Below are 60,948 nucleotides of genomic sequence, written 5' to 3' on the forward strand. Positions count from 1 at the left end.
GCTATACTTGTTAGAACACCAAAATAAGGGAAGGAAAAAAAATAAGTACCCATTCACTGCCTCCATATGTGCAAAATTGATGGCATTTAAGGCTTATTTTAGTTTTATCTAAAAGACATGCACATTCAGGTTTTAAACAACCTTTGAGCGCTAAGCTTGTTACAAGTCTGATTATCTCATAAATGTCACCACAAAAGGCGCATATCCATAATTTTCAGGAAGAAATAAAAATATGCATGTAGTAGATAAGAAAATTCAGGAGGTGGAATTTGGGAGATAACAAAACGTAGGATTATCCAAAAGATACGATCACCATACCAGAACTTATCCCTATTTTCGGCAGGAAAATAGAACATTGTCTGAGCCAAAACACCACATTCTCCACCTGAATCCTTTTTACCATAAAATGACCCACTATCAGGCCAATCACGTTCATGGTTGCCACTAGAAGAAAAAAAATTACTAGTTACATGAAAAAAAGAAAACAGACAAGTGTATACTCACAAATAAATAGTAAAAGACCTGCAAAATACCTAGCAATCATGTATGGTACTCGTGAAGTAATTGGCTCAACTTGAGAAGTAAATTGATCCCACTGAGAAATATATCCATTGGCGTAAACGATATCCCCAATGTGAAAGACTATGTCAATGTTCTTTAAGTCCTCAATGATTTGCTTGGTAGTGTTAAGGGAGCCAGGTTGGTATTGATTGTACACATTTGAACCATCAGCTTCTTCCTGTAGTTTTAAAGGCAATAATTGTTCTTTGTCAAGTGTAACTTCTGAAATTTGCTAGTGGTATATCTTACGCAATGGCAGAATCCAGATATAACCTTCCACAATTACTGCTAATGGAATAGTAAAATGCAAAAAATTCAAATATGAACAGGATTGTAACATAATCCACTTCTAAATGGAAGGTCAGGAAACTCAAAAGAGAACAATTTCCAGAGTTTCAAGACAATGAAGTACAAATATCTAGCACAGACATATAAACTTAGCTCTGTTAAGAGTGTCCAAACCTTTCCCATGTCACCAAAAATGACCACTCGCTGAAGAGAGCTTTGGCCAGGATAGGGCGATGATTTAAATTTGTACATCGGACTCCAGATATACGTGCCATTAAACAGTTTATGCCCCAGTTTGTAGGTATATCTGCATAATCAGAAAGTGCATTGAATTTTCATTTCAAATATTAACCTGCATTAGCATGGAGTGCAATCGTCTAATCCAAAAAAAAGGAAACTAAGTTTCTTCTCAGGAGGTATTTTTGTATTCAACTATAGAGGAAAAGAAGAAGAATTTCAAAGTTATCTGACATCTTCAGAAATGGATGCCCAATAAAACATGAAACCATTTAAAAGATTTGATTATTGTCTTTCTGCTGGTAGGAAGAGTGTAAACCTACACTAAATTGGGCCATAACTCCTTCAGAAAACTAGTGTGAATGAATCCAGGATCGCGCCATCCAACAGTTCTTGCTGGTGCACCTGCAGAATAGAATGACATTCTTTTTAAAATAAACTTTTATAAGCTAATGCAGAGAATAAAATGACATTCATCCAGTGTCTATCAAAGTGAAGCAGATGTATTCCACACAGAGTTGCTTATCTTACACCCCTTGTATCCAATCAAGTCTCCAACATGTGCATCATATGTTACATTATTGGAGAACAGATGATATGCATCAAATGTTACATTTAAGGAAAACGGATGCTAGTTTTAGATCACAACGTAAAGGAAGAAAATAAATACCCACCACACAAGCTACTACGATCAAAAGTCAAAGTCCCTGCTGGTGACTGAGTCTGTTGACCACCTTGTGGACCCCACTCCACAAAGGGCTCTGCTTCATTGATATCATATCCACTTGTCCATGTAACAGTCATCTGAGCATCAATTTTAAACTGTCATTTTTCTGATCTTCCTAAGTGGTCACTATTCAAACTATTAGTCATGCTGCAAAACACGCTGTTTATTCTGGCTGAAACATATTTCAACTTTTTCTTTGCATATTAAGCTACAGTGGAAGAAACAAACTTACTTCATTCCACGTCTTTCCCTGTGCTAACCGTGGGTATAATGGTGCATTTGGATTTGCAAAGGCAACAGTATTTGACACTGCAACCATCTTTGGCTGTAAAACAGGAAAAGATATGCATTAGAATAAGCTGACGCAGATCCTGGATAAGCAACTCTAGCCTTTAATCCATACAAGAAACAAATGTGTGAGAATTTGAGCCTACACGAGCTTATTCATGTGGCATGATAAAACAAATTCATATTATAAGGGGAACATCAGACTGTAGAAAGTATCTTCATAGAGAGGGATTAGAAGGAGGACAAACCAGTAAAATATAACCAAACAGTAAAAAAAAATCAAGGATTTTTAACAAATTTAAGACAAGTCAAATATCTTCTTGAAAAAAGAGACTTCTTTTTTTTTAAGAAAGAGATTTGGACAACCAGATTTTAGAATTTGGTCTCTGACTTTTGAGTCATGTAAAATATGTGAACTCTATAGAAGTAAACAGGGAGGGGTAAGTGTTAAAATACATTTCGTAATCCACCAGAAAACAAAGCAACAGAAAAATCTGATCTCTGGTTAATCAATTGAAGCTTTAACGTTCCTTTTCCCGTCCTTTTGTAGTTGGGACTGGAGCGGTTTGCAAATTGATACTGCAAAAGAAGCGAGACACGAGTCAATCTCCAGAGAAAAGAGATTCTAAAGGATGCACTATAAATCTATAAATGGAACGGACCTTTATAGGAGCTGTACACAAAAGTGGTGGAGTCACCATGTTATTTTCAGGGTCACAAGTTGCTGCACTGAAATATTATTTGTAAACGTTCACCATATTAGCTTAAAGTTATGTAACTAAATTCAGCAAAAGAAAATCATTTCTCACATCTTAAAATTTTAAAATAGAGCTTGGTATTTTAGATATTGGCAGCTTTATAACCAAGTGTTGTTCACCTGAAATTAGCAGGAGAAAACACTCCTACCCAATCATCATTTGACGGGTTGCTTGTGCCATACTCCAAAGTTATCCATTCTTGGTTTAGACCCTAGAACATAGCGAGAATGTAAAGAAACAGAACCTGAAATCATTAATTATCAGTTCGAAAATTTGCTATCACACCCGTTCAAGTTCTTGAGCGGAGGGATAATTAGGACAGTTAACACAAGGTAGCTGAAGCATAGTTAGCTTAACTACGTACTGGGATATAGTTCCAAGGTAATGAAGCTTACGTTTGACCCAAGAACAGATGGAGTAGCTTTGATATAAGCACGAGCATCCAAAGCAGCAATAGCATTATGAACAGCAATCCTTGCTAGAGGGTGATCTTCATGAGATGTCACCCCTTGAAGAACAACTAAAACCCATAAAATTGGCAACAACATAACGAATGTTTTCATCGCATCCACCTTATGGCTGCATCATTCACCAATGAATAGATAGGAGAATCAAGAAAATAAGATACAAGACACAAAGATAAAGACATTTCTTCAAAAACTCAACAAAGAGCATGTATCATACAAAAGAACTCTTCTTTGCATTAATATGCTATAGTGGTTCACTCCAATGACTTAAAGAGGACAAAATGAAAAACATCTCCAGGTGATGTAACAAAGAGTTACTTGAAATGAATATACTCACCAACTCACCCAGCCTACCAACATCCAAAAAATAAGAGCTAAATAGCACTCCCTTTATTCGGAAAAACTTATGAAAGGCAATTTCCAGTAAAATATCTCTTATCAATAATCATTGCCACTATTCGAAGCTTAACTAGCCCACTCAAGTACCATATTGTGATATTGGTAGAAATTAAATCCTTCCCACACCCAACACCAAACAACACACATTAGAACTCAATCCGAAGATTTGAACTTGAGAAAAATGAATCATAGAGAAGTAGGCAAAAACACAATGCGGGCGTGTGAACAAATTGAAACAAAAAACAGCTTGAGTCCCAGAGGCGGAGCTAGCATTCCACTTACAGGTTCAGCAGAACCCATTAGATTTAATGCATATCATCTATTCGTGTATAAAATTCATTTTGTATAAATAATATATTCAGAACCAATACCTTTCTTTTTTCTAGAACCCAAAACTCAAAAAACTTGTAATTCTAGCTCTGCCTCTACCGCAGCTTCTGAGTTGCAAAAAATTAACAGACATGAACACACATAAGATGAGCACCAATCAAAACACCTAGTAAGAACTCAATCAAAAGATCTAAAACTAACAAAAAAGTGAAATCACAATGTAAATGTGATCAAAAACAGGGAAAAATCAACAAAATACCAGCTTCCCCTCTAATTAACAGATATGAACACCCAACAGAACAAGAAACAGATCAATGAAAGTTCATGGGTGTCATCAAGAATGGCACGAAACCCAATGTGGGTGTCATCAAAATTGGAACTTTAACCCAAAAACAAACAAACCCTTCTGTATTAAACAACAAAAAAAAAATTACTCCAATCAACAGATATCAACTTCAAGAAATGAAGACTAACTGACCTGAAGCTGAAATGGGTCGAAAAAATAGAGCTTTAACTGAAGTAATAAATAAGAAAATCCAACAGTGGCATGCGGGAAAGAAGATGATAAGAATTGATGATGAATTTGAAGTAAAGCTGAGATTGCATCAAGAACCAAAAAAAAAGGTAACGCAAATGACTTCAAGTGGGAAAAAGGGTCGAAGAAATTCTTGGAATCTTTCTCAATATTCGACCAATCCACCGGAATTTCAGTATAAACTGTTGACTTCTGACTGTGAAAATTACGTAATAGAAACTGATTTTGATTTCTGATGAGTCGGCTGATGAGAAACTGCTATGTATGGTTTCCCATGGGTTCCAATGTGAGTTTTCATGGAGCCACTTTCAAAATAGTAAGCGTATACGTGCCCTCAATGCCCTATGAGTCTTTGACTGAGACTTGTCCAGTGCGATTTACAAGCTATTACACATTAGAATAATACAAGCTGAGGCAAAAGATGTATGGGCTGAATGAATATAATATTTAGAAAGATTGTTTGTTGTTTTTTATTGTTATTGTATGGAATAGAGTTATTATAATAATATTATAAAAAAAAAAAAATTATTAAATAATAAATAAAGATAAAATAAGAAAAAAATATTAAGATAATGACGTGATCATACCAAATTGATCGTTACTTGTTATCTAAGGATGGATTTGAACGATACGATAAAATAAAATTTAAGTAACAATCAAGACAAACTAATATTTAAACTAATAATACAATATGATACCATAACCATCCAAACAAGGTGTAATTCCAATGTTCAATTATAGGTTTTTCTTCTTTATTTAAAGACTTATGGATAATTTTCGAAATAAGTTATATCATGATTAACAATTAGTAAAAGAATAAGTTATCACTATCGAGATTAGTTATCGTGCATTTATATAATTGAAATGACAAAAATAATCTTGAGGTTGATTCTTTTTTCCATGTAAGGTGGAGGATATTTTTGTAAATAGACGACTTTTTTTTATAATTATAATTTAAATGATGCATATTATTTTTAGTATAACAAACCAATAAATAATAACAAATAATATTAAAATAATTAATTTCAATATGATTAATCTTAACATATCTTGTCTTCAAATCAAATCACCCCTTAATTATAAGTTAAAAAAATATATATAATTGAGGAAAAATATGACTTTATGTTTAGACCACATGCATACATATTATTATATTTCCAGGTGGAATTATCTTTACGTACACTTTTACTACTAAAATATCGAAAAGCAATGTCAACTTGGAGATAAAATATAGTATGTTAAGAATAATTTTTAGATAATCAATTACAAGTAGGGGGACAAAAAATGATACATCAAAAAGGTTATATAGGTGAGAATCATTGTTACACCTCTAGCTCCACATTAGTGAAATATGGTGTGATGACATAAATTATTTTTCTTTAAATTACATATTTTAAATTGTTTTAGTGCACAAGGCTATTCTTTTATATATTTCTAATTCAAAGTTTTATTGAGTTTTTTTTATTATGATATGAATTAGCTAATGAGTTTTGATTTTTTACTTTTTAAAATATTTAAGAAAATGCATTGCCCTTTAAATTATTTTATTAGTGTTATGTTCTTTTCAACTATAAAAGTCATGTTTCTTCTTTAGCGTGAATTATCTTCTTATTCGAAAGCAACAAAGCTAGCAAGTTGTAGTATCATGATGTAGTATTTTTTTTTTTTTATTAGTTGATATTGTGTTTCAATTAAAAGTCATGTTTTTTCTTTAAGCCTAAATACTTCTTCTATTTGAAAGCGACAAAATTATCAAGTTATTTCTTCTTCTTCCTCGTCCTCCTTTATCTTTCTCTTTTTCACCCCTCATTTGCTTCCACTTGTTCAAAATTATATTATTTTTAAACAAAAATTATATTATTTTATTCTCTTTTACTCAATTGAAATAGAAAATATTATTTTGCCTTTTTATATTCTATATTTTATTCTTTTAATTTCCTTTTGTACTCTCTTTTTTAAAAATTTTGACGAGTTAGAGTAATAATCTGCCAAAAATATGAATCAATAGTCGAAAAGTGTTGAACAAAGTGAATCACAAATTATTTTCTTATATCTTCTTAATTCTTCAAGCATTACAACAAGCATATTAAAGTGTGGATCAAGTTATCAATTTCTCGTAACAAATTCTATGGTTTTAACTCTTATCATTATTTAAAATTTGTTAATTTATTACTTATAGAATTATGTTAATAATTCATATTAATGACTTTTTCAATGTTGAAAGGATAGAATCTAATAGCTGGAAAAAAAATCCAAAGAAATCACCTATAAAAAATTATTAAGTAATAATTTGCATCTAAAAAATATATAAAATAATTAAATTTTAATAAATACATAAAAAAAATTATTTAAATTTTAGGCTTTTGTCAAGACCCAAAAACCGAGGTCATGATGGCACACATCCCAAAACTCAACCTGATGTGTAAGCCTAAAAATAAAACTCATACGAGACTCCCAAAGGGAAAGTCATGTCATGATTTAAGTGAAAAGAAAGACAATGAAGAAATTATCCAAAAACCTGGTGTCATAAGTATAAAGAACATCTAATAAAAGGTTTGATTCTGAAGATATAACATAAGTCTCTGAATGATACAAAAGACTGAGAAATAAAGATAGACCAGTGACGATCCAAATTTCGGGACCTCACCACTAATCTGAGAATACACAATACGCTAGAATATCAGCTGCCACATGAGGTACCCTGACTAGTATCTGCATCAAAAAGGGGCACAGAAGTAGGGGTGAGTACCATTCACATGTACTCAGTAGGTTTTAGCCGACTAAGTATAAGGAATTAATCAAACCTATGAAATAAACTAAGGAATGCTTCCACCTGCATACAAAAAACTCCCACTTCGGCATCGATGCCGCCAGTTTATATATATAATGGCTCGAGTAAAGTAAACCCATAATAACAGCTCATAATCACAATTAACCAGATAATTCAAGCAGTACAGATATCAATGCAATGCAATGTAATATGATGATGCAATGAAGTAGTGGTACGGTGGAATCAAGATTGTTGCACAACCTGTCGTATACACCTGCCGAGCTGTGCTACCAAGCAGGACCCATAGAGGTCTCGCAGACCATATACCTCAATCACAATATCTCATTATCCTTGCCACCTCCTCGTGATCAAGGGACCACAATGCATCCACTACCCTACCGTAAAACTGTCTCGGTCAGAGACTCAAAATACAAATGTTTAAAGGTGTTTCATTTTCTTTCTCAAAAAGAATTTTCATATTTCTCAACTTTCCATATTTCATAATATGATGAATGAGGATGAATGCATCAAAACACATATGGCATGGAAGTAATATTCAACTCACATGTGGTAGAAGATTCAAAGTTCTCAAAACTTAACCTACACATGATATTCACCCTCAATAAATAATAATGGGAAGAAAATACTTCCATTTAAATATTCACCCCTTTTTCAATAATATTTTAATACTCAAGCATTCTCAAAACCCCCAACTCAACCTATCAGGCGAGCATCACAAGTCAAATAATATACTCAAGCCTCTCTCTTAGGCAAATCACGAATCACATGCTCTCAAAGCAAATAAGATAACAAATAAGGCCCCCACACGGGCTATGTAATACAAATAAACCCCCACATGGCAACACATTAATAAATAAGCCCCCATACAGGCATCACAATATATATAACATTCTCAACTCATACTACTACCCCATCCCAAAGTCTATAACATATGAATGACTAATTACCCCATCTCAATCTCAAAGAAGGATAGTCAAACCTACCTCAATTGCCGAAACCGCACTCGAACACCTCCACCAAACAAGCAACTCTCGAATTCAACTCTCAGAATGACAACCCACTATCAACAATGAAACATACACATCACAAGGAGTCCAATGACACCCATATTGATAGGTTTCGAAATCGGAGGTAAAATGGTCCAAAAATTAACTATTTTCGAAAAGGGTCAAATATGGAAATTTATTGTACAATCACATTCTACTTATAATAATGAACTCATGGTTGAAAATCCATAAAAATAGAGCTCAAAACGAGTTAGAAATCACCATTTTTCTTAAATTCGAATTAGGGAAGAAACAAATATTTTTTGGGGTTTGAAACTAAAATTTAGGAGTTAAAATCATCAAATACTTAATGAAAAAGAAAAGTTTTAGGTCAAAAATCACTTACCCAACACTTTGCCACGAAAATCTCTTCTTAAATCACCTTAAGGAATTCAAGAACTCAAACAAATGGTGAAAAATATTGAAATGGAAAGAAAGGAGCATTTTCTGCCCAAAAAATTACTGTTCACGTGTGCTACTGTTTACGCGTGTTGACCGCGCATTGACCGCGGTCAACTTACACCACCACCCTTCAAAACATGTTTTTGACCCTCAAAACTCAATCGAAACTTTATAAATATGAACCAATAGTACAAATTGATCAAATAACACTCGGAACACTAAAAATAGAGTACAATAGTAATTTTGCACAATTTTTTAAAAATAACCCTCAAGGTCATTACAATTTTTAACTAAATTTTCGCATTAAACCTCCACCTATATTGAGTCGTCCTACGTTTGATATGGCTAGTTCTAAAATGGTAAAAGGTTGACGGATGGTTATCATTTTTTTTAAAATAATATCAAGGATGCCAAAAGTCTACTATCCTTAATAATTTAGTCATGTAATAATACTTTTCATCTATCAATTTGGTGGTATATATAACAGTTGTAATTAATTACTTGTTTGGTGTAGATATATTCTTATGTTACATGACTTGTTCTTGTTATAGTGTTGACTTTGGTTTTTATAAAGTTTAATGTCCTTTAAAATTGATACGTTCTTTCATTTCAATTTATGTGACATCTTTCAAAATTTAAAAATTAAAATAAATCTATCTTCAATCATAATTTTTATATATTTTAAATTGTCAAAATCTTTAGTGCACCGGGCTGCCCTTTAATCTTTGTAACTTGTAATACATTGTAAGTAATTTTTAAATATATAAATTTTGTTTTCAAGAAAATTAAAGATTTCTAGTCTGAATTCATAAAAAATAAAAAATAATTTTAATTCAGATCAAGTTGATGCATTTCGGTTTAACTTAACCAAAATAAAATATACGGATTAGTTAGCAAGAAATCATTCATATAATTCCTAAATAAAAAACTATGATTTGGATACTTCAATTGCTCTTCTTCTTTCTTTCTGTTATCTCAATTTTGTGAGAAATGTTTCGAGACATATTTACTCAGTGAGGGGGAGAAGGAAGACACCGTATTGAATGACACACCACTTATTAGAGTAAGACATGCTCTCGAAATTAGATACATTCATTTTGCCTCGAGCGATTAATCTATTCCAGAATAATTTGATGATGGATGTTATCTCTATTGTTGGTAAGATAACTTTTGCCAACAAAACTCTATTATTATTGTTATTATATATATATGATAATTGTCAGTTTGATATTGGTGCACAATCTTGGGTGTCTCATGACTTGTGTTCATGCTAATAAGGTATCATGTGATGATATTATATCTATATCTCAGTGAATTTGTGTGTGTCAAATTAAGCTAACATACTTTTTTAATGCAGAAGGATTCAGAGAAATGAGAATTTCGTTAAGTAAAAATAAATTTAATTAAGTGGATGAATAAATTGTTGTTGTCATTTTTAATTAAATCATATGGCTAATATGTGGTATGTGGAAGTGAGAAATTGGGTGTCACACTTTGGTGTTGTTAAGCAATTTGTGCTAACTAAAAATATTTTGTGTTCTACCCAAAAATTGGAGAAGAAGAAAATTTATATATGTTGGTAATTATAGAACTACTTAAATTCTTAGAATGAAAAAGTTTTTTTTATCAAACTCACATATAAAAATATTGTCATTATGTGAGGTGTATGGTATATGATATAAATATTCGTGCGACTTGATTATGATGAGATTGTGAAAAAATTTAATGAATAGGTTTTTTTAATAAATACATTCTACCCCCCCCCCCCCCCAATTTCACCCCTGCTCACCTATGTGTAATAAGAGATGGTAAATAAACTACCCACATATTCAATGTTTTTAACTAATTTGATTAAAGCAAAACATAGTCACATTTTATGCATGAAATAATTTAGATTGATATTAGTCCGAATTTAGAAAAATCGTTCTAGTAGATCTTAGAACCAAATACAAATTTTCAATGACATTAATTAGTTAATTAAATATTAAATTAAAAAATAAAAACCATTTAATCAATACTACTTAAAATAATAATTTTATGAACAAATATTAGACCATGGACTTTTTGACACTAGTTTCTATTATATAATGTGAACGGTGTAATCTTTTCTCCCCGCCAATTTTGGCCAACTTCATCCACTTTTCCCAATTTATTAGACCTAACTAATTGCATTTAAACAATTATTTTATATTTTAAGAGGAAAATATTTTAAATCCTTTACTACAATTTTCACGTCAGGGAACAAAATAAACATATTCCAATACAATTATTATAGTACTATATATTTTCATGATAAAAACGTTTAAATTGTATACTATAGTACTATTTTCATGTAATTTGTTATTTGTTCCATGTTGTGTTCATGAGATGGTGTTATTGCACATTTGGGTGAACTTTTGCATTGATCTTATTTTGATATTCATAAAGTTATTCTTGATATTTTACATAGATTTTCTTTATTTGTAAAGTTGTCATACTTGTAAAATTGAAATTTTACACTAAGTTTCTTCATTATTTGGTGTATAAACTTACAAATACAATAACAAAAACTTGAACTGCACCTAAATAACAATAAAAGATGGATCAAAATAATTCAAGGACTTAAATAATGTGAAAATACCTTCTTTATATTTAAGATAAGATTAATATTTGTGTATACCAATATGCCTAAATTTCACTTTCTAGGATTATATTAGATATACAATACTCCTAAATTTCACTTTCTGATATTATATTAGATATATTTTTGCATAATTTAGAATAATTAGAATTTTCGCGTAACTTAAGTATGTAAGTGATAATTTTCTCGTTTAAATATTCTAATGCCTTACAAAAAAAAAAAAAGGAAAGAAGAGGAGAAGTGAATAAATAAATTTCAATTATTTATTTATTTATTTTTGAGGGGTATTTTTATCTTTTTCTTTCCAAGTGTAACACCCTAAATGAAACCTACTCTTTGCTTATTGGCTTTATTGGCTGTTTTTCTCCCATACTCTTCTTCACTTTCTTGCTCTGCCCCCATTTGCTGAATCAACTTTTCTTGAAGCTTATCAATTTTTGTTGATTAATCCTACTGGATGGGTCAAGTTCAAGCGATTTCCTCATGTTCTTATGTCAATGTTCTCTTGAGGGGCTCTATAAAAAGTATCCATTTTCACTTATTTTTCCTTTTTTTGGTGTTTATATTATCAAAAAACGGTTTTAATCTTGTAAAGATTGATTTTTGGAGCGAATTTTGATGACCCTTTTGCAAATGCAGGTTCACCTAGGATTCAGGATAAGTTTTGGTGTTCTAAAAAGTTGGATTCTTTGCAAGAGGTTCTTGATACCCTTTGATTTTTTTTTTATCTGTTTCAATGTTTTTAGTTGAAATTTATGCTGATGGTTTTTTTTGGTTTTTTTTAATTCTGTTGTGTTATTGCAGCTTGGTGTAAAAGCTAGTGAATTTAATGGTGTTGCAATTGCTCATAGCCGTTCTAGCTTTGCTTCTCCTTGTGCCACTCATGGTAGTTTTAACTAGCTTGTTATTAAGTTTTTATGTCAAACCTGTTTTGAAAAAACTCTTTTCTTGAGCTGCGTTTCTATCGGAAACAACCTCTTATGGGTAGTACCTTATCCTCCCTAAACCCTACTTGTGAAATCACACCGTAATTGTTGTTATTATTTGGGTTTTTGATAGATTATATAGGTCTGAAACATGTCCATTCACGTGCGAGCTTGATTCTTTTTCTTGTCTTGGTTCAAGCTTTTGGAATATATTTTTGTTAAATGGTTGGTGGTGACTTAAGGTATAAGGTCATATGATCATATTATTTACAGTTTTTAATGCTTCATCAGTTTCTGATGTGGCTAAATAATTTGTGGCAGTGGATCTGTGTTGGTACTAGGAGGACCTTAAAGCAGTATTCTTTGAGAAAAATCTAATCTTTATAGTGGAATACATTTTGACTTCATTCATTTTCTTGTGAAGTTGAAAATGGTTTTTGTTCTATATGAAATATTATATCGACTTCCAAGCACACATCTTCCCCTGTCAAGAATCATGATCAGCCAAGCTAAAATAGGTGTTCATGCATGTAACATTAGTGATTTTTGTTCTAACATGTTGGCCTATGGTCTTTATTAGCATTTAAATGTCTTTTTATACACCTATATTAACATTTGAATGTCTCTGTATATAGTTGAATATAAGGAGCTCATACAAAGACCCTACTTGCATTGTGGAAAATGTTTTCCATGAGAAATTTTTTCCTCATTTTTGATGTTTGGTTTGATATGAAGTTGGAGGAATGTGATTGTGGTGGAGGCTAGCGGTAGGGTTGGGGTGTGGGAATATTGTTCGTTGATCATAAATAGGGTAGAGAAATGTAGATATGTTAGTAGGAGTAGGATTGGAGTGGAAAATGACTTTCCTTAGTGGACTTTAGCTGTTTTTCCTCTGAAAGAAAGTATTTTCCATAGCTTCAGCAACCATATATTTGAAAATCAAGGAAAATAGTTTCATTGGAAAACATTTTACATGATGCACAATCAAGGGCACATTGTCAATATAATGCTTAAGGCATGTCAAATTATCTGTTTTCAGTTTTTAACATTGCCAGACAGCTTTGAATGGTGTAGAAAGTTTATCTTTTCCTGCAGATACTGCAGAGAATGACTGTCGAACTTGGCCATGAGATTTATATGTTCATCCATAGAAACTTCATTGTGCAACCCATTAGGAGTGCCATCAAAGTACCTGCCTGGTTGGCTTTGGCAATTTTAGTTGCTGATTTAGTGATTTTCGGGTAATGATGAAAATTTACTTGAATATCGCAGCTATCCAGGCAGTCTTGGGCAATGACAAAGCAACAACAAGCTCCGCTGTTGTTTTGGAAAAACCTCTTCGCAAAAAATTGAACAAAGTGGTTCTCGCTTATAGTGGTGGCTTGGACACTTCAGTTATTGTACCTTGGCTAAGGTAGCTCCTTTCTGTTTTATTGAATTTTCTTTTACAGTATTTTTGGCCTAGGACATGTTCCTTCTGTTGTGTCATGTGTTTAACTGTAACTCTCCGAATATATGGTGGGCTGGCCTCAAATGTTGGTTACCACCTTTAGCAGTATGTGTTTATTGTATGTCAGTTTTACAAGATGGAAACTCTGTAACCTTGTTCTGTTTGTAACGTATATCTGATTCCTAAGTACATGTAGAAAGAGAAAAGCCTGTCCAAATATAAGAACACTACTCTTTTTGATGTATGGAAAAGGACTTTAGGGAATGAAAACAGTTTCAGATGACAGATAATTACTATATTTTGACCTTATTTTTTTCTTTTCAGAAGAAAACAATTTTGATAGATTATTGGGAAGGTATCCAAGTAATCCAGAAATTTAAATAAAAATATTGACAATAATCAAACTGAAAAAATAAGTTTCCAAAATAAGCGAACAATTATGTTGCATGGTATGTATGCGATGTTTTCATTCCTTCGTTCATTTCTTATTATTCTTTTTCATTTTGCAGGGAGAACTATGGTTGTGAAGTTGTCTGTTTCACTGCAGATGTTGGTCAAGTATGTTTTCCTCTCTAGTCACCTATTTGTTCTTATGTTCTTGTTTAGCAAAAAAATATAGAATTATATTGCATAAACTTGAACAGTCAAACAACTAAGTTTCTTTTTGTAAGAATCCATGTCTGAGATGAATTATTACTTTCTCAGGGGATTAAGGAATTGGAAGGCTTGGAAGCAAAGGCCAAGGCTAGTGGGGCTTGTCAATTAGTGGTGAAGGATTTGCAAGAAGAATTTGTGAAAGACTACATATTTCCCTGTCTGCGAGCTGGTGCTATCTATGAAAGGAAATACTTGCTTGGGACATCAATGGCCCGCCCGGTTATTGCTAAGGTGAACTAAAAATCTTAAATAATAAACTGAATCTTTTTTGGTCATTTTCCCCTTCCATGACCCCGCACCTTCCTAGGAAAAGAGAGGAATGAGTTTCAGTTGGAAGTTCATGTTTGCCAACTAAATAGAGGTTTACTACAAGTTTAGTCTTAATCCCATTTTTGTCTCTGGTCAGTAGTGCATTTTTTGGCACCCAATCAAGGATAGTGGACAATTTTTGCTCTTATTAAGCAGGTTATACAAATAAGTTCCTATATATGAATTATGTATAACTAGTTTGTAAAGTACCCAAAGTTTTGTGTCCTGACGGAGATTCTCTCCTACATAGTTCATTTTTAAGTGGTAATTTTTCCTAAACACAAGCATAAAACAAAGGAATAAAAAAAAAAAAAACAGGAGTCACAGTCATACAGTCAATTATAGACAAAATCACATGCCCAACTGCTCTTTTCGCGAAAATTGAACTCGTGAGAGAACAATGTACAGCTCTTAGCTATCGGGTCTTCATCCATGATTGTTGAGACAGATTGAACTTGTGCAAGGATTCTAGGTAATCATTCCAATAATTGGACGAAGCTTGTTATTATACGTCTTAAGCAACTTCTCAAGAATATTAAATGCGGATGATCTTAGAGAAATCCCAAGACTTGGTGCTTCACTGGGTGTAGGTAGGCAGTTAACAAACCTAGTCAGTTAATGAAGGTGTCATATGCACAATATTTGTGCATGCATTAAAGAGAATCAAGATCCTGGAAAATAGACACCGTTTTGGAAAAAATAATGTCTCATCTCTGCGTCACTTATGGGGCTTCTTGTTGTCTCTCTGGTTGTTGTTTGCTTGGGAGACGCATACAGCACCCTAGATGAATTTCCTCTGGTTGGATTCAGGTTTGCCTCCCAAAATGCAACCTGACTGTATGAGAGGAAACATTACTTTTGGGAGGAATTATTATAGAGAGCTGTGCTTCTTGCTGGCTCTTCCAAAATTGAGCTATACGGGTTCAACAAATTTTTTATAGGATCCAAGCAACATATCCTGGGAGAAATATGCAGCAACCATGATGAATTTCCTCCAGTTGAGTTCAGTTTGACCTCTCAGAAGCGACCTGTCTATATAGGCGGAAATATTAACTTTGATAGACATAGCTGCATTCTTTCTGGTGCAAATTGCTTATGCAGTAGCATTTTCTGGAAAACTGACCGCAAAACCAGCTCAGATTGGTGTATCCTCTATATAGTTGCCTGACCTGCAGCGAAACAAATAATTTATGAACATGTATGGTAGAAGGCTGAAGAATTTGCCAGTATTTATAGCCGAGCTTCTCATGGAAGAACAAAATCAGAAACTGAAATTCTTAAAAACAAAAAAGGGTCAAGGAAATCAAAAGTACACCCAAAATGGAGAAATAATGAAACTTGCATTTGCAGGAATTCTGATGAAGTCATTTTTGTTTCTTCATGATTCAAGTTCGGTATGATAATTCTTTTGGTGCATTTGTGATCTGTAGGTGTCTGCTACTAGTTTCTGTCCTTTCCCTATATTAAATGTGTTTTGTACATCAAGCATTAACGTTTCCAGAAAGATGAAACTGCTAGTAAAGTACCAGCAGAGGCATCTTCACTATGCATAATTGGTGGGGCCAAACTTTTCATGTTCATATATTGGTCCACTAAAACTGACTTACTAACAGTCCAGTTTTGAAGCAGATATAACAACTGATTAAGTGAACACCCGGATTTTAGCATTGGTGCTCTCGTTGCCTTAAATTCGTGTTGGACTTTGAAATTTAGCTGATAAATGCAGGCAATGGTTGATGTTGCCAGAGAGGTCGGAGCTGATGCTGTTTCTCATGGATGCACAGGGAAGGGAAATGATCAGGTATTTTCCTGGATCTTCATTTAACTTTACTATGGCAATTTGTCGGATCATCTACTCTTCAGCATCATCTTAAACCTATCTTTCTGAGCCCATGGGACAGCTTAATGAATTCATCTTATGACTATGCTTCTTTATCACTACAGGTCCGTTTTGAGCTGACATTCTTTGCTCTGAATCCTGAACTCAGTGTTGTTGCCCCTTGGAGGGAATGGGAAATTACAGGAAGAGAGGATGCTATTGAATATGCTAAGAAGCACAACGTACCAGTTCCTGTGACAAAGAAATCTATCTATAGTAGAGACAGAAACTTGTGGCACCTTAGTCACGAGGTAATATTAGTTTGTTTTGTACTTTTAGTTTGTGGTACTCATCTAGTATGCTGATCGTACTATATCCTATGACGTGGTTGAGAAGTATAAGAAGTTCTTTTCATCTCCTGTTTTTCTTTTGGTTCTTGTCGAAACACTGATGTTTGTCTCAACTTCAGCATCAGGCTTTTCCTTCATTGCTGCTGTAACTGTTTTCTTTCTGCCTGGAATTTTGACCAAATGAACAAGCTCATCTTTCCTGGGACCAATAGTATACTTAATGCGTAAAACAGAGTGCTATGAAGGATACCAGTTTTAATAAGATGTGTATAGGACTATCATGATTGGTAAATGAATCACATAGAAGATGAATCTCTGCTCTTAAATAAATTTTAGTGATTTCTTTTGTAAACAAGGAATAAGAAACTAAAACATCAAAAATTAAGAAAATGTTATGACGTAGGCTCTTCCACTTGGGTGGAACTTAGACAGGCACCCCTCCAAAGTGCAATGGAGCCCACCAATCTAGGTCATGGGCCTTCCTGATCGCCCATCGACCCTATTCAGGTAAGTTTGAAGAAAATATTGAAGTATGGCTATGTGAATAACTGATTATACCCGTAAAACTCATTTCAAAATGGTATTTGAAGGGAGATATTCTGGAGGACCCTGCAAATGAGCCAATGAAGGATATGTATATGATGTCAGTTGATCCCCAAGATGCACCTGATCAACCTGAGTGAGAATCTTTTATTTCGATTTTCTCATTTATTGCAGTACGATCTAATGCATTTCTTTCTCACTTTCAAAACATACTTCTAACTGTGCAGGTATGTGAACATTGGGATAGTCGCTGGTATTCCTGTTTCATTAAATGGAAAGGACCTCTCCCCCGCAACTCTTCTTTCTGAGCTAAATGAAATTGGCGGAAGACATGGAATTGGACGAATAGACATGGTTGAAAATAGGCTTGTTGGAATGAAGAGCCGTGGAGTATATGAAACCCCTGGGGGAACTATCCTTTTCACAGCTGTGCAAGAACTCGAGTCTCTTACACTTGATCGTGAAACAATCCAAGTCAAGGATTCTCTTGCCCTCAAGTATGCCGAGTTAGTTTATGCTGGCAGGTGGTTTGATCCACTTCGCGAGTCAATGGATGCTTTCATGGAAAATATTACCAAGACTACAACAGGTTCCGTTACTCTCAAACTCTACAAAGGATCAGTCTCAGTGACAGGTCGTCGAAGTCCTCATAGTTTGTACAGACAAGATATCTCATCATTTGAGAGTGGGGATATCTACAATCAGGCCGATGCTGCAGGGTTCATACGTCTGTATGGGCTTCCAATGAGGGTTAGGGCAATGCTTGAGAAGGGTCTTTAAAACTTTTGTTCGTGTCATGAATTGATGGTGTAGTGTTGACAGACAGTTCCATCAAAGGGTCAGTAGAATCTTGGTTTTTCCATTTTGTAGCACTGTAGTTTTTGTATTGCTCTGGAGGCTAGATTGTCGTTCAGATTGTCTTGCAGAAATTTCCTCTCGTTCGAAATATTTGAAAGTTCATCAAGAAAAATTGCTCAATCTTGCAGCCCGCCCTTCTGATTAATCTTCATCCATTTCTAGATGGTTAAACCAGTGTTATCTGTGTTTGATGATTAGTAAATCTTGTTTGATTAATTGATTGCTACAACAAAATGTGCCAAGACTGCACCAGGGCTTTTGTTCAGTGGTAAAAATGCAGCTCGTGATGTGTGGGTTAGGGAGTACACGGGTTTGAATCTTGTCATGGACAAAAGTCTGATATTCCTTCCGTTTCAATTTATTTGTCTTGTTTTTCCTTTTAGTCCATTTGAAAAAATATTTTTCTTTTTGACAATTCTTTAATTTTAACTTTCCACCTGACATCTTTAAAATCATAAGATTAAAGAACATTTTGGTGTTGTCTAATGTAAAGTCACAAAATTTAAAAGTCTTCTTCATTTTTTAAATTTTGTATCAAGTTAAAATCAGAGAAACAAATTTAAAAGTTATTCTAGATGCTTGCCAAAGCTGAAAAAATCCAGAGGTTATTTGTATTCCTTGAAAACCCCGCCCATGTCACCATATTTCTTGGCCCACTATTGAGGGAGTATTAAATAGAGAAGGGGAGAGTGAGCTTATCATCCATCGAGTTTCAAATCGTGTGTTAGCTGGCCAATAATTAAAAATTTAGCAAGACTTGAACATGTAATTAGTAAATACAACATGTTCTTAATGTTTACACTGAAGCCATGGAATTTATATTGAGAAGCTACAATAATTTAATTTCAGAGCCAAACTTCTAGGCTTTTGATCAACATAAAGTAATTTTATTTGTCTAATCTTGGTTGACATGAATTTCACAGAGTATATGTACTATTTGCACTTCATTTCATGGTCCTGGACTTAGAACAAGATCTCTTCTGCCTTAGATGAAAAGCATAATCATCCAAAAGAATAAGATCCCTGAGGGAAAAAAAGCAGCAAAGAATAAGAAACAGTTCACAACAATAACTATGTCTCAGTTTCAAATAAGTTGGGATCAGCTAAAAGAAAATAAGAAATAGTCAATCTTCTGAAATCTGTTAGTAGATTTTGAAGGTAGAGAGAATGTTTCGATAAATCCTAAGTAGTACAAATAATAAACAACGGAAGCATGACAAAAAAATACAGACAACATGATAAATTTCTCTCTGTTAGGACAGAAACACTAATGTAAAAGGACAATACAGTCAACAAAAAATTTCAACTAAAGAAGACTTTTTGGTCCAAAAAGTATAAAGCTGACAAAGGAAAAATAAAAAAAGTCATTGTCTTTACCTCCAATACTAATTTCTGTTTGAATCTTGTGACTCCATGTCCCACTCCAAGCATATCCTGATCACATCACAAACACATTATTAGTATAATATATAACAATGTAGTAGTTCTTTACACACTATGTTAAAGAACAAGAACATAGTGCAATCTCATAAAGTAGACAGTGAGATTGTTTTTGATATATACAAAAAACAAACATATGATAACAAAGACAACATATCGTAACAAAACATAAACTACCGCAACAACATATAGTAACAGACATTATAGATATAAGTTGAGTTTATCATCCAAATAAATAACTTCAAATATCAACAAACCTCTTCCATAGCAATTGATTGTAGTGTTAACACCATTCCTACAAATGCAAGCAAAAGACTCATCAGCACCAGCAAAACCACAAATTCCACCACTATCCTCACAGTTCTTGCAAGAATCATCAACATAATATGAATCATTATACTTCAAAGAAATCCCAAACTCCCATTTCATCGGATCTCCTTCATCACCTCCAAATCCATATATCGATGAATACGAAGAACATTGAAGCCTAGGCAAGTTCAAACCATAACCTGAACCAACAGGAACTGGTGGAACATAAACACAACAAGTTGAAATTGGATCATTTGGTTCTAATCCAATCCCTGTCACACCTTTACAAGAATACATTCCCCTGCATATATTTGAACCCGAACCGGTATCACACAAGTCCTGTTTTGGATCAAACACAGCCGATGTTGTGGAACATCCTAGTAAAACAAAGATGTTTTGTTTCATAACACTGAAAGGAGTTGAAATATCATGATCCAATGTAAAACTTCCTGAATTCTGCATTGAGGAACATGTTGACATAAAGGGGTCATTTAGAACAAATGTGTTGGTTGAGTAGTCTAGTGAAGATATAGTGTAAATGCCAGTACTAGTGGAAAATTGGAGAACACCAGAAGTAGTGCATTTTATGAATCTTGAAAATGCAGGATGTCCACAACCAAAACTAGATCCAAATGGATATTTTAGGACAATGTTGCCACATTTATCAGTACATGAACCATTTAGTGGGATGATACTTGGAGCAGATTCAAGTTGATGAATTAGAAGAAATGAAAGAAAAAATAGAAAGATTTTGTTAGAACATGACATGATGAAAAGGTATGTAAGGAGAGTGATTGTGGAAAATGAACCTCTTAAAGTGTGACAGACAAACTCTGTTTTTGAATTGAATGTTCTGATATTAAACTAAAAGATTCGTAAAATATATTAAAATATTCTTTAATTTTATGATCATAAATTTGTGTATAAAATAAAATTAACGAGTTGTTAAAAAAGAAAAAAGGAGATTATTTTTGAAAAGGATTAAAAGAAAAGTAAGAAAAAATAAATTGAAATTTGAGTAAGTAGGGTATACTCTTTTCTGTGGAGGAGTAATATTTTCAAATCTCCTTAAAAGAAGAGCCAGATTTTTATCATGCATTTACACTGAAACAAGGCTTCCAGCAGGTGGTTACTGTATTTAGCCAAGTTTTCAAAGTTTGCACAGTGAAAGAACAATATATGATTAAATGGATGAATTATTTAAATCAATAAATATTGTTGTCGAGCGATAAATACTCTATCATTTCAATTAAAAGTTTCAAAATTCAAATATTGTAGACTACAAAATCGCCTTTATTTGAGTCTGCTAGATATGAAGTTGCCTTCAAACCAATTATGATGCAGAGCCCCGAATTCACACTTTATCGTATCTGGTTTATATAGATTATACACACATTTTATGCATAAAGAAAACCTATATTATACATAGTTATTTTTAGTTTAAGCAGTTAGGGTAGTGTAAAACTATTTACTCAACAGTTGATAATATTTTATTTTTTGATTTTTGATAGCGAAGCTGGAATAGCTCAGTTGGTTAGAGCGTGTGGCTGTTAACCACAAGGTCGGAGGTTCAACCCCTCCTTCTAGCGTGAACCTCGCTCTTTTTTAAATATATATTTTTTCTTTTTAAATTTATTTTTCAAAAATAATTAAGATTTTTTTAAAAAAAACAAATCTTTATCTTGGATAAATATTTAAAAGTCTTTTAAATTCTTTTTAAGTTTTAAGTATATATTTAGGCTTTACAAAATAATTCACTTAATTAATATTTTATTAAGTTATTTTTTAAGTAATGTGTTAAATATTTAAAAACTATTTAAAACAAGGTGATAAATGAGAACTTTGACGTAACTCATAAAATTGTTATTATAAAATTCATATAATAGATCTTTATGATTTGGTCCTTTTCTGAACTTTACGCATGGACTTAGTACACTGAGCTACTCTCTTCTTTTTTTACTTAAAATGAAATGATGGGACTAATAAAGACCAATAAATGTCAATGACTATTTCTTTTTGCCATTTTATTACGTTCTTACTTTCTCTGTTTCAATTTATGGTTTTTTTAGTTTATTAAAAAAAAATATCATATTTTTATAGTAGTAAAAGATAATTCAATTTTAAATTGTTATTTTTTTATTCTTACTTACATAATTAATAGTCACACAAATATATAAAATTTATTTTAGATCACAATTTTATTAACTTTTTTCAAATTTTTATCTTTTTTTTAATGTCAAATACATAACTATTTATTTTTTTCACCCCTTTTTCTTTTCTTTTTATTAATTTATTTATTTTGCGTTTTTATAGTTCTGTGAGAGGAGCAAAAAGACGACTTTCAGTTTGACTTGTCGCCGGCGAACACAATGGAGGGAGATCAAAAGGTAAATTCCACTTCGCCGCCGGCACGGACGCCGGCGATGCTGATCGAAGAATGGAACGGAACTTCATCGACGAAACTTACGAAGACGGCGACCATAACTACCACTTCTCATTCTTCGATCTCCGTCCAAAGATCGAGTAACGCATTCACTCATATCTCTCAAAGAAGTCTCCAAGCTTTCGTCCCCGAGGCAAGTTTTCTGCTCTCTTCCACTCAAACTAATAATCCCGCCGTTTAAAATTTTAAAAATTATACTCGCTCTGTTTCAATTTGTTTTACTTACTTCCTTTTTAATCCGCTTCAAAAACAGTTCACATTTTAATAGATTATTCTTTAATTTCTTAAACTCCGTGCTAAGTCAAAACCGGACCAATAAATTGAATCAGAGAGAGTATTTATATAAAGTCCGCACACATTAACGTCCAATTGTTTGTGTAAGAAAATTTAGGAAAAGCAAAGTCAGTTATGGAAGTATTTAGTTGAATGTTATTTTAACAAAAAAAATGAAAAAAAGATTTGATCTTTTTGGTTTTTGAAGGAAAATGTTTGCAAAGATGAAACAGTTATGAGATATTTGGTTGAATGGAGGTAAAGAAAGAATGTCAAAAGATGTGATTTTTATTATGTTACTAGAGAAATGATGCATAAGGTTAGATAAACAGTTATGTTAATAGTATTTGTTTGATGAAATAAAAGCAAAAAAAACGATTTAATTTTTAATGAAAAGATTTATGAAGTTTGTTTCTTTTTCTTTGGATCAAGAAATGTTGAGTGTGTTTCACCTGTATCTATTATTCTGTTTGTTTTTTCAATTTATTTACAGGGGTATCCAACTAGTGTTACTCCAGACTATTTTCCTTTTCAAGTGTGGGATTCATTGCAGGTTATGCTTTGTTGCCCATAAAACTAGTTTTTAGTTTCTCAATTGGGGTTGAGCCTGTCTGATCTTTCTGTTTTTCATGTTATCGTTACTGATTTAGATTACTGCAGGGGCTTTCTACGTATGTGCGGATGATGCTCTCTACACAAGTAAGAGAATATCAGTATTAATGTGAGTAACTTGTGATATTAAAGGTTAATTCACCTGCTCAAACAAATATAGGCTCTTCTAAGTGCTATAGGCGTTGGTGAGAAATCGGCTACTGTTATTGGGGCAACGTTTCAGGTGGAGTCCGGCATCATTTTTGTCAATTGCATTTTACATTGTATACTAGTTTGATGACAATGTTTTTGAAAAATTTAAAAATGTTCCAGTGGTTCTTGCGAGATTTAACTGGAATGCTTGGAGGTGTCTTGTTCACTTGTTACCAGGTTTCGTCCTTTCCTCTCTGGCTTAGTTTTCCAGTATCGTATCGATCCTATGGTATAAAATAATGCATGTCTTGATTCCTTTATAAACGGAAGCTACAGAAGCATTTCATTTCTTCGAGAATAAATGATTTCTCATCATACTTACATTTTTAACAGTGTCATTCACCGTCTCTACTTGAAAAATATGACAGACCAATGCTCCTTCCCCATAAAGGATTGACATGAAATGAAATGATGATTTCTTTCCACTAAGATAGTTACCATGACAGCATAGTATGAGGTGAAATAGAACATTCCTTTGGACAGTATTTTTTGACCTACCTCGTACTCCAAGCGTCCTGTTATGTTGATTGAATAATAATTACTTGTTGGAAAATGACTGGTGTGGTTGCTTTCATTTTTTAGGGTTCTAATTTAGACAGTAATGCCAAAATGTGGCGTTTGGTGGCAGATCTCATGAATGATCTCGGTATGCTATTTCACCTTTATGTTGTGTTAACTTTAAGTCATTTTTGTGCTTTGTATTGAAACTATATGAAAATTATACTTCCTATGTTGGTCTATCCCATTATTATATGATGGTGTTTGACTGGCCAGTGGTCACGGAGTTTAAGATGTTCTTTGACGTGCATTTGTTTTTAGTGACAGTAGAAGAAAATAGTAAAGTAATGGTAGAAGAGTTTGTTTGATAGAGAAGATATCACATCAAAGTTCATTTGAACAGTTAAGTGAATTACAAAAATTAAAAATTGTGTCGAAGTTGGATGGTGCAAAATATTTTAGGACATTCAGTAAAAGGAAAGAGTGTCATATAAATTGGGATAGAAGGAGTATAAGTAATGGGGCACTGGTTATTCTTTGTAATTTTAATTGATTTATTAAGTTTAGATACACACCAACAATATTTAATATTAGAAAACAGTTTCTAGAAGGTTAAATGACATTGCTTTGTGCTTCTGTTTTCATTCCTTATACGGATTCAATGACAATAAAATCATTTGCATTTCTTGCAGGAATGTTGATGGATCTTGTGTCTCCTTTATTTCCATCAGCCTTTGTGTTCATCGTCTGCATAGGGAGTTTATCAAGGTCATTCAGTAAGTGAATTATCTGCTCTTTGAAATGGCAATATGGTTCACTTATCCTCTAATTAAAGAAAGTCTAAATGCTGAACTTCTATCCTTAGACTCCTAGGTTTGGTAATTGCTTATGGTGTTTTGATGTACCAGGGGATAAATTTTGCTAACTGCTTGGCTGTTATGCCAGAGTAGTTTTTTGACATTGTACAAGAATTGTTGTTTGGTAATGAAAGTTCTTTTTACTTGCCCCCCCCCCCCCTCCCCCCCCAAAAAAAAAAGTGTAAAGTCTGCCTGTGTCTAACATGACTTGTTTGTGTAATGTCTTTTTTTTTTTTTTTTTTGGGTTGGGGCTGTTAGTATGAATTGTCTGATATATCAGATCCTTCACCTTGCCGAAAGTACTAATGTGTTTTGTAATTCAATGTAAAGATGCTTTCCGTTACTATGTTGATCTGTCGTGTCTGGATTTATTACATGGGTGAATCTCATAGCATAATTTAAAATGAAACACAAGTTTTGAAAAGATACTATTTTATTTAGTTGCTCTTACTGCAATCGTCTAGTCCCTTGTTCCAAGAGTCGCACAAAATAGACATAAAGGTAACTTTCTTTTCCTAACAACTAGTCTAGTCCCTTGTTTCAAGAGTCGTACAAAATAGATATAAAGCTATCAAACTTTCTTTGGCTAAAAACTAGTCTCTTGCGTATTTGAATCCAACATTTTGGGAGAGGTTCGTCATCTCCTGTTTCATGACGATATCTCAATAAAGTGCCTAAACAATTCAAAATTTCACATAAACATATGTTACAGAGACAATAACTCTTCTCATCGTAGTCTTAACTAAGATTAAGATCTTTGACATCTAAAAGATCATTGCACTATTTCTTGCACCTAGGTAAAAGACCAAGCTTTATTTGCGCTTAAATCCCCACATGGACTTTAGAGCTTTTTTGTGCTTTTTGCCTTTTGATAACACTGCCACTGATCAGTTTACTGTTTCCTCGTCATCTTGAACCAACTTTTCGCCTTTCGTGTGGCTCCAATTACTGAAGATTGTAAACTCTGTTTCCTTGTTGAATAAGGAGATTAATCTTATTGACAAGCAGTCGTTGCTTTTCTTTCTGTTACTTTGAAAGTAGCTGCTTCAGCTTCAGCCACTCGAATTTTCGATATTCATCTCATGTACAAGAGTTCCATTCTGCGAAGAGTACACTCATCTTTTTATGTTGGAGAGTCCTTATGAGCAAAATATACAAATATTAGCGTGATAATTTGCAGTAGCAGTACGCCCTCCTTCAAAACCTCTTATATTTCTTTCCTCCTGTGGTCCACAAATTGCTTGTGGAGTCACTTGCCGTCCCCTATTGACTTCCAGCTTCCAAGTAGTGCTATAATAGAGCTTGCATAATGCAGTTGATAGATAACAGGTTAAGTATCAAACTCTGCATTTCAGTCCCGACTTCACAAATGAAACATGTTTTACTCCCTTTCTCGATCTCTTGGACATATATCGTATGGTCTATTGGTTTTCAACTTTGCAGCAGAAGATTGTAAATCTTATGGCCTTAAGCTTCCAAACTGTTCTACCTGCTGAATAATTTTGAGGTTTAGATTACATAGTAATTACTTATTTGCTCTAGAGTTATAATGTTCACTTTTCTTCTTGACTGTTTTCATTGTTTGTCCTTCTTACCAGAATTTTATGAGATTTTAGGTGCAGTAGCTTTATGATATCCCATCTTCGATGCTGGTTATTCTGGCAACAGTTTTAACAAGTCTGAAGCATGTTTTAACCTTGGTGGCTTGCCTTTAAGCTATAATTCTTTTACTAGAAGATGACTTTTCTGGTTAATGAGGCCGAATATGCTGCACCAATGAGACCGATTCTCTAAATCTCATCTATTTTGTTGCCATTTAGCTGGTGTTGCTAGTGGAGCCACTAGAGCTGCTCTGACACAGCACTTTGCCCTTGAAAACAATGCAGCAGATATAGCTGCGAAGGTATTGTGATAGATATTAAGGTGGCATTCATTTTAAAAAGATAGTAAGGTGGCAAAGAACTGAAATCCTTTACTCAGACCTGGCATTCATTTTTCCTGTTCTGATAGGAAGGAAGCCAAGAAACTCTTGCTACGATGATTGGGATGGCTTTAGGAATGCTTCTTGCACGCCTCACAATTGGCCACTCGTTTGCCATTTGGATATCCTTTTTGTCTCTTACTATGTTCCATATGTATGGTTAGTTATGCTTTGCTTTGAATTCCCTGTTTCTGTGAGTTGTAAAATGCAAAGCTGAAGCTTTGTAAAATGCAAGGCATACTAATTCCATGCATCTGGCAGCAAACTACAAGGCTGTCTGTTGTCTTTCGCTGAATACTCTGAACTGTGAAAGATGCTCCATTGTTTTATCACATTTCCTCAAGACAGGCCAAGGTTAGCTGAGCATCTTAATTTTATCATAGTCATCAGACGGGATAACTGTATCCGTGTCCTATATAATATCATCTGAGCAGGAATATCTCATGACATTGTGAAGCTAAAATGACCCAAATTTTCTGCTGCTTTTGCCTTTTGCAATAAAATCATCAACCATTAGAGTTCCTCTGTGTGCTGAATGTTGCAAACCATGAGTATTTGAATATGCATGCAGAAAAAAACATGTGAATCTTGAGATTTATGTCTAATAACATTAGTTCACTTATCTGGAGGTTTCATGCATTGGTTCCAGTTCTCTCTCCAAAGCAGGTCTCTTCCACGGAGCATGTTCTACCTTTATGGATGACTTCATGGCACTTAAAGGGTGGTGATTCTCTATACAAGCAAGTACATTTAGGTGTTAGAGTTTCTTCACTTGACAACCTTGCTATGTGAGTTCATGTTTCTTATTACTAATTTTCCCCCATATCTGTTGAATGTGGTAGTAGCAGAGAAGAAACATATTTTCTTCTTAACTTGTTAACAATTAAATTTGCTTATCATTGTTGAAAAGGCCGAAAGATATACAAACAGTATAGAGTGGTGTAATCGAGAGATACAACAACAACAACAACAACAACCCAGTGAAATCCCACACCATGGGGTCTGGGGAGGGTAGAATGTACGCAGACCTTACTCCTACCAAGGTAGGACGGCTGTTTCCTGGAGACCCTCGGCTCAGTAAAAGCATAAATGCATAAAAAATGTTAGATAAGAATAGAAAATTAAAAGCTTTATGAGAAAAACAACAAACAAATAACGAATAGATAACAAATAAATAAAGACTAATAACAAATAACGATTAAATAAATAATTAATAAATAATGAAAGCGTCACAGGTAAAGTTGAGTAATCAAAGCATAGAAAGTAATAAATAATAGCAGAAATAACAGAAATCAGAAGTCAAAGCGCAAGAGATCGTAATGCACTACTACACCTATGAATAGAGAAGAATAACGAGACTATGAACTAGCCTTCTACCCTAATTTGGGTCCTCCACACCCTCCTATCTAAGGTCATGTCCTCCGTAAGCTGTAACTGCGCCATGTCCTGTCTAATCACCTCTCCCCAATACTTCTTCGGCCTACCCCTACCTCTTTTGTAACCATCCATGGCCAGCCTCTCACACCTCCGCACTGGGGCATCTGTGTCTCTCCTCTTCACATGTCCATACCATCTCAGTCGTATTTCCCGCATCTTGTCTTCCACCGAGGCCATTCCTACCTTGTCCCGAATAGCCTCATTTCTAATCCTGTCGCTCCTGGTGTGCCCACACATCCATCTCAGCATTCTCATCTCAGCAACTTTCATCTTTTGAATGTGAGAAGTCTTAACTGGCCAACACTCCGCCCCATACAGCATAATCGAGAGATAATCAAAAATATATATTTGAAGTAGGAAAATGAATATTCCTTATTAGTTATCTTCTAGTCATTTTATTCTTTATAAAAACAATCATTTCCATAAGATCAATAATGTCCTTTCTTTCCTTAAAATCCTTTTCCTTTTATTTTGTATTTGATAAGGCTTAATTGACATCACTTGTGAATAATGTTGAAATGCAAAATCTAAGGGGGGAAACCATTATGGAATACTTTTATTAGTTGTATAGATATATTGCTACAACGAAAAGCTTTTAATGTTAATTAGTCCGCTTCAAATAGCATTTTCCGTTAATGTTACCTTAATCAAAAAAAAAATATTAATAGCATTTTCCGTTAAATGGTACCTTGGTATGCTTCCTATACTCGGAACTTTATGGTTAATGTATTTTTCTCTGAAGTGGCTCCCTAATGCACTTTTAATACTGCTCCTAGATTGTTAAAAAGCAGTGTGTTGAATATACGAGCTGTTGACTAATGAATTGTCTTTGATGGATAGGATCAACCTCTTACAATCTGTTGGATCTCATTACAAAAAAGGTTGATAGACATATTAAACGTTTTTCAAGCTAAACTACTTGGGCTAAGAATTTCGCTTATATCTTCTCTTTCGTCTTTCTAGATAAATATTTACTTCAACGAAAAGGGGGTATTATCAGGATTATTACTCATAAGGATTCAGCGGCAGCTGATATATTACAATCATTCATCCATGCTCTTGTCACGGCAAAATTAGATGGTCAAGAAGGATCCATGTCTTCGGAAAGCCAATCTTGGATGGATAAACATTATGAAGTCTTTGTTTTGAAGGTATTTGTCTACACCAGGAGCTCCTTTTAGAGAGGAAATTTCATGATATATTCACTGCTTTAACAAATTACAATTACTGAAGCATAGCCAACTAATCTGTAGCAATTTTTTATTTTTTTTGCAACAACCAATTTATCAATATTTTGAAGCAAATGCCATCTAAATAGGCTGATGTTCTGTTATGTGTCAATATGAAAAAATTCATAAGCTAAATTTTTTTCTGCAAAGTGAAAGCTGGCAAATGGTGGGAAGTGGCAGGTATCTTGTGGAATTAGTTGAGGTGCACCTAAGATGGTCCGGAAAACATAGTTATCCAAAAAAAAAAGTGAAAGCTGGAAAATGGCGTAGAAGAGGACAAGTGCAAATGCCAATAAGAAGTCAACCAGCATTTTTTTTTATGATAGTGGTGTTAGGGCCAGCTTGTGCACACCTCAATTATTCCTCGGGATACCTGCTACCTCTCACCAACACAGGTAGCGGGTGCCCATCAAGATTTAGGAAGATTGGAAGAGATCACCGTCAGGCTACTCCAGAAGATCAGCAGTCTAGCCCAGTTGCTTCACTTCCAGTCGCTTCCTAAAATTCTGGATCCCGCTCTCAGCTTCGTCAGTATTTTTTTGCTTCCCCTAGGATTTGAACATGAGATCTAATAGTTCTCCTCTCACTTCATTGACCATTATGCTGCACCCTTCGGTGCAAGAAGTCACCCACATATAAGCCGATTTTGTCATGCCAAATTTTCCAGTAACTTGCTAGCTGTGCAGTTTCTGTTTCTAGATTGAGCTAAGTATCTTGTTTGTTTCACAATTCTCTGTCACAGCTTCAGTCATCTGGATGGAAGACTGAGCGTCTGCTATCATCATCAGTCGTTTGGAGAGCAAATTGGCTGGTAGATTATTCAGATGGCAAACATGACTAGAATGTTTTTATACGGACTGAAAGTCATCTAGTTTCGGTCAGATGAAACTTTGGAACTACAAGCTACTTATTTTAAAAAGGATGTGCTTTCAAATTACGACTTGGGTGATTTCAAGTCATCATTCGGTATTGTCTTGGATCCTTCAATGATCATTGAGAAGGTAAACCTAAATATCAGAACCAGTCAGTTTAGCCGTGCTGTGTTCAAAGGATAGCATTTGATAGATTGTTTCCATGATCTTGGAGAAACTCTTGTTTATTGGAATTTTAAGTAGGTGCTGGATAATCTTGAAATCAAAGTTGTAAATTGGCCTATTAATATATGTTATGTAGGTCAATGTCCTTTTCTTCCTACTGTGCAATAACCAACTCCAAGTAGGGCTTGATGCCTGTATAGCCTTGACTTTGTTAGAAGGGGCAAATCGTGAGATGTTTACTGCTTTTGAATGCTCCCTTGAGACCAGTGATGTACACTAGGATTGTACAAGTATGATCGACCTATTGTAACAACTCGACTTGTAAAATGAATTGGATCTGAGTTATGAAGTTCTAAACTTTACTTTCTATAACTTGATATTTATGTTGTATTATTTGTCAAGTGGTATCGGCCTAGTGTAAAGGGGGGTCATTAAGCAATGGTAAATGACCTATAGATCACCAGTTTGAGCTGTAAAATCAGCCACTGATATTTGCATTAGGGTAGACTATCTACATCACATCCCTTGAGATGCAGGCCTTTTTTGGACCCTGCTAACACGGATTGCTTTGTGCATGGGCTGTTCTTTTTATCGGCCTATTGTATATATACATTTATTTTTCAGAAAAAATGTTGCATACACATTTTATTAACTTTTTTGACGAAACTATGTTGGAGCTTAAAGTACTCTTTTTTCTTCCAAAAAGTGTCCTTTATCTACTATATGTAAATCATTTTTCGATGAGAAAAGTTATGGCAAGATGCCTTTTTTGGGGTGTAGATTTTAGTACACGTAGACATGCACCCATACACTCTGTTTGAATTATTTTTAAGACATGGCTTTTTTCAACCATGAAATAAGATACTCAATTGCATATTCTCCACATGTATTAGAGCATTATTCATGACAAACAAGAGAGTTTGACTTCTTTGGAAAGGGATATTGGCATCGAAGTCAATCTCCACCAAGGGTGTGGTGTCTTGGATTACTATCTTTAATTAAATATCTCGATTTTTTTAATCTAAGAGCACACCCAAATAAAGGAAACTCAGAGGGGTTAGTTTTGCAAAAATAACTCTTATCAACTCTGTAAAAGGATTCAAGGTTATCTCGACAAATGGCCAGATGTTGAATAAAGTGGTTACTTTTGCAAACATAACCCTTTGATAGGGAAGAATTAAGGTTGTCTAGGCGAAGATGGTCAGAAATGGATACAAATGGAACAAAGGACCCAGTGGCGGAACCAGAATTTTTATAAGGGGTTTCAAAATCTGAAAAAATTGACACACAAACTAGCCGTAGGGGTTCGACATCTACTATATGTAAATAGTATTACTGAACTAGCCGTAGGGGTTCAAAATCGGATGAACCCCTGACACATGCTGGGTCCGCCACTGAAAGCACCTATGTGAATCTTCATTTCTTCGTTTAAGCTCATATCATCATAATATTACATAAAAATAAAACTAAAAATATATGTAAATAGTATTACTGAACTAAAAGTAATACTACAACATAAGCTGTTTGGAACTTCAGTAATTCTTCTCATCCCAAACTATAAGTTAAATTACATTGTTAAAAGGACAACAATAATACCTGAAGAAACATTTAACTAAAATGTTGGTTGACAAGAAATAAAAATATTTGAATTCGGTTTTGGTTGATCGAGCAACCAATATCATGAGTACCTATTATGGTGACCACAACTGTTGGCATGTTATGTTTGGACATAGAATCGAGTCTTTGTGAATGGGTAAAGCCAGGTGCTCTTATTTTACGATAGTAGGGACGATTGCTTCCATTACTGACCAGAAAAACACCAAATTCCCCTTTAGGTGCTTCAACTGCACTATAGGTAGAAGGAACTGGTACGTGAATACCTTCTATAAAAGGTATGAAATGGTGAATTGGGGTAGAGTGGACCGATGATCCTATAGTCATTTGGCCGGCTATCGAAAGAAAAAAAGAGCATATTCTACCTAGAACAAAGGGTCATTCGGGAATATTACCTTCTGGCATCCATATGCGAAGGAGCTGGTCATAAAATGAGCAAGTAGCAACGACATTATTTTTCTCTAAACGACCTCTTTGCCAATCTGCTCCATATGCCAGGGAACCATGTTTATTATAGGTTTCAACCACTTCAGCTTGATCGTCTTTAACCTTGACAACTGCAAAACCGTTGTGCATACAAGCAGTCAAGACTAGGTCCGGTACAGAAGGATGGTACTTAATTCTCCAAACCCCTCCACCTAAGGAGATTGATGTCTCGTGTACAGGTTTTGCGATTGATCTTACATCCCATACCCTTAGGTGTTCATCATAGCAACCAGTGAGTAAGGTATAAGGGTCACTTGGACTCTTAGTAATGCAGCAAATCCCCATTGTATGAACTTTTCTATTTTGGAATGCTATGTTTGAGGGATCATCTCGCAAATCCCAGCAACTAAATTTGCAGTCATCTGAACCTGTGTACACCAGCTGTGGTTGGTAGATATCAAAAGAGGCAGCCCAAACTTCAAAGTCATGCGCTTTCCAGTCTCTGGAAATGCTCAGTTGAGACTCGAGGAATGAAATTATCGAGACTGATCCATCTGAATGCCCCAGAGCAAGGGATGTGGCTGATGGATTCCAGTCTATACACAAGCACATAGAGGAACTGACATGTTCGCTGCTCATCTCCAGTAAACTATTCCCTATAATAATAAGAAGATCCCGCCATGTTAGTGCTTCCGATGGTTATTAAAAGGGAAGTGTCAAATGAAACAAGGTACTGCAAGGACCACCAATGCTAAATGAAAAAGGAAAAGAAAGGTCGATGGGAACATTTATAAACATGAAAAGCTTAATAATAAGTCCACAGATGAATGAAAACAAAATTGTAATACATGTTAGATGTTACTGGACCTGGCAAGTAGTTAACATTCATATAACATGTATGTTTTCAGCCTCCTACCCGACATCTTTTGTAAGCAAGTAAACGCAGAGATAGTGATAAGCACTCAGACAAACGGAACTCACTGTCAAGTCCTTCAAACTCTAAAATCTGTAATTTCATGTTGTTAAAAGAGTTAATGGTTAAAAAAACACCTAAACCATCACTTTTTCGTGAGTTGCATACCTCAACTATCCATTGTTCTATTTACCTACCTAAACCATCACTCCTTTTGTATTAAAACACACATCGATGCTCAGCTGGCCAAATATTTGTTCTCAATCAACAACAAACACCTGTAGGCCAACTCATTATCGAGGTGTGTTTTAATACAAAAAGAGTGATCATTGAGAAGTGAAACCCGCAAAAAGATGGAAATTTAGGTAGGTAAACAGAAAATGCATAGTTGAGGTATGAAACTCGCAAACATGTGATAGTGTAGGTGTTTTTTTTACCATTAACTCTTGTTAAAACCAAAGAGGAGTCCTGGCAGGCAATAGCTTTTTGTTGTGAGATTAGACAACTAGGTATGTTTATTAAGAAACATTCAGCATATATTGAACTCCTATACTTTGTCAAAATACATGCCCCTGCACCTATGATTTATGCATTTCCGAGCTACCTATGAAGAAAGAACACTCACAAGACGAGAATTATTGCTACCAAAACACTTGAGTCTTTCACCACTACCCTGACTCCACTTGAGTTGGCTAGACATTTACTTATAAAGATTTAAAATATGACGCTAGAACTGAGGGTCTTAATAGCTAATTGAAAAAAATCAGTTTCAAATGAAGGTGGTTGTGAAGTTTGTATTACGTCTAGGTCACTGACACGTTGTATTCGAATTCCTACAATACACATTACTTAAAGATTTCCATTATTTCCTTCCTCTGTTATACACAACTGTTATTAAGTACCTTTAACCTCATACTACTGTATTTCAGTGCTTTTACCAATAAAATTTTAATAAAAGCAAAGAAATGATATCTCATAAAGCTATCTATTCCTAATCTGATAGAAACTTGGAGGACTTCTTTATATGTGCCTCTGATCTAATACAACAACACCTCGATTCCTAGTTAGTTGGTCCATTGTATAAATCCTAAAACACCCATTTCTCAACACTTGGACTCATTCCATTCCAATACTCTATAACTTGGTTTTCTCTAATAGTAAAAGAAATTAAACTATTCATGTTCTCCCTCATGTAACACTTCCCCTTTGACGATAAATAACATACAACACGAAAAGAGATGCTCAAACATACCAGGAACTTCTGATTCATCCAAACAAGATTCAAGTTTGTGAACTCTAACATAACCATCAGCATCAGCTTGAGCAAGTAGTGGACCTGCAGTTCCCCTGAACGGGCTCCATTTTATATCAAAAATACCAGCTGTTTGTACTCTATGTATCAAACTAAGGCGACTGGAATCGGCATCAACATCAAACAGGGATATACTACCGGTTCTACTAGGTTGATCTCCTTCTTGTAAAGTATACGTGCAGGCAGCTAGAACATTGTGAAAAGATTCATGTGGACAAAACTCCACAGCATCGGCATTTCCATCAAGGTGGCAATGAGCTATATCCATGGCTGAATTAGATAAACTAAAAGGGTGAATAAACAAAATATCAAGTTCAGTTGGACAGTTTGTCGAACATGTTATGAACTGTCAACTATAACGAAAATGAGCTTGTTTTTTTCCTCAACTGGTGTTTGCCATAGATTTTGGATCAGATTTTTGTAACCATGGTGTATGGGCCAACTTTTGTACAACTCAACTAACCTGCCACCTCACACCACCAATATATACGATATCAGGTAACTCTATCCGCCAAAGCTAGGATAGATAGAAAGACACTCTAGTGTTTTTTTTATCTTTGCTGGGATTTGAACCTGACAAATTATGATTTTTAACCACTTCATTGACACACCCTTGGTACATCAGATTTTGATTCACTCAAAAGTTTGAGCTTTTTCCAACTAAAAATGAGAAATCATATAGAAAATTGAATTTTTCAGTTGTAAAAACCGGGTTATTGTTCATTAAACTGCATTTTTCATCAGCAGAACAGCAAAATTAATCAACTGATAATAAATTATTAGAAAACTGCATTCTTAAGATGCAAAACCGAAAATAAATTACTGAAAACAGAGAATTGACTTACCAGAGTGTTTTTCCGATGATTTTGCCGATCGGTATGCGCTTATGGGGTCGGCGGCTTAGTCCATTGGCGGCTTCAGTAAGTTTGATAGTAGTTCAAAATAGTCCTGTATTTAATAATTTTAGTTTTTTTTTTAAAAAAAAATTAGTTCTTTAAATTTGTTGAAAGTTAATAATTATAATTTGTGTTAAATATTTATTGAACTTTATTTGTTGTTAGATTTAACAACGAGAACTATAAAAAAAGAAAATTAATAGGAATTTACATTTAAAGGTATAATTTTTATAGTATTTGCTATTTTTGACGACTTCACTTTGTATTGAATACATTATTATTATTATTATTATTGTTGTTCTAGAGTTTGGCCCAATTTTTTTAAGGTATAATTTTTTGATATTTTAAATATCTTTTTTGTTTTTAGTGCAGTTTTTTGTGTTACATATTTTATGATTCGATAAAAAAAATATGGCATTTATGGTTAAAAAGAATTTTCCACTTTTCCGTTAAATCTGACTATTATAAATTGTTAAATATTTGATGAAAACTAAAGTGTTAATTTTTGGCAAACTTAAACGACTAAAACTGTTCGATCCATACTTGAGGACTATTTTGAACTCACCTGAAATATAAGGGACTATTTTGTCATTCTCTCTTCTTCTTTATTAATTGTTAGCTCTAGGTTTTAAATCATGGTCTCTTCTTCACTTTACTACGAAAACACAATGAATTTTAAATTTTACTACACATTTAAAGACTATTTCTCAAATTGCATCCTCCTCTAATTGATTATGCCATTCCATTTAAATCATAACATATAATTTATATTGTAAGAATTCTTTACAAATCGACTAGTTTTACGCTTGTTGTCAGCCTATCATTGCAGAATGAATCCTCATTGAATTATAGTTTTGCAGCTTAAAATGTTGAATATATATATTATATTACATAACTAAACTTGACACAAATGTTTTCAGGAACTCAGATTCCATTACATTCAAATAAAAGAACAACTCTTGAAATACATTTGAGATAATATAAGCCAAATCAACATCTTTTCAGCTGTGTGCTGAGTCAAACACCATCATAAAAACGAGAAGAGTTAACTAAAATCAATCTTCCTCTTTCCTTGGATTTAAATTATTTCTCCCTAATTTTAGGGGCGCGACAACAAGGAAGGGTAAACATGATATGTACAGAAAAAAAACATATTCTTACAACTACACTACATCGCGCTATTTGCGATGCCCTGATGATGCCATGAGAATTGCTACAGCTGCTGTAAACATAAACAACATGCCTGCAAGGAGTGTATATGTTTTCCTTGATGATCTTCTGTACTCTCCAAACAAAATCACCCCCCAAAATGTGCTCACAAGAGGCAATGCCTGAAATGTAACACATATTTCAAATGAAGAAGTGTGTTCGATACATAGAATGATAAACGAGTAATCAATCCGATAATAGATAATCTCTACGCTTCATTCTGTGTGAATCTATTTGACTGAGCACGGAGTTTAAGAAATAAAGAAAAAAACTGCAGAAACTTATGGTCTTAAACATATTATGTCGACATTTGTGTGACTGTAAAGTCATGTCATCGGTAAAATGTAGAAAGGTGTTACTCCCTTCCTCCTAATTTAAGTGTCGTACTTTCATTTTTAGTTTGTCCCAAAAAGAGTCTCTTTCTAGATTTAGTAAGTTTTTTAATTCCAGCATCCTAAATGACAAATTTAAGACCACGAGATTTAAAGAACTACACACATCTTTAATTTAAAACCACAAGATTCAAAAGTCTCCCTTTATTTCTTAAACTTCGTGCCTAGTCAAACTAAGACGCTTAAATTGGGACAAAAGGGTAACTTTTTTTTTTTTGGAATAAACTAAAAAGGAAATAGTGTCGCAACTAAAACTAAGGTAATATTACTCTATACGTCAACAATTTCTAGAATTAGCTGGTGTATGTTTTTGCTTTTTCAGATTCTTTAGTGGAAAGTTCAATATGTAACTCGGCTACAGGAGTTCTGCAGAGTGGTAATGAACTCAGATAACGGAGGAAGGTATGTCAGAGTGGATTCATATAGTTGACGAAATGAGGCGTAGTTGATGTATATTGAAAGTATAATCGGCTGATAAATGCACAAACCTGAACAGCGTCTGCAGCTGCGTATCCAGCTGCTTGACCCCCCATGAATTGGAGACCATTACCGAAGCCACAAACAAGTCCAGCCAAAAGGGCCCAACCTCTGCCATTCCAGTCGTTGAGATAAGCCTTGAAGGACGACTTGGGTGCATTCAGTATAGGGTAGTACAAGAAGGTGAGGTTCAAAACCATGGCAATCACGAAACAAAAGGATGAGAAGTAGAAAAATGCTGTATAGACGGTCAAGTGTGGAACTCCGTCTTTGAGAGTATGCCATTGATCATTTGTGGCTAGGTTGAACGCAGGCGAGAACATAGAGAAGCAAATCCCAGCAAAGAATGTTATAGCCAAACCAATGAATGTGCCCTTCCCGAAAACCTGCAAGCATGCACAAATTTAACAATTAGGATGTAACTACAATATATTTCACAAAAAACACAAGTAGGTTATTCTGTTGTTAACAACATACCCAGTGCAATCCCACGGATGGGGTCTGGGGAGGGGTTAATGTACGCAGACCTTACCCCTACCTTTGTGAGGTAAAGAGGTTATTTCGAATTGACCCTCGGCTCAAAAGAAAAGAAGAATTCAAAGTACGATTATAAGAAAATAAGACAACAAAAAGACAAGATACAAAGCAAATGGAGCAACAGATAGTAATAGACACTGAAGAACAAAGAAACTATGTGATTCCTAAATAATAAAATTACTAATAAGGAGAAACGGAGAGGAGGCTAGATTAGGTTCGTGTTTGCCAAAATCTTCTTACTCTGGTTAGAGATTTATAGGAAAGTATGGTGATAAAGTGTGAGTTTTGGAGAATCACTATTTTAGACTACCCTTAGTCTGCCTACTCAGAAAAAGAAATTCGGACCTTGATTGATCTCGTGTTCTCAAGTTCTATAAGGAAAGCCGCAGTCCCAAATTTTGCCTTCCCAGGAGCACCATCCTCCAGATCATTTGTACTACCTGAGGATATTCAGCATCGCAAAATTTTATAAGAATTAGAAAAAAGAAGCCTGTCAATCTAAAATAATGGAGAAGATATGGGAATTCATATTTTTACATGCTCTGTTGGCTCACAATACCTGAATTAAACTTTCTTTGTTTGAAAGAAGAAATTCCATTAGTCCTGCAAATGTGCAATTAAGTTGGACATCATTTTTCTCTGATTATTGGTTAAATTTTATAACAGCGTGGACGTATATATGCCTGACAGGATTTTAGTTAGAGGAGCACGGGAAGACAAAAAGAGATGAGGAATTGTGTTAGTTCATCACAAGCAAGTACTCTAGCTCAGCACGTTTACACGCATGGTTATGACATGGACCTAAAGCCAAAAAAAGGTTGATTTCCTTGGAAGTTTTATTTATTTGAAATGATCAGAAGAAAGGAAACCATAAACACTAAAAGAATTAATTAGGAAAGTATGCTAGCATATGGATGCATACCCGACTCCATCTTTAGAGTCGTTTGAAAAATTATCAAGCTTGATTTTGTTATCAGCGTTGTTGGACGAATGAACAGCAGAGCCTAAACAAACGGCAATCAAGAAGCATGCAACTCCAGAAAACAGAATCTCAGCTTTGTTAATTTTGTCGTCAAGGTAATAGTTCAAGGTCGTTCCTGTCATAGCCAATGGAATAGCACATGTCATGTTTCAACACCTTGTACTCACTTCAGAAAAAAAGAAATTGCTGAAGTTAAAACGATACCTATAACAACTGTAATGCTGGCAGAGACAACTTCGGTGACTGACAAACCGACGAAAGCCCAAGCATATTGAGTTGAGAGGTTCCCAAGACTGAGGACCATCCCTCCAGCCATTGCAAACAAGACACTGGGCCAATTATCCTACAATGTTCATTAATAATAGTAAAACATGATATCCAAAAGAAAATTGGAAGTTCAGAAATGCTTGTTATTGTGCAAATTCAACTACGACCAACACAATACGTGAGACCTTTAAGGTGTTGATGGAAAATCACTATTAAAATAGACCTTTTGAATTGAAAAAAGGATGGCCAATCTTAACAGAAGCATGCGTTAACAAGTAAGAAAGACAAAAATAGATATATTAGGTAATAAGAATGACTTGCTACGTTCTATATAAGGTACTCTAAAAGAAGACAGGTTACTTCCTAGAAGCACATCATTCACCACTTTGGTGGAAAGGACCTCATGGTGTGATATCAGCTAATCAGAAGCACGTAATACCAAATGTCACTCAAACTTCAGATTGAGTGGGGAAAATATTATCATGTAAATTGATGAAAGAACATATGAAAAAATCAAATTAGCTTTACTAATCAATCAAAAGTATATGCTATTTCGTCATCATTATATAGCACAAAACAGAAAACTGCTGCTGCATTATAGATTTTAATTCTGCAAGAGAAAAATCTTTACATTTTATCATGCAGTAAAGGTGCCATCTGTTTCTTGTACTTACTTAAAGAGAAAAACACCCCAACACATACATGGTCTGTATATATTCCATTTTCCAATCTTAAGGGTAGCCCGGTGCACTAAGCTCCTGCTATCCACGGGGTCTAGGGAAGGGAGGACCACAAGGGTCTATTGTACGCAGTATTACCCTGCATTTCTGCAAGAGACTGTTTCCAAAGTTCGAATCTGTAACCTCTTGGTCATATCACAACAACTTTACCAGTTATGTCAATGCTCCCCTTCACCATTTTCCAATTTGAACAATGCGTTAAATCGAACACAAGAAACATTGACCTGAAAAATACAGCTGATATCTTGGCTTTGAAGGGAACTAACCTGAGAGAGCTGAGTGAGGAAATTAGGCCTTTCTGGTGTGCTTGGCCCAAACTGACCAAAGGTGAGAGCAATGATCACAGCCGCCAATAGATTGGTAATGGTATAATCAAGATAAGTATGTTGAGGAAGACGGCCTCGCCTTTCGAGTAAAGTCAGTAGAGCTGGCCATGTCCCTAACAATAACAAAGAGAATAGCATACAAACTATAGCACCACCTTTGCTTTCTACCATATACATCTTCAATCCACTAGATAAAACCCTTTCTGGTGAAAGAATTACCAACTTGGGAAGGCTCCAATAGTCCTATCCAAAGAGGAACACAAAAAGAGGAAAACATTGAAAGATTCAATCTTTTAAATTGTTCAACAGATTATTAACACATCCCAAATTCATTGCCTGCATCAAGTGTCAATAACTTAAAGTCTGCGTATGCTATACCCTTTTCAGATCCACATGTTGAATTACACTGAGTATGAATTTGTTGTTGTTGTAGTCCATCAGAGTTGAATTCAAAATCTAAACTTTATGAGTTCGAGATATGTGACTTGTGCTTCTACCTGAGTTTCCTGATATTTATGGTGCTAGTTTTTTTTTTGGGTGCTATTGTTACCTTCTATTCAAGTTGTTTTCCTTTTTATTGTGGATCAAAAAATTTGTATTTCATGTAGGACGCGCGTGTCTACTTTATACAAGTTTAAGTGTTTATTTGTGCATATCATGACAACTAAATTCAATTTAAAGGGCATATTTATGTATTATGTCTATAATAAATAATATTGCTCTTTCTCCATATTCAAATGATATATGCTATATCTGCTGTTATAAGCCTTTATGAAACATTAATAAATCTTAAGGCAGCCAACTTCAAACATGATCCTAATGTGAAACTGTAAATACTCTTGAAACTTTGATATTTGACTCAATTCCCTGTCTTCCTAGAAACTGTTGAATCGTATGGCCATTTAATCCATATTGAACCCGAGATCTTTGTCTGTTTTGATATCATATTGAATTGTGTGACCAACTCATCTTAGCTTGCTATTAAATAGTGCACGCTCTTACTTTTTTATTCATGTCTTCGACGCTGACATGTAATATAAATTTTGGAGGTGTCTAGATGATTATTTGTAAGTTGCAATGTTTAACTAACACAATGGAGACTAGATGAGGTTTCTAGATGTGCATGAAGTGCTTAGTTGCAGGTTGATGCCAAGAAACCACAAAGATAGAAACTTTACCAGTCTGTTTACCAAGAAAAAGTAACATACTCACAAAATTCCCTAAAAACTTGAGGAAAAAAAAGTATGGAACAATCTGAATATAGCACAAATAAAAAAGAAAGAAGGAAATCATTGACTACAAAATTATAACTTTTCACAAACCATTTCCACAGAAAAATCAAGTCTTTCCCCTCAAACATGAGAACCCAATTTACTCACCATATCAAATTTCAAAAGGGTATCAAGAATCTTCAATAAAAAGAAGAATGAAAAAAGAAAAAAAAGTGAACACTTTTTTGGACTTAACCACCATTGGGGCCACCAAATATCCATTGTTGCTTCTCAAACAACAACCATTCAACATGTCAAAAGGCCAAAAGGGTATCAGGAACGAATCTTAATAATCCAAAAAAATGAATCTTTTAACAATAAACAATATGTACAGACGTGCTAACACAAGCAACAGAAAGAAAGAAAAAAGGTACTCCCAAGAAAAAGATTTGATTTTTTTTAACACTACAAAGAAAAAGATTGATGACCAACCTATTATAAGACCCCACCAAAAGGATTATTAAGAACCCCACTTCTTCTTAACAAGAATGGAACTCCAAAATGTCCACCAAAATTGGGATCTTTCTAAAGAAGCAGCAAATCAAAAGTGAAATTTGGGGAATTTTTCTCTTGGCAGATGCAAACAGTGTGTATATATTATATAATACTCCCATTGTATTGGAAACTAACCGTTATTGATAATTTAAATATAATATTTATTTTAATTGTTATTTAAATTTTATTATATTATATTGTTTAAATTCATCCTAATGACAAAAAGATCCTAACAATTGATTTAGTGTGTTTGCATTATTGTCTTAATATTTTCTTCTCATTTTATCTTTATTTATTATTTAATAATTATATTTTATTTTTTATTCTATTTTTCCAAGGTAAATCTATCCCGTATTTTATTTTTTTTGATAAGTTTTATCATTCGAATCATAGATGTGTGACATTATGTAATAATGAAAAATAATACAATCTATCCAAACACTACATTCATTAAAATAATATAATATAATAGGACATATTATGAAACAATAGATAATAACCATTCATACAAAGTGTAAGATATATAATAATGATAATAATGATATAAATGATTGTTGTTACTCTTAGCTGTGAATCATGTTAGAATCTTTTGGCGATATGATAAAGTCAAAATTTTCAATAAAAACATTTAAAATATAAAAAATAAAATATCATAAATAATTATTCCTGGTAAGAGAATATGAACTCTCGATCTTTCCTTAGCCGTCGGATTCTCGAAATCTGACGGTCCCAAATTCAGTTTGTTGGTGTATTTATGTGACTATGTGGCCAATTTCTTCGGCGGTCAAATTGCATATCGACAATTTATGATTTTTTTACAAATTTTATGTGGTGTGGGCATACTAGGATGGATAGAATTAGGAATGAAGATATCTGATACAAGGTGGGAGTGACATCGGTGGAGGATAAGATGCAGGAAGCGAGACTGAGATGATTTGGGCATGTGAAGAGGAGAGACACAGATGCTCCAGTGCGAGAGGTTGGCTATGGACAGTTTCAGGAGGGGCAAGGGAGGCCGAAGAAGTATTGGGAAGAGGTGATTAGACATGATATGGCACAGTTGCAGCTCACCGAAGACATGACCTTAGATAGGAGGCTGTGGAGGACTCAGACTAAGATAGTGGGCTAGGTGACTTATCTTTTTTTCATAGTAGTCGTAGTTTTACTCATTTGTTTATTAACATTTGATTTCTGCATTTGATTACTGCTTATATTTATTGGTCTGATTTACTTTGGGTATCCTATTTATCTATAGTAGTTAATGCTCCTTTCTTTTCGGTCTTTCCTACCCTGACTTCCTCGCTCTTATTATTCATATTTTTATATTGTTTTCGATATGCTTGGCTCTATTGACCTATGTCTTGTTTTCCTTGTTTCTCCTCACTTGTTCTTCTCTCTTAAGCCGAGGGTTTTTCGGAAACAACCGCCCTACTTTTTAAGGTGGGGGTTAGGTCTGCGTACACTCTACCCTCCCCAGACCCCACATGGTGGGACTATACTGGGCTTGTTGTTGTTGTTGTTTTACAAATTTTATGTGATAGTTTATTTTGATATCGTTATTTAATGTGTGTGTTTTTTTATAAAATTTTGTAATGATTTTTCTTTTTATTTTATGTGATAGTTTATTTTGATATCGTTATTTAATGTGTGTGTGTTTTTTTAAATTTTTTTGTATATATATTCATTTTAGATATGTATTGTATGATAAAATAATGTCTGAAGATTCATGTTCAATTATGTTTACTTAATTGAGTCATTTTTATTTGATCTTAGGTTATGTAAAATAGAAATTCAAGCAATAAATAGTTAAAGCCAGATAAATATAATTGAATTTGTTCATATGTACTAGAATTTTAACTATATGAAACTTTAAAGTAATTTTGAAATGGTTATAGGTACAAAATAAATTAAAACAACATATATAAGTTTAAGTTAAATAACGGCATCAAAATCGAATATATATATGCACTTTTTGCAATTTTCTTTTCTGTTTTTATTTCAAGTTATCTTCTTTATACTACTCAATTCCAATTTATTTTACTTATCATAATCACTACAATAATTACTCCAAAATCTCTATTTATAAATTAATACAAAATTGATTTTTTTACTATTATTTTATTCTAATGAATACAACAATTAACATATTTAGTGACATTTTATCCTAAGGAATGTTTAAAGAAATTGATGTAAGGAAAGAAAGAGAGTATTAAATTGAGATTTAAATAGTAAGTAAGAATAATTTAATTTATTTATTTATTTAGTTAATATTTTTCTAAGAATGTCTGCAAACAAATTTAACATCAGAATTGAATAGAGGGAGTATTTTCCTTTTCTGAAAAAATGTATTCTCCTTATTTATTAGGTGATTGTTGAAAATTGAAATAGAAAATTATTATTTTTGTCTTTTTCAGGTGCAGGTCAATGTTCTTTGTCATTATTTTCTTTTTTATTTTATTAAAAATTAAATTATACACTTTTTATTTGTTTTCTTCTTTTGTATCTTCAGTTTTCAACTCACCCCCTTTCATTTTCTTTTCGGATAACTTAATTAATTAGTGTGTTTTTGACTTATTATAACAAATTATTATTTTGTTTTTAATATTATTAAATTAATCTTATTACAAAAAGTTATTTTACGAATGATCACTCAATTTTTACGGTATTGCATCAGAATTTTAAAATATTTTTGTATTGAGAAAGTTATGTTACTTTATCAAATTATATAATAAAAGCCAAAATATTTTTTTAACCAAAAAAAAAAATCTTGACTAAAGTATTACATATTTTGTGTCTATTTACTTTTGAGATTTGATAAAAATATTTGATACGATTAAGTTTTTATCAGGTTTTATATTAGAGAAAAAAGTTAGGCAAGTGTCAATTAAATTACTATGATTTAAGCTTGATTAGTCATAGTTTGAAGTTGAAAATTGCAATCAAGGTATATATAGAAGTTTGAATAATTAATTTTTGCACCAAAAAGCATGAATTTAATTACATCAGATCAATTTTTTTCAACAAGCGAAATTGCTGACTTGACTAGAGTGTTAGCATTTAATTTTTGCTTTCAAAATAAATAAATAAAATATTTTAAGATATGAATTTATATTTTTTTATTATAAATATTTTACAAATTATGCCTTGTGTAATGAAAGATTTTATGTTCCGTTAGACATAAATTTAATTTTTAAAAATAAAAAATTAAAGACCAATTCATTTACTAAATTTCTTTCCAACTGTCTATTTCAGGCGTAAAATTAAATATATACAATACTTTTTTCGAAGTTAACCAATGCACGTGTTTTTCCACCTAATACACATGGGTCCATCACTGATTTGAAGTGTAGTTAGCTAACATGTTAACTAATTAAGTATGATAAATCGAATTTGACTTTTTGTGTGTGTGCAATACCTTATTTTGTGATCATATTGTGTGAAATCAATAGAGAATAATTAAACAATACATAAAGTTTTCAAGCAACGAAAAGGACATAACACCAATTAACTAAGGATAATTTCAATTGGAAAATAGCAAAAATCTATCGTTAATCCTATTTGATCATGGATTACCAATAAATTATCAATAATTCAATTAGCTAAGAACTATTTAACGGTGAATTTTCAGAACTAATTCCTATTATTTTTATAGTAAAGAATATGAGAGAAAAAGATAGATAACATACCAATTATAAAACTCCACTAAAATAATATCCAAGAACTCTACTTCACATGCATCAAGAATGAACTCCAATGAAGGGGCAAAAGAAGAGAAGAAGAATTGCAAAACAAATTAAGTTAGGTATATTGGAAAGTGTGAATTGCATTGGTTTATATAACAAGTAACTACAAAGAGAGAGAAAGATATATATAAAATTAATTCCAGTTGTGACATTATTGTACATGAGATATATATCCACAGTAGTGAAATATATATCAACCATTCTTTTTTTTAAAAAAAAAAAATGATTGTAATTGCTTAGTTGTGTATGTGAATATATTCATGTAGACAATTCATGTTCATGTGCTCTAATATATGCATTCATAATTGATATCTAAATTTAATATATGTATGTTCGTATTTAATAAATTTTTTAATATAAATAAATTGAGTAAGCAAAAATACTGAATTTGTCCGAACTTTTATATGAATTTCTACCTCTGATCCTAACCATGTGCCCAAAAGTCTTCTTCCACTAAATTGCATGGTGACAATTTGAATGGATGTCACCTCACTACCCCCACCCCCAAAGAAGGTAAAATATTAATATGAATATTAGGGTATATTGTTGACTTGGACGGTTTTTAAGACACAATAATTTTAATTTTATATTTATTTTAAAAAATATTTGAAATAATTAAAATTTTGAAGTTATAAATTTTATATTCTAAATTCATCTTCGATTATTTGTTGAAAGCTAAGGTAGGAGGGTACTGATAATATATATCTATTTTTTATGGGTCAATGTTCTTTTCCCCTTTTTCCCTTATAATTTTTTTTAAAGTCTTCCTTTGTTTTCTCATATATAAACAATAGGTCAATCAAAGATAGAATATAATATATTTTTTCTAGAGTTTTATTTTAATGATGTCGATGGTCCAAGATAGCACATTCAACGAGTTAGAGTGGTCCCATTTTGTCACATATCTGTTTATCTCACTCTAAACTTTACCGTCTATCAAATTTGAATTCAATTCACTTAAAAATTTAATTTTATGCTAGAAATCTCGATGATACAAATTGATGATTAATACATTTGAAATTATTTGTTAAGGCTCCCCTAATAGTATAAATGCTACTCTTCTCAAAATGGGAAATATTTGACTACCTTAAATTGTGAAGAATATTTGTTTTTTCACATTGGTATTTATAAAGAAAGTTAAAATTTAAAAACATTTTATTTTTTTTAGGATTAAAATAGGTATCTTCTCCTCCTCCCCCAAAGTTGCTGAAAAGGCATCAATTTTCACATCCATTGATTTAGAATATTTTAAGTTGCCTTTCTTTTGGGAGTCTTTGGACCAAAAGTCAAAATTGGTGTTCTTTTTTTTTTTTTAAGTCATTATTCAAAATTTATTATCCGACTAATTCAGATTGAACAAATTTAACTTGAGTAATAATTAAAGCATTTTCTACTTAAAAAAATTATTTTATTATTATTAAAATTTAAAATTTTTAATTAAGAATAAAAAAAAAATAATCGTTCAATTCTTTTGATGTAAAATTTAGTGCGGACCAAGGATAAAAAAAAATTCTCCATAAAAAAAGTGCCAACTATTTGAAGTTGACAAGGTGCAATTATTGTCTAAGAGAATAAATAAATCCTAATTTTTTTATTTAAAAAAAAAAACATTAATCTAAAGGCCTAACATTACAACCTTTTTCCCTGTCTCTGGGAAAGTTTTACCTAAAAAGTAGGAGAAGAAACTTAAGTGGAGAAACCTTTTAACATTAAAAAATACATAATTAGAAAGAGTTTATTTATTCTAAAAGGACAAGTATTGAATAAACTAAAAACGGATTTATTCAACTTTTACTTTATTACAAAAAAAATATTTAAATTATTTTTTGTTACGAAAAAGTCACTCTACCTTATCTAAGTGTCAAGAAAGTGATAATTAAACTGTTTTTTATAATTAAAAAATCATTCAATTTTATTCGGTATCACAAGAAGTTATTAAGAAAAAACAAAAACGACATGACAATCATCATGTTGAGAGTCAAGAAGGTATACAGAAATTAATAACGTAATTAATTTCGTATTTTATAAGACCTATTTAACAGGAAATTCCTTTTATAGAAAAAAAGATTTGTTAATAAAATGTGAAATTCAAAATTTTTAGTAGACAGTAGAAAATCTTATTTATGTCACTTACAATATTATTATTATTATTATACCATGTGCCACCTTAAAAGTCCTGGAGGACCACATTGTATGGTGACAATATGTAGGCGTGTCAATTCACAAAAGAAAGGGAAACATTTCTTGAATATATGCTTATTAGTGTATATTATTACTACAACAACAACCAACATCCCAGTATAATTCCATCATGTGGGTCTGGGGAGGGTAAAGTGTATGCAGATCTACCCCCCACCTAGAAAGGAAGGACGACTGTTTTCAAAAGACCCTCGGCTTAAGAGAGAAGAACAAGAGAGGAAAAACAAGGAAACAAGACAAAGGTCAGATAGAACCAAGCATATTGAAAACAATATAAAAATATGAATAATAAGAGCGAGAAAATCAGGGTAGGACAGATCGGAAAGAGAGGAGTAGTAACTACTATAGATAAATAGGATACCAAAGTATACCGGACCAACAAATATAAGCAGTAATCAAATGCAGAAATCAAATGTTAATAAACAAATGAGCAAAACTATGACTACTATGGTGAAAAGATAAGCCACCTAGCCTACTATCTTAATCTGAGTCCTCCACAACCTCCTATCAAGGTCATGTCCTCGGTGAGCTGCAACTGTGCCATATCATGTCTAATCACCTCTTCTCAATACTTCTTCGGCCTCCCTTTGCCCCTCCTGAAATCGTCCATAGCCAACCTCTCGCACCTCCACGCTGGAGCATCTGTGTATCTCCTCTTCACATGCCCAAACTATCTCAGTCTCGCTTTCCGCATCTTGTCCTCCACCGATGTCACTCCTACATTATCTCGAATATCTTCATTCCTAATTCTATCCATCCTAGTGTGCCCACACATCCACCGCAGCATTCACATTTCCGCGACTTTCATCTTCTGAACATGAAGTTTCTTGATTGACCAACACTCCGCCCCGTACAATAAAGTCGGTCTAACCACCACTTTGTAGAACTTGCCTTTGAGTTTTGTTGGCACTTTCTTGTCACACAGCATTTCGGAGGCGAGCCTCCATTTCATCTACCCTGCACCAATACGATGTGAAATATCGTCGTCGATATCTCCATCTTCTTGTAAAATAGACCCAAGATACTTGAAGTTTCTTTTCTTTTGAATGACCTGAGTATCAAGCCTCACTTTCCCGCCAGCCTCACGCGGCAGGCCATTGAACCTGCACTCCAAGCATTTTGTCTTGATCCTACTCGATTTAATTTTTTTCAGTATGGGTCAATGTTCTTTTTTCCATTTTTCCTCATATTCTTTTTCAAAGTTTTCTTTTTGTTTTTTCATGTATTGATGATAGGTCAATTAAGATCAGATATAACTAGTTAAATTCTACTTCATTAGAGTATATAATGTATAAAAGTCAATAAGGTGGTCCCATTTTGGCACACGTCTCTTTATTTCAATTTGAAGCTTTCTCGTAATCCATCCATCAAAATATATAGAATTCACTCAATCTAATTAAATTGACCGTAACAAATTCGATAAAATTTCCTAGCTCTCCATAATGTTATTCTTCTCAAGAGGGGACATCATATATAAAATTAAAATTATACAATTTTCTTTTTAAAAGGATGTATAAAAATATTTTTCTCAAAAAAACTATTTCCTTAAATTGTGAAGAATATTTGTTATCACATTGATACTTATATAGAGAGTTGGATATATAGTAGTATATATAAATGAATAGCTATAGTAGTTAATTATATAAAAACATATCTCTTTAAGTTTTAAAATAGGTATCTTTTTATATCTTCTCCTGAATATGAAAAAAAATAAAATAGATAATGACACAAATTTAAATTAGTCAAATTTTAATACAAATATTGAATCGGGAATGGAAAAAAAGAAAGTTATCTTCTCCTCCTCCCCCTTTAGCTGCTGAAAAAGGCATCAATTTCCACATCCATTGATTTACAGAATTGCGAAGTTGCCTTTGGACCAAAAGTCAAAAGTCATGTTCATTTGTTTTAATCATTTAGTATATTTTAAAACTCACTGTTTCAATTAATTTAGATTTTTCTTAAGTAAATTTAATATGAGAAATTATATAATTTTAATAAATATTAGGTTTTCCATAATACAACATTAATCTAACTTTTTTTCAAAAAGTGTAATCTCTTACTAATTATTATTTTTATTACAAACTTTTTCCCTGCCTCTAGAAAAGCATTACCTAAAAATCTGGAGAAGAAAATTAAGCAGAGAAACCTTTTAACAGACAAAAATGTATTACCTCCGTCCCATATTAGATAGGCATTTTATTAAAAATATTTGTTCCATATTACTTGATCACTTAATAAATTAAGATAGAATTAATTAATTTTTTCTCATTTTATCCCTACAATTAATATGCTTTGGAAGTTTAAACAAATTTTGAATATTCAAAAACTTATTTTTTAAGAGGCAAATTAATGTGAGCAAAGGGCAAAAGAGTAAAGTTAAATAATCTATTAATAATTTTTTAATTATCATGTAAAATGCAAAGTGTCAATCTAATATAGGACTAAAATAGTAATTATGAAGAGTTTATTTATACTAAAATAATTTGTTTTGATTAAATAAACTAAAAATGTATTTGATTATATCCATTGAAATTGTGTCAATCAAGTGATTATCTACCCAGTGCAATCTGAGAAATAATTAGATATGAAAAAGGTGAAGTTTATCTAAATTTTATTTTTATTTTTTAAAAGAAAAATTATTTTCGATAGCTGTTTGACCAACTGAAATGAAAGGTCAAATATCTTTTGTGTCAATTTTCAATATTCCACTCACTCAAGTGGGAAGATCTAATTATCATCCCGCAGTAGAAGATAATGACACCGCAAAATAAGTTGGGCATATTGTGCCAACTAATTATTAGTTTTGATTAGCATTTGATTAGTCAAAGGTTTGAATAAATTAGGTATAAAGCTTAGTTAAATATGTTTTATACAAATTAAAACATTATGAGCAAACTGATACAAACATACTAGACTGGTAAATATAAACCTTTAATTTTGCGATTTTTCTCAACAATAAAAAGAACTTTTTATATTAATAAACGATTGCTCACCAACTTTTTTGCTTTTTCGTCTTTATTTGAAGTCGTCCATTTGTTTGACTTCATTAATTTTTTAAAAAATAAAGTACACTAACGAATTCATATTTTCGAATTTTAAATATTGTATGAGAATGTGATCTTAAATAGAAAGATATGAAAGTTGGCGATTATGATAGAAAGTTAATAAGTAGTTGAGTTGTGTCATGAAAGTTGAAAATTAGAATCGAAAGTTAGCATATAGTCGAGTGGTGCCGCTTTTAGTTGGGAGAACTAGGTAGTCAAATGGTTGTGTCATCAAAGTTACGAATTAGGAGAGAATATTAACAGATAGTCGAGTGGTGTCGAATTTTAGGTGGAAAAAGCACCTCCTAAATAGCTGAATGACGTTACATTTTATATGGGAGATGCTTCTCCACTTCTTCTCTATATCATATTGACTATGTTGTTGTTGTTTGGATGAATAATATGAAAGTTGAGGATTGGGTGGCCGAGTTGTGTCATGAAAATGGAGAATTAGGATTGAATATTCGAGTTGTGTCTCATTTTAGTTAAGAGAAGCATCTCCTAAGTAGCTGAGTGGCCGTGTCATGAAAGTTGAGAATTAGGATCAAATGTTAGTAGGTAATCGAGTAGTGTCACATTTTAGGTAGAAAAAGCATCTCCTAAGTAGCCGAGTGGTGTCAGAGGATTCTGATAGAAAGTTAGTAGATAGCCGAGTTGTATCATAAAAATTGAGATGATACAAAAAGAAGGGGCATTCCGAGAATTGAACTCGGGACCTCTCGCACCCTAAGCGAGAATCATACCACTAGACCAAATGCCCTCACTGACACTGTTGCATTCAGTTAAACAAATAGTCTAGATTATTTTTCACAGTATGGAAACTTCAAACATATAACATTTTCCAAACTAACTTCAATTTTTTTTCATAGCAAAATACATGTCCAAACACAATTTCTACTTCCAAATGTCATTTTTTCAAATTGAACTTCTATATACTCTTTCTTGCAAATTTCAACCAAATCTATGTCCAAACGCTTATGAAGACTAGTCATTCCTTCATATTCATCATCTGAGTTCTGACAATTAAAGCTCCTCGTTAATACTTTTCAAATGGTACAATACAGCTTTGGTATTTACCACTCACAATCCGGGGAATGACACAAACAAATAGCATATTCAAGAATGGAGAGTTTCCATGTCCAAAAAGGGAAGAAAAAAACTAGATGTTGAAAACTACAGAATGAAACATACAAATAAGCCAATACAGTTTATCATTCTCCATGTGATGCACACCAGAAAAACTGTATCATCGAGCTTCAACAAACGAGCATAAATACACCCCTAAGACGAATCCGTTCGCGGTACAGCCTCTTGCAAAAAGTTTCCAAGTAGCCTTTGGTCAAGAACCATGTTGGGCACCTGACAAATCACATTTTTCGTGTAAGCATAGAGAGTGCTATAAACTCAAGAGAGGGGATGGAGATTAATGGAGGTAGATCTAATAAGAAGATGAGGCTTGCCTTGTTCCCGAAGAAAATTTTCGAGTTATTGGCTATAGCTTCAATGAACCGCAGTTCGAGAAATTCTGGAGTAAGCTTCAACTTGTTTGCTTCTGCTTCTTTCATTGTTCTGGAAAATCCCATATATGGTAATTACTAGTTAGTATTGCATATTTGCACTCCTCATTGGACGAAATTATCTCACTTGGTCAAAGATATTACATAGGCGATAAGTTAAGAGAATTCACCGATAGTAAGATGCATCTGCCAGGCTCTTTTCACGAGCTAGGTACATTGAATTTGAAATTTCCTCTTGTTTCCTAGCACTATCTTTTTCCATCAACTTCTGTTCCATCTGGATCTTACTAACATGAGCATTTCTTTCAGCTTCACTAATTGCTATCTTTTTCTGCGTCTCTGCTTCCTTCTCAGCAACTCTTTGTCTCTCTACTGCAATCAAGACCTGTAACACATCATTGATGCACGGATGGGTTACCAATTAAGTAACTGTTAATCGTAGCCCTAATATTTGCATCAGAAGGAACTAATCATGCAACAATGGCACATTGGGAAATACTTTGATTTCAGTACTCAATAGCTGCTACTATGATGATAGGTTGAGAGAAACACTCATTTCATAAACCAGCCCTTTTATGCTTGTACTTTAAAACAATAACGCAAAGTAAGATCTTGAAGTCTTGAAGTCCTCTTCTTTCCAATACACTAAGTTTAAAATGCTATATGAGCATATTTTTTTTCTTCTTTTTCATCTACTTTTTTCTGTTCTTTGGAGCAAAAGTTATGACATCTTAGATGGTGGAAAACAAATCCTTCAGTTCGGACAAAAAAAGAAAAAATAGAGTTTTCCACTTAATACCTTGGTGCGCTCCTGTTCCATGTTCTCAAAGTTTCGTCTTATACTCTCCGGGATGCTAGGCTTTGTAATACGTACACTGAGAATCTCAATACCTGGAGCATACCGTGTGCAGTCTGCCTGAAGAGCATCTTTCATTTTTTCATCGATCTGAAAATGTATTGGCAGGCACCTCGTCAAGACTATTAATAATGATGTCTACTTAATTAACTTCCGATTTTTTGTTTTATAACCCCGGAAAATGTAGACAATTCCTCGCCTTACAAGGCATATCATGGATTTTAAGCATGGAAATAGACATCTCTAAGTGAGGAAAGCATGACTCAGCATGTTAAAACCAGAAACAGTTAAAGACTCATTGAACAGCAGAAAGAAAAAAGGATAATTCATTAATGTTGACTACAGAAACTGGGAGACCATCAGTCCATAGAGGCCAAGAAGATTCTTACTTGATCGAACATGTCAATATAAACTTGTTGAAGGCTGTGAGCACTGCAGAACTGATTGATCTCATGATGAATCTTGTCGTATATCCATGTATTATCATAATTGACCCCATAATTCAGCAGAGTATCGTACACATGGTCCTTCCGAAGGCGGTTAACAACCTGAAAGCACATGAAACTAATAAGATGACAATGCATTCCTGCATATAATTAAACCATACCCACAAGGTAGATAGTTTACTTCTATTTTCTCAAAGTTTATCATCACGCCTCCTTTGGTTCCACAAGGAATATCCCTCACCTGCATTTACCACATGATCCAGAGCAATCATTGACCCTATTCTTAATCGGGGTTTATATTACTAAAACGTCATGCTGCAATAAACTCAGAATCTCAGAAATTTTGAGACAAAAAACCTTGCAAAATATAACAGAGGAAATGTTACCAGATCTGTTTGAAGAGTAACTTGAATGGGTTCAAACTGAGTTATAAAGGGCAGTTTCATATGAAAACCTGCACATTTAAAACATACATATTTGGTCAACCATAGACTTCAAAATAAGGAGATACCCCACAAAAATGCAAATGACCATCTAGACAAAGCACCATATCACCTGGATCAGTTATTGTATTTAAAAGGGCACCTCCTCTCCAATAGACTCCAACATGACCTTCCGGCACTTGGTGTAAAATGGATAAACTATTATTTAATGTTGAAATAGAAGGAGCCACAACCTGAGAATGATTTTAAGATGTCTCTGTTATACCTTGTCCATAAAAACTTCACGTAGTACATTATTTTGTTAAAAGAATAAATACAGATTTTAAATATACACAATATAATAGTTTTTAGTACACCAAATCAAACATCAAATAATAAATGATCCCTACCCCTACGTTACAACTCATGTATTATAATCCCTGCGTACAAGTCAATTTGCACTAGTAATTTTTGCATTATTAATCCCTGCATAACTTGTTTATAATCCAAGCAACCCCTAAATGTGTGCAAACACTTATGATGTAATGAAGATGCCTTCTATTAAGTGAATAAAACAAATGGTGGAAGTAGGTGTCCTCTCCTCACTCCATCAGCTTGGGAAACTCATTTCCTGAATATAGTCAAAGTAGGCAAGGAGTAGGAACACTGTTAATTGTATATGATGGATCGCACATCCCTATGGCCATTAAGCTCCACTTTTAAGGGACTAACAATAATATACGATCTTCAATATCAGCAATGATCGGTCATGGTATCCATAGCCTTGCTTCTTTTTCGGCCAAATCCCGATTTCGTTTTGCTCTCTCGATCGTTGAGAAATTCAATACCATCGAAGATGTAGCATGTATCGCTGGATATATGACTGGATGATCCCAGAATATAAGAAATTATATGTGGAAGCTATTAGGAGGAACACGGGCAAATTTTTCATGCTTGTAAAAAGGGTTTGTTTGAAGCTGTTAACGCTCATTCTCAAAGTCCAAAATAATAATTACTGACAGAAGGGAGGATTATGAAACATCAGACATGATGAATGACCATGTCTCCTTCTACAAATCTAAATGAAAGTACAATCCCAAAAGAACACTTAAGTGTCAATTATCTGTTCTTTCATCCTTTCTTTTTTGAAGTGCACACTAAGCGAGGCGAAGCACTCAACACGTTTTGAGCCTCATTTTAGGTCTTAAGTGCGCCTTTGACAACACACACATCAAATGTGATGAACGACTATTTCTCCTTCTATAAATCTAAAAACTGAAGTGTCAGTTATCTATCTTTTTCTTAAGAGACGCTTATCTATCTTCTTTTTTTAAGTGTTGATTATCTATCCATATATTTTTAAGCAACAAGAATGGCAGGCGAGTTACAAATATCAAGTCAATGTAATCTGATATACTAATAAAACGGTCACTTAAGCTACCAACCTCTGCTAGAGCTGTTACATGACGCAGTTGAATTATGGATTACCTTTTAATGATGTTAGGAAAGCACCTGCGTTTATATTGTTTTTGCTTCAAAACAAGAAACTGGTGAATTTTAACCAAGAACTTTTGGAAAATAAATTGTTTGAGCACAAGATTGTTGCATAAGAGAACTATCATAAGTTTAATACTTTCACAATTTATAAAAAACATGTTTTTCATCAACAAAAAAAAACATCACGAAGGATATGACAGCAAACCAATACCAAATGTTTTGAAGAAACATTTAATGTTTGTATATCAATAGAACTTATATTGCTAAGTATCAGTCATCTACTCAAACTATCTTTTAACATAAAACGCATTCCAGTCTAAATGATTACATTCAAAACCGGGTTCTTAAATTGGATTGCACTTAAGTAGATAATCCCATTGCAGTGGAAGGCCACTCTCCAAATATATCAAGAATCACTATGTTAAACACTTGTTTAAATAGATACATATCAACAATACTTATTTCTTTCAACTACGGTAGTTATTGGACCAACAGGCATGCACTTGACTATTTAAGATCGCTGGGGGTGAATAGAAATGAATTGTTTTTCATAAATAGTAAGATTCCATTTTATTTATGGGTACGTGTGTCTTCCATCCAGTACATGTATTGGATAACTCTACTTACTAAGTCATGTATCGGATAACTCTACCCACCAAGCTAAGCAGAGGATATAACCAAATTCTTTTTTCCCTCAGTTTGATTTTGAATCCTGGTCCTCATTACAATTTTATGACCGTTGTGTCCACTATAAGAGCCTGTTTGAATGGACTTATAGCTTATGGCTTATTAGCATAATCCATAAGTTAGAAATCTATGAGTTTTGGCTTATTTTTGTTATTTTAGATTAAAAACAAGTGCTAAAAACACTTCTTTATACCATCCAAACGCTACAAAAATGCTTAAAAGCACCTAAAATAAGCCAATCCAAATAGGCTCAAACACTGTATTCTAAAAAAGCAATTTTAATCAAAACCATTACATCACCAACAGGGTCTTAGATTGATTTTCACTTAAGCTGAAAATGCCACTCTATAGAGGTCAACGCAATCATCAAGCACAAAAAATACTATTGAGGACTTAGCATAGTGGTTTATCAAGCGCCTAGTGCATATATAAACCCAATCATCAAGCACTGTGCATTCCACATCTTTAACACAAATCAATAATTGCAAACCGAAACAGTACATGAACAAATTCATACACACAGAAATCATATATAATTTATAAGCAGAATATTGATGATTTAGGGATAAAAGTGGATTCACCAATGCGAAAATGGCGATAAAAGCAACGAGCACGGTGAGAATCGGAGTGAAGTCTCCACCGCCGCCATCTCCGCCGGCGCCGGGCCTTGGGCGTTGCGGAACACCTTGTTGTCTCTGCTGTTGTTGTGCATCCATGGCGGTTTTTTTGCTTTCTTAGCACTCCAAAATAGAATTTGTATTTTGTCTAATTCCAAATAAATAAAATCTTTTGTTAAAATAAATAAATAAATAAATCTTTTTTTTCTCGGTACGGAAGAAGTAGAGTAAAGTTCGACGATATTTCGTGGTAGAAGGAAGGAATTTGAGATTTTCTATATTTCAATTTATTTGTATTATTTATTATTTTTTAAAAGAGTATTTTTAGTTTTTAGAAGTTTTAATTTTAATTTTTTATGTATCATGTTTTAAGAACACAATATTAAAAAAAAAATATTTTGATACATTCTATATATTTTTGTTTAAGATTATGAAAATTAAAAAAAAATTTATGTTCGTAAATTTTGTATCAAATTAAAATCAGATTAATAAATTAAAATGAAATCGATAGTTAATTTCTTTCTAGCCCCAAATTTCTCTATTTTTTTTAATTTCTTTTTTTTTGGGGGGGGGGGGCGGGGGATCTGGAAAAAAAAACATTTTTAATATAAGTTGTAAGGGGTGGTTTCTTGTCCTTCGATTTCTGATATTATTTAATATCTCTTGTACTTCGATTAATAATATCTTAAAGTTATTATATTCTAAAATAATAATAACATGCACATTCAATGAATTTTTAAGATAAATAACAGATTTGAATCAAAAATATTGATTTCGATCAAATTTGTATTCAACTCTGACTCAGATGCTTGTGAAACAAAAGTACATATCGTTAACGAAGAAATAAAATATTAAAATTAATAAATTTCAAATATGTTAATCACCACTAATTATTACTCACACCTCGCTATTCAATATCATCCTCAATCGACATTCATAAACACCACCGCTAGGTGCTAGGTATCATCACACTCGACCACTAATATAATTTTCTAAAAATATTTTTTTAATATATAATATTAGATTGATTTTATATTTATTAATTTTAAAATAAAAATAAATTTTATATGTCATGAATGGACCAGAACCAGTATTAACAATTGGGCCTGAACCAGTGTTAACAAATGGCATAAGAGCCTCAGGCAAAAGCAGCCCAACACCATCTTGGGTATCTATATTTGAGATCCAAGGTGATAAATACTCAAATAGAAAAATTACTTGATTGAGTGCATTTTAAAAATTAATTACTGATTTTAGCGATATTTTTTATTTATTACCATTTATAGCAATACATAGCAATATTATGATAAATCTACACTTGTATTAAAAGTGAATTATACATACAATATACATGTATTATAAGTGTTTTAAAATATATATTATGTTTGTGTAGTAAGAAACCGACATAATGTATTATAAGTCTATCAAAGTATGTGATAAATGTATTATCCATCTATAAAACTTTTATTATATATGTTTTATAAATAGTTCTCTGCAATATGTATTAAAACTGTATTATAAGTGTTCACTGAATTTTTTTTCTTATTGCTATAGATGGTAAATATTTTTTTAATATTGCATATTTATGTAAGTTTCCCTACTTAAATAGTGCCTTGTGGAAGCAATTTGAGCTATGCTCCCATTATATGTCAAAGGTGTTAGAAAAATATAAACAATCTTAATTATTTAGTATTTAGATATTAATAAAGTACTTTAATAATTTAGATTCAAATATTTGAGTCTTAATACACATCTTAATATTCAGATTGATGTGTATTCATATTCAAATATCTTAAATTAAATGAAAATAAATAAGGTCGTAGTGTGTTTTGACTAGATTTCAAAGAAAAATTAAGTATCATGAACATAAACTTGAATATATTTTTTTGTTATAAGAAGAAGTAAGAATTTGCTAGCAAAAAGTCGAAATTCTATGACAAATATACACTATCAAAGTATATATTTTTTGAAATTATCGTTGTTATTGAGCGAGAAATGTAAGAAAAATTATCAATTTATTAATGTAGCTTGTTATTTAGGTATTGATCTTGAGTTAATTTCTTGAATGATCTTTCAAATTATAAAATTAACTTAGTAAAGTCACGTTTGTTTGTTTTATGCCAATAAAGTTACTCATATTTTACCTATTATCCCAATTCCCACAAAATAATCCCCAGACGATAAATGCTAGAAAATAACATAAACGGTCCTTTTTAAATTTGAGAATAGGTCCAAAATTGTCCTATATATAAATATATGTGTTTCCATGGAAAATGTTTTCCAGAAAAAATTAATGAATTAATTTTTTTATTTATTTTCTTGTGTTTAATACCTAAGAAAAAGATATAACTCTAAAAGTCTTTATATATAATTTATTCAGATATTATTCACACAAATCTTTTGATTGAATCTGTATGGAAAAAAAATAGTATTGTTTTCACATTGTAAATTAGGAAGTTTCCTAGTATTTTAGAGAGAATATGTTTTCACCATTCGTTTTTTTAGTGAGTTCGTTCGGTGTAACTGAGGTGAAAAAAATCATGTTTTATAACATAAATTTCTCATTGATTTTGCAGTAGGAGAAGCCTGATTTGTTTTTGATAGGAGTTGGAGTGGGGTGGTGGGGACAGGGGTGGGGTAAAGATGGGGTGTGTTCAAGGGCAAGGAGAACACAATCAATTTAAAATGTCATTATAAAAATTGTTTTTCCTATTAATTTTCACTATGAAAGTCAGTTTTCTCATTATTTATTTTTTTAAAAAAAAACTATTTTCATTAAAAACAATTAAATTAGCCACATCCTAGTGTACACATATTCTTCATGTCTTTATGAAAACTGCTCCTAAGGGATTAAGTTTTGTCAATATTGTAACAAATTTTGTGTTAAATAGTCAAGTCTAATGGGTATAGGTATGGAGAAATAATGTAAGAGCTCCGCTGCCTAATGTTAAATGCTATATTGTATAGTTATGTGGGCATAAATTCTTAGAGCTGTAGGAGGTAGGCTAGAAAATGGAATAAATTAAATATATTTAGAATAACAATGTGAATAATTAAATGCAATTAAATAATTGACAAAATACTAAAGAGATTAGGTTGATTGGGACAATAATTCCTTTTATGATCAGTTTTTCTATATAAACTATATCGTTGTGTCATGCAATCTGTAGCAATGTCTATTTTATTTCTACGACGTTTAGTATTGTTGACTTCAGAAATTCTTAAATATTGATCAGAAATTCTTAAATATTGAGTATTTGCAATTAAATTGAATGGAGAAGGTGGTCAATATGATTCATCGCCTAATGAAAAAAATATGTCGTTGTAAGTCTGCTTGTAATTCTTTGAAATGTAGTAGATACTGACATAGAGTTGTAAATTATGTCGTTGTAAG

General features: G+C 33.0%; 7 protein-coding genes and 3 non-coding genes across 18 annotated transcripts in view; 3 read left to right on the forward strand and 7 right to left on the reverse strand.

The window, feature by feature from the left end:
- The window catches only part of LOC129880088 (probable inactive purple acid phosphatase 1), a 6,932-nt gene extending 1,951 nt beyond the window's left edge, over window positions 1-4,981 (reverse strand). Inside the window, exons 1-12 of one of the 4 annotated variants that reach the window (XM_055953947.1) lie at window positions 4,534-4,981; window positions 4,097-4,162; window positions 3,255-3,438; window positions 2,979-3,070; window positions 2,764-2,830; window positions 2,558-2,680; window positions 2,046-2,138; window positions 1,761-1,890; window positions 1,410-1,491; window positions 1,024-1,156; window positions 534-739; window positions 319-444 (exon numbers count right to left, since the gene is read on the reverse strand). In XM_055953947.1, coding sequence (XP_055809922.1) covers window positions 319-444; window positions 534-739; window positions 1,024-1,156; window positions 1,410-1,491; window positions 1,761-1,890; window positions 2,046-2,138; window positions 2,558-2,680; window positions 2,764-2,830; window positions 2,979-3,070; window positions 3,255-3,422 — 1,220 coding nt within the window. In that variant the 5' untranslated portion in view covers window positions 3,423-3,438; window positions 4,097-4,162; window positions 4,534-4,981. Of the gene's footprint in view, window positions 1-318; window positions 445-533; window positions 740-1,023; window positions 1,157-1,409; window positions 1,492-1,760; window positions 1,891-2,045; window positions 2,139-2,557; window positions 2,681-2,763; window positions 2,831-2,978; window positions 3,104-3,254; window positions 3,439-4,096; window positions 4,163-4,533 lie in introns of those variants that run through there. The other 3 variants (XM_055953946.1, XM_055953948.1, XM_055953949.1) reach the window with 3 other exon arrangements.
- Window positions 4,982-11,774: 6,793 nt separating this feature from the next.
- On the forward strand, window positions 11,775-18,473 carry LOC129880089 (argininosuccinate synthase, chloroplastic). Its single transcript, XM_055953950.1, has 10 exons — window positions 11,775-11,973; window positions 12,089-12,147; window positions 12,254-12,335; window positions 13,648-13,789; window positions 14,335-14,383; window positions 14,531-14,713; window positions 16,518-16,592; window positions 16,736-16,921; window positions 17,551-17,639; window positions 17,731-18,473. The coding sequence occupies exons 1-10, from the start codon at window positions 11,907-11,909 to the stop codon at window positions 18,281-18,283; spliced, it is 1,485 nt and encodes a 494-aa protein (XP_055809925.1). The 5' UTR covers window positions 11,775-11,906; the 3' UTR covers window positions 18,284-18,473.
- Window positions 17,311-17,475, reverse strand: LOC129881313 (U1 spliceosomal RNA). Its single transcript, XR_008765544.1, has one exon. It is a non-coding gene; the product is annotated as a U1 spliceosomal RNA (small nuclear RNA).
- Window positions 18,474-19,087: 614 nt separating the features above from the next.
- LOC129874666 (wall-associated receptor kinase 3-like) lies at window positions 19,088-20,946 on the reverse strand. The gene is made up of 3 exons (XM_055949990.1): window positions 20,059-20,946; window positions 19,739-19,795; window positions 19,088-19,384 (listed from the first exon to the last, which is right to left on the reverse strand). Exons 1-3 carry the CDS (start codon window positions 20,876-20,878, stop codon window positions 19,347-19,349), a joined length of 915 nt encoding a protein of 304 aa, XP_055805965.1. The 5' UTR covers window positions 20,879-20,946; the 3' UTR covers window positions 19,088-19,346.
- Window positions 20,947-21,625: 679 nt separating this feature from the next.
- TRNAN-GUU (transfer RNA asparagine (anticodon GUU)) lies at window positions 21,626-21,699 on the forward strand. The gene has a single exon. It is a non-coding gene; the product is annotated as a tRNA-Asn (tRNA).
- Window positions 21,700-22,407: 708 nt separating this feature from the next.
- On the forward strand, window positions 22,408-31,057 carry LOC129880090 (protein root UVB sensitive 3). Of its 2 annotated transcripts, XM_055953952.1 has the most exons (14): window positions 22,408-22,686; window positions 23,320-23,379; window positions 23,487-23,525; window positions 23,599-23,661; window positions 23,751-23,807; window positions 24,213-24,276; window positions 24,821-24,904; window positions 26,806-26,888; window positions 26,996-27,125; window positions 27,228-27,320; window positions 27,616-27,754; window positions 29,244-29,284; window positions 29,367-29,554; window positions 30,375-31,057. In XM_055953952.1, the coding sequence occupies exons 1-14, from the start codon at window positions 22,480-22,482 to the stop codon at window positions 30,471-30,473; spliced, it is 1,347 nt and encodes a 448-aa protein (XP_055809927.1). In that variant the 5' UTR covers window positions 22,408-22,479; the 3' UTR covers window positions 30,474-31,057. The 2 variants fall into 2 exon arrangements, with proteins under 2 accessions (XP_055809927.1, XP_055809928.1); XM_055953953.1 differs by lacking the exon at window positions 22,408-22,686 and having other exon boundaries at window positions 23,477-23,525.
- Window positions 31,058-32,118: 1,061 nt separating this feature from the next.
- Window positions 32,119-35,885, reverse strand: LOC129874677 (uncharacterized). Of its 2 annotated transcripts, none has more exons than XM_055950009.1 (3): window positions 35,780-35,885; window positions 34,875-35,218; window positions 32,119-33,365 (listed from the first exon to the last, which is right to left on the reverse strand). In XM_055950009.1, the coding sequence occupies exons 2-3, from the start codon at window positions 35,200-35,202 to the stop codon at window positions 32,662-32,664; spliced, it is 1,032 nt and encodes a 343-aa protein (XP_055805984.1). In that variant the 5' UTR covers window positions 35,203-35,218; window positions 35,780-35,885; the 3' UTR covers window positions 32,119-32,661. The 2 variants fall into 2 exon arrangements, with proteins under 2 accessions (XP_055805984.1, XP_055805977.1); XM_055950002.1 differs by having other exon boundaries at window positions 32,121-33,365; window positions 34,875-35,204; window positions 35,780-35,883.
- An 858-nt stretch (window positions 35,886-36,743) lies between these two features.
- Window positions 36,744-46,323, reverse strand: LOC129880091 (ureide permease 1-like). Of its 4 annotated transcripts, none has more exons than XM_055953956.1 (8): window positions 46,213-46,323; window positions 40,701-41,003; window positions 39,632-39,770; window positions 39,368-39,542; window positions 39,005-39,048; window positions 38,791-38,885; window positions 37,920-38,294; window positions 36,744-37,161 (listed from the first exon to the last, which is right to left on the reverse strand). In XM_055953956.1, exons 2-8 carry the CDS (start codon window positions 40,935-40,937, stop codon window positions 37,009-37,011), a joined length of 1,218 nt encoding a protein of 405 aa, XP_055809931.1. In that variant the 5' UTR covers window positions 40,938-41,003; window positions 46,213-46,323; the 3' UTR covers window positions 36,744-37,008. The 4 variants fall into 4 exon arrangements, with proteins under 4 accessions (XP_055809931.1, XP_055809932.1, XP_055809929.1 ...); XM_055953957.1 differs by lacking the exon at window positions 46,213-46,323 and adding an exon at window positions 42,464-42,613; XM_055953954.1 differs by lacking the exon at window positions 46,213-46,323 and adding an exon at window positions 42,140-42,407.
- A 5,877-nt stretch (window positions 46,324-52,200) lies between these two features.
- Window positions 52,201-52,272, reverse strand: TRNAP-AGG (transfer RNA proline (anticodon AGG)). Its single transcript has one exon. It is a non-coding gene; the product is annotated as a tRNA-Pro (tRNA).
- A 202-nt stretch (window positions 52,273-52,474) lies between these two features.
- Window positions 52,475-57,727, reverse strand: LOC129880092 (uncharacterized). Its single transcript, XM_055953958.1, has 9 exons — window positions 57,519-57,727; window positions 54,887-55,007; window positions 54,718-54,785; window positions 54,513-54,572; window positions 54,275-54,433; window positions 53,829-53,975; window positions 53,200-53,414; window positions 52,973-53,081; window positions 52,475-52,871 (listed from the first exon to the last, which is right to left on the reverse strand). The coding sequence occupies exons 1-9, from the start codon at window positions 57,651-57,653 to the stop codon at window positions 52,794-52,796; spliced, it is 1,092 nt and encodes a 363-aa protein (XP_055809933.1). The 5' UTR covers window positions 57,654-57,727; the 3' UTR covers window positions 52,475-52,793.
- Between the last annotated feature and the right edge of the window lie 3,221 nt (window positions 57,728-60,948).

This window comes from Solanum dulcamara, chromosome 2, assembly GCF_947179165.1.
Source record: "Solanum dulcamara chromosome 2, daSolDulc1.2, whole genome shotgun sequence".
Lineage (NCBI taxonomy): Eukaryota > Viridiplantae > Streptophyta > Magnoliopsida > Solanales > Solanaceae > Solanum > Solanum dulcamara.

Bases quoted from the DNA above. Each gene is read 5' to 3' on its own strand.
- LOC129880091 (XM_055953954.1), bottom strand. From the start codon at position 42,253: ATGGATATTTGGTGGCCCCAATGGTGGTTAAGTCCAAAAAAGTGTTCA. The intron at 39,543-39,631 runs GTATCGTTTTAA...TGGCTATGACAG, and splicing joins CAGCATTACAGTTGTTATAG to GAACGACCTTGAACTATTAC. The intron at 39,049-39,367 runs GTATGCATCCAT...GCACATTTGCAG, and splicing joins GACTCTAAAGATGGAGTCGG to GACTAATGGAATTTCTTCTT.
- LOC129874666 (XM_055949990.1), bottom strand. From the start codon at position 20,878: ATGTCATGTTCTAACAAAATCTTTCTATTTTTTCTTTCATTTCTTCTA. The intron at 19,796-20,058 runs GTTTGTTGATAT...TGATGTGATCAG, and splicing joins AATCAATTGCTATGGAAGAG to GATATGCTTGGAGTGGGACA. The intron at 19,385-19,738 runs GTAAAGACAATG...TTTTTCCCTCAG, and splicing joins AACAGAAATTAGTATTGGAG to GGATCTTATTCTTTTGGATG.
- LOC129880092 (XM_055953958.1), bottom strand. From the start codon at position 57,653: ATGGATGCACAACAACAGCAGAGACAACAAGGTGTTCCGCAACGCCCA. The intron at 53,976-54,274 runs GTAAGAATCTTC...ATACATTTTCAG, and splicing joins ATATTGACATGTTCGATCAA to ATCGATGAAAAAATGAAAGA. The intron at 52,872-52,972 runs GCAAGCCTCATC...GTGATTTGTCAG, and splicing joins AAATTTTCTTCGGGAACAAG to GTGCCCAACATGGTTCTTGA.
- LOC129880090 (XM_055953952.1), top strand. From the start codon at position 22,480: ATGGAGGGAGATCAAAAGGTAAATTCCACTTCGCCGCCGGCACGGACG. The intron at 23,380-23,486 runs GTTATGCTTTGT...AGATTACTGCAG, and splicing joins AAGTGTGGGATTCATTGCAG to GGGCTTTCTACGTATGTGCG. The intron at 27,321-27,615 runs GTTAGCTGAGCA...CATTGGTTCCAG, and splicing joins TTTCCTCAAGACAGGCCAAG to TTCTCTCTCCAAAGCAGGTC.
- LOC129880089 (XM_055953950.1), top strand. From the start codon at position 11,907: ATGGGTCAAGTTCAAGCGATTTCCTCATGTTCTTATGTCAATGTTCTC. The intron at 12,336-13,647 runs GTAGTTTTAACT...TGAATATCGCAG, and splicing joins TTCTCCTTGTGCCACTCATG to CTATCCAGGCAGTCTTGGGC. The intron at 17,640-17,730 runs GTGAGAATCTTT...CTAACTGTGCAG, and splicing joins GATGCACCTGATCAACCTGA to GTATGTGAACATTGGGATAG.
- LOC129874677 (XM_055950009.1), bottom strand. From the start codon at position 35,202: ATGGATATAGCTCATTGCCACCTTGATGGAAATGCCGATGCTGTGGAG. The intron at 33,366-34,874 runs GTATGTTTGAGC...TTATTATTATAG, and splicing joins GGATGAATCAGAAGTTCCTG to GGAATAGTTTACTGGAGATG.